Genomic DNA, 71,190 nt, shown 5'->3' with positions numbered 1-71,190 from the left:
CGTCTTCTCTCAAGTGAGTGCGCTGAGTTACTTCTGGGCCATTACACTCCGAGAGCCTGTAGCGAGAGTGAGCTATTTCCGTCTCTTATATCAGAGCTGGCATGGGTACGACCCTGAGAGTCAGGCATCACACACTGCCACATTCACACACACACACACACACACACACACACACACACACACACACACACACACACACACACACATTTCAGTCTATTAGCTGATAAACTGAGCACATCAATTAATACAAGCCTACAGACTTCTGCTTAATACAAATGCTATTCATTTCAAGTGTGCATTAAGCAGACATTGCGTGCGTTTATAAGATTACCAAATAAACACTTGTTTTATGTTTTAATATTATTGCTTAATCATTATGGTTACAAACAAAATGATAAAGAAGAGCAATTAAAAATGAAAACAAACAAACAAACAAACAAATAAATAAATAAACTTTCGCGTGACTTTTTAACTGCTCACTTTAAAACTGGAAATAGGTGTGTTAATAAAGGCAGGAGCCTTGCTAACACGTGCTGCTAGTGTTAACAGTCAAACATAAATATGTGGAAGGTCCAATTTGAGTCATAAAAAATAACTTTCCCCTGACTGAGAAAAATAATATGTTTAAAGATAACAAGACCAGGAAGTATATAATTTATTCTCCTCTTGAAGTTCAAATCAGATGTGGCGCTAGTCAAAATATAACCACTTCAGATCGTCTTATTTACAGACGTAAACAGATCAGTTAGCAACAAACGAAGACGTGTGGCATTCAGATTCAGTCGATTATCTGCATTGTCTGGAATACTGAGCAAGGAACTTTAGATTGAATCCATTCGGCTGAACAGTCTATTTAACTCGTAAACCTCAGCAGTGGAACCACGACCGTTCTGTACGAGACGTCTGGGTCGTTGCGCATAACAGCTTACAGAAATGGCGATGTAGCCTCAAGCATTAGCACTGGCAAAGAGCCAACCCCAGGCTTTGTGCATCTCATCGCTGCCATGTCACACGAATGTGTGTTTGTGTGTGTCTAATAAATCAAGTCTATTTATCCCACACAATTCAGTCTGCATGGCGTATATTTCACGTACTTCTGCTTGATTGATAAGACTGTTAATAACATTGCTGCCATAAAATTGCCTTATCAAGAAGAACACGTTTCTTGGATCAACATTCAGCGTAATGTCATCCGAGTCGATCGACACTTCATCTAGTTCAGACACGAAGTTGTGCAGCTCTGCAGTGAAGACAAGTAAAGCTAAATAACATAATCTAAGTTTGTATGCATAGCTAGCTAGCTAATGAAAATTCAGCGCTGGAAATCACAACCAACATAAAGTCAAACTTTATTTAAATTAACGGTAAATCAGCTTTAATATTCAGCTTCAATATTCTGTCCAGTGCTTTATCTTCTTTTTGTGAAGGGAATATTTAAAGCTAGCTGTGAACACAAACTATTAAGAGTGTTTGTTTGCTGTCGATCAGGGCGCATGGTGATGACATCACAGGCTGGTCGAAAGAAATGTGTTTATTACAGGAACGTGCCCTGACTTGAGAAATGATGTTCAATGGATATTTAAATGAAAGAGAAGTGTGATACAATTCTTTCTTTACACTACACAAACTTTGAGTTTCAAATGCAGTCTTGTCAACATCACAACGTCGCATCTCTCACATGTCATTGCATCATCTGATTCTGATTCTATGTGGGGTATAAAATGTCAGGTTGATTTACAGCGATGGTCAATGATTGTATCATAGAGGATTCAGCGTTATCGTTAATATCGTATCATTACCTTAAGATGACCCTGAATCTGTTATCTTGTATGATGTGGAAGTGTGATATTTAGACCCCCTACTAGCTATTCACTGTTGTCATGGTAACTCTGTGCTATTGTGTTACTTTAAGTTGTTGTATATTATGTTTCACTACAAGCAATTCAGCAATGTTTCATGCTAGATTTGTCCTGAAATTAGATTTCCTGTCCAGTATTTTTTTTTTGATAAACTCAAACATATCAATAACAGATATTGAAACTGTGCCAGCTCTAAAACAGTCCAAAATGCTTGCTGTAAATTTCTTTGTACACCTTATCTAAAATTCTCCATACGTCCACACAATGTGGGTCAGAGCAACGGCGTGTCTTAAATATTTTACACACCAGAAGGCGCATACATTAACATACAACGCTCTAATCACTGCCAAGTGAAATCATTATGTTACCTTTTCTTAATAAATGATCTGGAACAGGGTCACATTTTCCACTGGCTTTGCTCTTACACCACTTTGTCTCTATTACATCAGGCTCAGATTAACGCGATACGCCAGCACTTAGAACTATGTCATTGCTTTCTACTCAAAACTCTCCAGATGAACACAATGACCTGTGCATACTATTTGCTTGTCCTTGTCTTCTCCAAGGTCCTCAAAGGCATTCCCGAGGAATATTCCCGCTTCTCCTTGCTAGCTCCGTGAATCTGATGGCACTCAGGGAGGGAAATGGAGACGTGAAACGGGCATTTAAAACAGCAGCCGTAAGCGGCAGCGAGTGTAGCAGCTGTAAGCTGAGAGCGGTGCTTTGCTACAGCACTCATTCAAGTCAGGTGTTAAAAGGGGCCAGTGGCTGCAGATTAGTTTACTTAGGATCATTAGCTGTTCTCCATGACGGTGCTGCTCTGTTTAATAGGTAGCCAATCTCCGTTGCAACATTTGCGGATACTTAGCCACACACGATCTGTTTGGACAGCTTGTCTAAACAAAGAGGAGAGCAGTAGGATTGGGCGACGTGACGATATAATATTAATATTGAAATAAATGAAATCAGAATAAACTGTACTCGTTTGAAAGACTCTGAAGACGCTGTTATAGGAACATATCTACAGCGTGTCTGGATATGATTTATTCCTCTTATACCACTGCATACTTTTGTGTCTGTTTCTTGTTACTTGTAATGTTGGAAATGGCTGAGAAATAAATTTGTTTCTGTTATTACCTACAGGAGATTAAGCTATGACTTAAAAATTAACCATATCAACAATTATATAATCTTTTTTTTTTAATACACTTACGTATGTTTAGCGTCTTCTGTACAATCAAAGTTAGGTTAGTATGCTAGCTAGGACTATTGAAACAGTGATGTATTAGAATGAGTATAAATATAAATGAATGAATGAATGAATGAATGAATGAATGAATGAATGAATGAATAAATAAATAAATGATTCAACATCTTTTAACCAATCAGATTAGAGAGTTCAACAGTGCTGGGGTGTAATAACAAACTACAAACCCTGAAAGCAGCTAATTTGATGTTAGAAAAAAATCCTTAACATTTTGTAAAAAAATAAATACATTAATTAGTTCCATAATAATAATAATAATAATTATTATTATTATTAATCACCCATATTAATTTATAATATTTTTTTATTATTATCATCATCATCATTCATTCATTCATTCATTTTCTACCTCTTATCCGAACTTCTCGGGTCACAGGGAGCCTGTGCCTATCTCAGGCGTCATCGGGCATCGAGGCAGGATACACCCTGGCCAATACACTGGCAGTGCCAACCCATCGCAGGGCACACACACACACTCTCATTCACTCACACACTATGGACAATTTTCCAGAGATGCCACTCAACCTACCATGCATGTCTTTGGACCGGGGGAGGAAACCGGAGTACCCGGAGGAAACCCTGTGAAAACTCCACACACACAAGGCGGAGGCGGGGATCGAACCCCCAACCCTGGAGGTGTGAGGCGAACGTGCTAACCACTAAGCCACTGTGCCCCCTATCATCATCATCATCATCATCATTATTATTATTATTATTATTATTATTATTATTATTATTATTATTATTTTAGGAAGGTATAATCACACATTACTGTTTTATGAGCAACTTGTGAGCAAATATTCTGTTGTACATACTATAAATGGAATATTGTGTATGTGATAAATGGCAAGTATTATGACAGTTTTTCTGATCCAGCTCCTCCTACCTGGGCAAATTTCAAGGAGAAAGTCCAGGAGATGAAGACAACTGCATGTTTTAGCTTGGATGTGTGTGTTTGTTTGTTTTGTTGTTGTTGTTGTGTTCTACATCTTCTCGTGTTATAATAGAAGTCAGTTTTTGCCTCTGAAGTGGCACAACAGAAAAGTGATCGCCCGGTCAATAGGAGATCACATTCAAATCCTTCGGTGTGGCAAAGAGCCAAAAGACCAAAATGAATTTTCTGTGGCGGGAAGGGACGATATACTGTATACCTCAATGTTCACTCAGAGCAACAATGAATAATCCTGGACATCTGATGTGTTTGTGGAAGTGGATGGATGGCACGTTCCACCGAGTGTGTTAGGCTGGCCTGTGACTGCAGCACACAGGGGTTAAATTCATGTGTCTTAAAGGAAGCACATGTCAGCTTCACCCTCCCCTGCTGATAGCTGTTGTATGATGGGTGGTGGGTACAGCAATGTTTCTTTTGTATTTAACTTGTAATAGAATGAACATTTAGCATTACAAATAGCTCGGAATTCCGTTCTCTAATTCACACCTCCAACTCACCGTTCCAGCAAAGATGTTCTGTAAAATAACTCCCATTTCTGTTACTGTCCAGTTTCATTATTATTCCTGTGGTTTGTAACCAGTTTGTAAGTTGTTTATTGTTGGTTTTTTTTAATCCCTAGGGTCGGATCTGCAGGAAAGCGGGAAAATCCAAGAAAGCCTTCAGTCGCAAAGAAGCCGAAGCCACGTTCAAGAGCCTCGTGAAGACCCACGAGAAGTATGGCTGGGTTTCTCCTCCGGTTTCTGATGGCTGAGGCGTCTGCTGTCGCCACGTCATCCCCTTTCCCCTCTCCACGCAGCTTTCTCCAGTTTCTCACCTCCAAACATTCTTTTGCTTAAAAAAAAAAGAGAGAAATAAATGAGGTATCATCTCACACTGTATGTCGATGACTCTTCATTCGGTCGTCTGCCATTCCACACTACGGTGCCATGGACCACTCGCTCGCCGTGACATCACATTTCTAAATGATGGATGGATACTACTAAAATGTTTGGCTAAAAAGGAAGTGAACGAAACCCTGGGGAAAGTAACTGGGACAGACCCCAACCCTCACGCTGACTCTGTACCTCTTGCTCACTTGATACCTCTCTGTGTTTATCAGTGTGTTCATGTCAGTCCCTTTCTCCTCCATCTCTCTTCTTCTTCTTCTGCTGCTGCTGCTGCTGCTTCTGCTACTTGTTTTCTCTTTACAGTTTTTGAGATGAAGACACATTGCACTGGACGCCATCAGACGTTTTTTTTTTTTTTCTTCATTTACACGCATTGTAACGATATTTAATAGCAAGGCAGATGGGTGCAGTACATCCGAGGTTCAGTTTTGTCTCTTCTTCTTCGACTGTGCTACCTTTCACAGTTTCAATACAACATGAAGATTGATTGTAACTTATGTGGAGCTGTGCTCTCTCTCTCTCTCTCTCTCATGCTTTTTCTCTCTCTTTCATGTTCTATCTCTCTCTCTCTTTCTCTCTCTATGCGTGTGGCTAAATTTAGACATCACTGTGTTGCATAGCTGGTGATTGATTTCTCGTGGAGATGATTAAAAAAAACACTCATTGCTTATGCAGAGGTACTGTAAAGATTAAAGAGTGGTAGTGAACCATTCTTGCTAATCATTATCATCATTAGTATTATTACATTTTTTTTTCCTTGGAGAAGACCAGAAGCATTGAGCTTTGATAATGTTAATACCAGATGGCAGAACTGAATGTCAGAGTCTCAGAGCATGAGCATGTACGTGTGGTGTGTATGCAACACGACAGGATTTCAAGAAACGTGCGTGAGCCTTTCGGCATACGTTTACCGACCTCAGAGAAGCGGGAATCTGGTTAGCGTCTGAAGATACAGTCAGAGAATGAATGTACATGTCTGTGGTCATGTGTACAGTGAGACATGCCCAAGTTACTGTCCAATGACTTCCTTCATTTCTCAGTGCACAGGCAGCGAAATGTCTAATGACTCAGGCCTCAGCTCCAATCACTTAAAAGTGCTCAGTCTGCATTGACTTATTTTTCTTCTTATAACAGCAGACTGATAATAAAAGTCTGATTAAAATGGACTGAAAAGGACGAGCTGTTTGTTCCAGCCATGTGTATTGGTATTTATCGACCGCTTCTCCAAATATCAGTGTTAATCCTAAACGCAATGAGACGGGGCGTCTTTAATAATCACATGTAAGTACCTGATTTAAAGGAAAACTCCACCCTTGTGTTTTAACATTTAGAATAATTGTAATAAAGTTCAACGGAAAACAGGATTTCATTTGGAATGGAATCGATGTTTTGTTTAAGCTGAACATCTTTCATGGACATGTTGGTCTATTTTCAGTTTGCTTAATGATTTCCTTCATTACCCACAACGCTATTCAGCTACCTGCTGACATTTGGAATTGCGCTGCACTGAAAGTGGAAACTCAGAATTGTATCATTTATGATCTCCATGCATTAGATTTTCAAGTGATGTCTAATTACCTTCTCAAAACAGCGACCTGAGGCAGTGTTAAATACAGTACTTGTGTATATACTGCATAAGTCATTACTCATCAAGTTAAGAAGTGCTACTTTGCTCTGTCACCGTTTAAGACAACTTCCCGGCGTTCCGGGTAGGAATTTTGAGGTTCAGAGGGTCAGAAATTCTGAGGTACAAGCTTTAGTCCAGAGCAGATATTAATCCTTACTTCATTTCTACCGGAAAGAGAGTGATGGTCTGTCTAGTGCTCTCACCTCCTCATCTGTATACTCTGCTCAAACTGATCAGCTTCCACGCTAATCGCACTTCTTCTAGATCGCTAACTATCTACAAGAGGTGTAGATAGCTGTGCTAACGTCTCGGATTTTTCAATTAATTATCTCTTGACTGAGGAAGGCCGTTAAAAAACGAAGCTTTTCACAGCAAAACCTTATATCTTATATCTGAGATTATGGACATAGTTCCACACTCAATGAAGACATTTCATTATAGACATTTAACACGTTTGAGGGTGGAGTTTTCCTTTATAACATCTTTCATGAAGAATCGAGAGTGGAAGCATCTTTACACCTCGCATTTCCCGGTTTATATGACTTCGCAGCAGAACCCCTGATTATAGTCTCCGGTGCCTCAGAAGACATTAAATGTCATAAGGGAAGCTGCTAATTAACATGACATTTGAAAGAAAGAAAAAAAAAGGAAGGAAGGCGGCGACTAAATTCTAAGCACTCCGAGTTTGACAATGCCCTTTTAAGCAGGATGATGCAGGTTCGGCGTGTGACACCGAAAAGGTTCCCAGAGTGCAAAAAGGCTCTCGAAAAGCTTCAGTTCAGGTCCATCATGTCAAGGCATGTTCTGAGCCCAGGCATGTGTTTTCATGTGATGGCAAAGCTTGAGGATTCAGAGGCAGATAGAAGTGTTTAGAGCAGGTTTGAGAAAGATTTAAAAAAAAATCAGTCTGTGTTGATCTTTACGCATGAGACAAAACGTGTATTTACCAATTCGAGACTTTCTCAAAACTCTTTTTTTCAGCATCAATCGTTTAACATAAAAAAGGGACGTACAACACGTGCTCAAAGGCAAACTTACGTTCTAATTGCCTTTAATTGAGTTATTATAATCAAATCTCAGTTGCCACAAGCCTTTGTGGATTTGTGGATTTTACTTGATGATGTGTGCATCACAGCAGGGATTAAAAGCCTCATTACGCTCCTTGTGTCACGACTTATTCCAGCGTTTTCCATCTGGTACAAAACAAGATCTCCTTAACAACGCTTTTGGTCTTCTCCAGTCTCCGTTTGGACAGTCCTTTTGAAAAAGTGCTCGTGTGTATTCCTTACGGATTTAGCGAGAGGAGATACTATAAACAAAACAACAAATTAATTATCGCGATATCTCACACGTGGATGTTTGCTGACTTAAAGAGCATACTTTTGTGATATAGCCTAGACTGGTAGATTGCAGACACTAACTGAGTTAAATGTCCAAACAAGTGAGATGACTCTGTTGTATTATATCTGCATGTGGTCTGTGATTGTTAGCTAGCCATTTTTTTAGAGAAAAGGCCAGAAAATTATGGGGGGGAAAAAAAAAAGTTTTTTTTTCCTGTTGTCTGTTTATTTATTTAGTTTTTTTTTGTTGTTGTTTTCATTCATGTCTAAAATGTCAGATTGTGTTATATGAATGTTTTGTGTTTTAATTTATTTGTGGTTTGCCAAAATGACGATTCGGAAGCATGTTGCAGGTATTGTCACTGATCAAAAAAAAAAAAAAAAAAAAAAGCTGGTGGGAGCAAAAAAAAAAAAAAAAAAAAAAAAAAATTCAGATTGTTATGTACCTGACTCGAAGTAAGCGCCTGATTCTGTTTAGTGATCTCAGGCTCTAGCGAGAAATAAACTGAGGGACGAATGATATTTTCAAGACTGCACAAGCAACATCACAGGACACGATGGAAGCAAAACCAAACAGGAATGTGCAATAAATGCTGTAGGCTTATTCAAACCTGCATCTCTGTTTGTACTCGTGTTGTTTGTGTTGTTCTCCTTCACTCTGTCACTCAGCACCGGTCAGTATACAGCACGGTTGTGTTGCTAATCGGTTCTACACCAATTTAAATACTGTGCAGTGTTCGTAACATATGGTCGCTTAACATGAACATGTAGCTGTTTCTTGTAGCTGTCTGTGTGTGTAAGACTGCGGTGATAATTCGCTCCCGTGGTTAAATTTAGTCGGCTAATATAACAACGCATGCTAGCGCTTGATGGGCAACTAGCTATGTAGCTCTGCTAATAAGATCACTTTTCAGTGCAGTTCACATTCCTATTATCTGCTAAAATATACGATATGGTAAACCATGACTTTAATGTGGTAGCTCAGTGGTTAAGGTGTTGGACTACTGGTCGGAAGGTCATGAGTTTGAAGCCCAGGTCCACCAAGCTACCACTGCTGGGCCCCTGAGCAAGGCCCTTAACCCTCAGTTGCTCAGTTGTAAGTCACTCTGGATAAAGGTGTCTGCTAAATGCTGTAAATGTTTAATTACAACCACTCGGTCTAGTCCTGTAGCTAAGAGGCTAACTAGCCTAGGTAGCTAGCGGGGTGCATCACTGAGCTTATCTAGTCTTCAATACAAGAGGACATCTTTTTTTTTTTTTAAGAAATTAGTCTTATTTTCTCCTATTTCTTTGTCTTTTTTATTTTTTATTTTTTGAAAAAGTAAGGATTATGTGATAAAAAAGAATAAGTAAACCGCTAGCTGCTGATGCTGTAGCTATCTTGTTAGCATTGAACTGACGTCACATTTCCTCATCGTCAAAGAACGCATTCAACTCGCAGGCTAACGTTAATTAGCTCGTTGGCGAACTATACTGCTCAGCTCCAGTTTTTACTTAAAAGTCATGAAAATCATATAAGGGGTAGAAAAAAATTGTAATTTAGCAGGAAGGCAATCTATTGTTATTAAGATTTAATATGGAGGAAATGAGCCTAATTATGAAAGTCAAGTCACAATTTCAAAACTGATATTTCAATGAGAGCAGCTTTAAAAAGGTCAGACTATTTAATGAGATTGACGTTAATGACACTGACTAAATTGTATTAACTTTTGGGTAGAAATGCCCCCTTTCTTATGCATTAATGTTTTTTTTTAAACCCATGCACTCTTACAGACCTGGAGCTGACTCTCCTTCCTGCTTTTATCCAGATGCTGAAGCTCCTCAATGATGACTTTATGTTTTTTTCAATGTTTTTGCCTTTAAACTATATATATATATATATATACATATCAGAGGCACAGGTGTTCTGCTTAGTGTCATCACCAGAGCTGTTCGGTACAGCGTGTCCCTGTTCAGCGCTCAACAGAAAGACTTCAGGACAAAAATGTTGTTTGGTTCACAGAATCCATCTCCGAGTAGCTACTCATCATCTGTAAAAAGCCAGTTTCTTATTGACAAAGACATAAAAACTGTCCCTACATAATAAGCTCTGTTGTGAGAGTTGTAAGACTAACCATAGAATTCACGACGTGCTTTAGTCGGAGACGAGTTAATAACACTGATTTGAAAATTCAGACCTCAAACATAACTACAGGTTTAAGTTTATTTCTAGAGATACACATAATTTACATATGTATTAATGTACAAATGTACATTACTCAGCTACACGTGAATTTTCTGGGGTATGTCGGCTCAAGCGGTCAAGGCTCTGGGTTGTTGATTGGCAGATCAAGCTCCAGCATTGCCAAGCTACAACTGTTGGGCCCTTGAGCAAAGATATGCGGAGAAAAGAATTTCACTGTGCTGCATAAAGGCTTCTGCAATTTCACAGGATATAGGATGGAAGAATCTATTTGCCCACCTTTCCTATATTTTTAATTTCAGTTTTAAAGGCAATGGCTTTTGTTTAAAGCTTTTGGTTCATATGGTTTTGTTTTGTTTTGTTTTGTTTTGTTTTGTTTTGTTTTGTTTTGTTTTGTTTTGTTTTGTTTTGTTTTGTTTTGTTTTGTTTTGTTTTGTTTTGTTTTGTTTTGTTTTGTTTTGTTTTGTTTTGTTTTGTTTTGTTTTGTTTTGTTTTGTTTTGTTTGGGGGGGCATCTACTCGAGAAAAAAATCTCAGATACACAGAAGTGATTTTAATAAATCAACTTACGCCCGAATCTGGATACACAGAGCTTTCCACATATAAATTCTGAACCTCTGAATAAGGAATTGGTGAAACGCATTGGCAGAAAGGGTGTACTGTAGCTTGTAGGCCATACAACACACGGGTCTTATTTACACTGTAAATAATCTCCATGTTGAGGATTTCACTATGAGTTGGACCGGCTTCATTGGCAGAAAGCCTCCTAATTGATCCCAGAGCACAAACTGGGTTTTGTTGATGCCCTGCACAAGAAGAGAACAAGTCAGGGATGGGCACTAACGCGCTAACTGCCAAAAGATCTCTGCTGTGCTAGAGGAAAATTGTAATTTAATAGACAAGGGGGTGCTGGTTGGAAGAACAGCATTAACCTTTAATTCCCATCGAGCATCGTCTCTAATATAGAAAGAGAACAAGTGTGTTTACGTATGCTTATGCTCCCTTATAAAAATGTCATTATTGCATAAAAGACAGAAAAAATAGGTCTGTTTGCTGTGGTCTATAAAGAGAATTTGCAGACTGGTTGGGAATATTGTGTCTTATGCTCTGATATCATGCCAAGAAGCATCAAGTGAACGGAGTAAACAAACAACACCGGGCGCCAAGACGGCAGTAAATAATGCACTTCCCTCCTATCTGCTCATCTTCTGAATGTTATTTCTTCTCCAACCAGACGAAACAGAACAGGACAAAGCCAGCACTGATAAGGCAGCAGGCGTGTTTTGCGTATGAATGGCCCGGGGTGGTGCTGATTTGATTTGCAGCATTGGCGTGCAGTGTAGGGTTGATTTCTGGCTGACCCTTCAGTTGTGGCCAGGCTGTGAAGGATGGCATGGCATGAGAAAGAGCAAGAGGACGTGATTTATCTCAGGCATTATTCTCTCTCTGATACATTTTCATATCCTTCAGCTGCATCTTCATTTAAAAACAATAACCAGCTCACTAAGGCTCTCAGTTGCTCAGTCACTTTGATAATACAGTAGCAAACCTGTTAGACATTAACGTGCATCACAAATACGTCAGAATGGAACAGAAATGTATGGATATTCATGAAAGGTCATGCTTCAAGAAACAGGGAACTGTTGTTAAAACATATTATTAGCAATATGGGGAAAAAAAGCACTGTTTTTATTTATTATGACGTCAATTTTTATAAGCTGTAAAAAAAAATTAAATTTTTTTTTTTTACGAATTTTTCCACCACAGGAAAGTCTAGAGAATGGAGTATGTTGTGTTTTGCATCTTATTTGCTTCAAGAGAAAAGGAGAGAAGAATCATTTCTGGCTGCTGTAAGGTAAGGAACTAACTCGTGTTGCAGAAATGAAATGGATAAAAATTACAACATGGCTTTTTAATGAATAAAAAATATATATATAATATATATAATCTTTGGAAAAAACATTGTGTTGTTGATTTAAAAAAAATCTAAACAAATATACACAGAGAGAGAGAGAGAGAGAGAGAGAGAGAGAGAGAGAGAGAGAGAGAGAGAGAGAGAGAGAGCACGCAAAACAAGGGCAGCAGTACAGCAGTAGAACGTCCTATTATCCTGCAGCAGAGACACAGTGGAAGGGAAAAAAGGAATGTTCTGCATAGGCCTGCATGGGTCTATGGTTGGCTGATTAGGTAAGCATCTCTCTCTATCTCTCTCTCTCTTTCTCTTTCTCTCTCTCTCTCTCGTAATATTTCGCCAGCTCCAGCCAAGCTTGCAACAAGCAGCATGAATATTTCAAGGCTGTTGCATCAACACTGGACTGTAGCAGATTGTGGCTGACTATAAATGTTTTATGGCACAGCACACATGAGGACAAAATGTATTTTTGGACACCTTTTTTTTGAAGGCACAGTAGGGAAGCAGGCACACACACACTTAACCTCTCTTTCTCTCTCTCTCTATCTATCTATGTGTGTGTCACGCTCTCTCTCGTCCTGCTGTCTCTCACAGGCAGATCACACTGAAGGTGATTCCTCTCTTTCCTCTCCCGCAGGAATGGAGTGATTTATGTAATGGTCTGTTGTTAGAGGGGGAAAGGACAGAGCACAGAGTCAGACAGGGAATTACCACCAGGCTGCTGGCTTCACTACAGATCCCGGGCTAAGACCTGAGAGAGCAAGAGAATATTACAGTCTTAATATTATGTGTATAGATAGCACCGTTTTCTATTACGCAGTACACACAGGGACCAGAGATTATTCTAATGAAATTCACCCAGAAAAATCATTGTCCTTAGGTGTGTAATTTTACTGAAAAATCCTGATTGCTTCAATAGGGTGTTAGAATATGTATTAACACGGTGTGTATAATTCTCTCTCTCTACCTCTGACAAAATACGGAGACTGGAGACTCTTTTCAGAAATGCTAAATACATATCAGAAGACTGGAAAAAAAAAACCCTGGAGATCATGAACTGTTGAGTTTCCCCTTGTTTATCCTCAGATTCTTGATGCTGATATCAGATGTGTTGTAGCACATCCTCCTCAAGTCCTGACATGTTGTGCATTCTGAGATGTTTTTCTGCTCACCACAATTGTAAAGAGTGATTATTTGTGTCCTGTCAGCTTGATCCGGTTTGACGTTTCTCCTCTGACTCTCTCCTTATTGAGGGGGTTGTACTGTACTGTATGTCTTTCACACCTGGAAGAAAAGGACACCAGTTTCTGAGATTTGATGTGAACATTAACGTTGAAGTTCTTCGATGATATTTTTGTGAACATTGCACAGCTGCCACACGATTGGCTGATAACATAACAGAAAAATTCCAGAAGGACAGCAGTTTGTTAGATGAGTAATCAAAACCGGTCCATCTGGTAGCACCGAGTCACAGAGATTACGCCCCCTTTCATTTTATTCTGTCTGATATGAACATTAAACTGAAGCTCGTCAGCTGTAGCTGCATGATTTATTTTTTATTTTTTTGCACCACTGCCACACGATTGCCTGATTACAAACCACATAGAACTAGTTATTCCTAATAAAGTGGCCACTGTGTGTTACATATATATATAGTATATGACCAGTATAGGTGTGTGTTGGAGAAGATTGGAAGAACAATGAAAGGAAACCTCAGTATACCAACGATTGTAAGAAAGAAAAAATAATAATTCAATTAAAAAAAAAACAAGTTGTTATATAAACTATAACTATAAGTAGTATTAGAAAAGGTCAGAGTTGCGGTTATAGAAAATAAATCAACAACTGGCCAAATCAAGAATCTAACAGTGCAGTAGTATGTGGTACTTGAAATTGTATAATATAGACTAGATTATTTTTTTAACAGTTCTTAACACTCTGACACTCCTCATCACTTCAGTCTTCGTTCCTTAAGGATATGGCACAAAATCCTGGGCTTGGAATTAACTTATTGAGCAACAAGTAATGTTCAACAATTAACAGCTCTGATATTGGAGAACAGCAAACAGAAAGCATCGAATCCTTTTAGAAGTCTGACATGGATACACAATGTAACTAAACCATCTTTAGAGAATTATTTTTTTTGGATATCGCATCAGAGGCCATTGGCATTTAAGATAATTCGCTCCAACTGATTTGATTTTTGGAGAGTCGAAGATACACAATGTGGGAAGTGGCACTTGTAATGAATACCCTGAACAGGCTTGCGTAGTGTAAATCGAGTGGTCATGACACCGGAGAAAAATCTGCAGTATGAGTGTCACACAGAGAGAGAGAGAGAGAGAGAGAGAGAGAGAGAGAGAGAGAGAAGAGAGAGAGAGAACAAATGTAAGGTCATACTGTTGTCACTTATTCCAATTTCCATATGCCGTACTTCTCCAGGCAGCCAAAAACCGTGTAAAAGGTCAAGAGGACAACCAAAAAGCAATGAATATGAGACTAGTTTTAAAATGACACTGTTTTAAAGGGGCGGAAAGTCAATCAGAAATCAAAACGTTTCTGCTAGTAACAGAGCCAAACACCTACTGGTTATTATAATGTGAAGGATTCGGCAGTATGGGACATTGAGGAAACACTAAGCCTATCTATTACCACCGTGCTGAAGTGACCTGTTACATTTTTAATACAAGTAACTGTTGCAAAGCTGTCAACTCACTCAGGTTTCGAAAGATCTTCCTGCTTTTTATAAACACTCCAATTGACGACGTGTGGAAACCTCCTAGCGTGCTAGCAACTTCGACGAACGGACAAAAGCACGCATTTTCAAAAAAAAAGCTTTTTTAATGTAGATGACTTAAAATATCGCACATGAGGAAAAGTGCCAGAACATTCATTAGTACATGGTGACGTGCTAATCAGAGTAAGAGCAGAAGCCAAGAGAGAAAACCATGGCAACACTGTGACCCCTAGCGCAGATTAAAATGGAGGAACACTCTCTCTCTCTCTCCCTCTCTCGCTCTCTCTCTATGCTGAAACTTCAGTTAGCAATTACTTCCATTAGCAATGATAATTAATGTTTAGAATTATTATATATAAGAAATAAGATGCTGTGGAATTCCTTACTCAGATCGTGCAACAAGGCTCGGACAATGTTTTTCCATAGTAATGACTACAATGGGAATTGTATGGCGGACACTTCACATAACGGACTTTTTTGGGTTTATTTATTTTTTTCAGAAAGAAGTCTCCAGTGTCGGGGGCACGGTGGCTTAGTGCTTCACACCTCCAGGGTCAGGGTTCGATTCCCACCTCCGCCTTGTGTGTGTGGAGTTTGCATGTTCTCCCCGTGCCTCGGGGGTTTCCTCCGGGTACTCCGGTTTCCTCCCCCGGTCCAAAGACATGTATGGTAGGTTGATTGGCATCTCTGGAAAATTGTCCGTAGTGCGTGTGTGTGTGTGAGTGAATGAGAGTGTGTGTGTGCCCTGCGATGGGTTGGCACTCCGTCCAGGGTGTATCCTGCCTTGATGCCCGATGACACCTGAGATAGGCACAGGCTCCCCGTGACCCGAGAAGTTCGGATAAAGTGAAGTCTCCAGTGTCAGAGTTAAAGCCGTAACCTCTGAAAATCTTCAGGCTGAAAGGCTTTCTTGTTTTTTTCCAGTCTGTATTGTTATTGTTAGTTACTTCAAAAGATGAAGACGTCAAGATCAAACATGGGAGCTATGGGATGGCAGAAGTACGATGTCTCCTAAGAAATGTTCAGAAACTGTACACAATACTTCTGTAGCACATCCACCTCAAGTCCTGACATGTTGTGCATTCTGAGATGCTTTTCTGCTCACCACAACTGTAAAGAGTGATTATTTGTGTCCTGTCAGCTTGATCCAGTCTGACGTTTCTCCTCTGACTCTCTTAATAAAGTGGCCAATGTGTGTATATTTTATATGCAGTATATGAAGAATATGTGTGTGTCTGTATGTATGTAATAGAGTCTGAGTGAAGATTGGATGAGGAAAAAGAGTTTAGAAGAAGGAGACAGAAAGGAAAGGCATAAAGAAAGAGAGAGAGAGAGACATCCACACCTCCTCCCCTCATCACACTGCTTCGCTTCTGTTACTAGGCAACACCTACAGGCATGTGCTAAATAAAGATTAGCATCCAGCTCTCAGAGCCTGAGCCCACCTCATTCCTTCCCATAATCCCCCAGTTTGGACACGGAGCAGAACTACAGCACCACCACAGGTTAACTGGCAAACCTAGAAAAATGATTGATCCACACACTGTACTCATGCTCCAGACCTTCAGGCCAGGCATCTAGAGAATTCCACTGATTTCTTTTTTCTGTCTATTACAGAAGACAGTGAGCTGGCCTTGAGGAGCAAACCCACAATCATCAGCTCCACTCCATCAGCAGTCACCTGGAGGTGCCGTTGCGCTAACCGTGACCCAGAAGTACACACTGCAGCAGCTCTCTGGAGAACGAGCTGTGACGCACGCAGAGAAAGTGAGAGAGAAAGAGAGAGAGAGAGAGTGCGGAGGGTGGGGAGGAGCAGTTTCTAGTGGTTTCTTGAGGTAAAGGAGAGGTGGAGAACAGAGATGAGATGCTCGTCTCCTCCGTTATTTTCAGTGACTTTTCAGAGCGTCATCATTGCAGGAGCTTACATCCTAAATACTTCATCTTAAAGGAATAGTCAGACATTTTTTTTTTCAGTCTAATCTCTACCCAGGGCATCTACAGAGTACATGTGCATGATTACTGTAGAAAAGAATTACACTTTTTTTTTTCTTCTGACCAAATTCCAATACGATATATTTTTTTTTTTTGTTCCTTACCAAAACCCATTATGACAATATTCAGTTTTCTCAACTGAATTCCAACACTCAATTTCCATTTGCTCCTAACCACATTTTTATCTGTGGCACACACTAAGAGATTATTGCCCCGCCTCCCCGGACCCATTTCCTGCCCCCTAGTGGACATGTTCATGTTACACGACAGACACTTCGTAAACTTCACGTGTTCATAAATACAGGGATGCAGAAGTATAAATCAGGCTTTAATGTTCCGAGTCAGCGTTTACTCCGGCTAATCTTAACAGGAGTTAGCATGAGTTTGTACAGTCCGGACAGAACGTACCGTTCTACACATAACTGTGCGTTTGTTAAGTTTGTTCCTGATCTCAGTACATCTAAACATCCTAATTAGAGAGAGGAAAATTTTGGACAGACATCCCTTCTAAGCATCCCAGGCCAAAGAAACAGAAGCGATCTAATCCCCCATGAAACCCTAGATCATCCCTAGCAGACGTTCGCTCCGTCTCGGCTTGCGCTCATTGCGTAACCTTTTTTATTATATAATCCCTAATGTGCATTCATGTCCAACAGGCTTAACCTAGCTTAGTAGAGTCTAGTGCACAAAGCCAGGAAGGAGGAAAAAAGGTCCAGCTTACATGTTCCGTCCTCCCGATGAACTGCTTACGTATCCGACGTCAGGGTTTTTATTACGGACCAGAAATAAGAACATGATAAGTGTGCATAAAGTCTATTAAAGGAAACAAAAGAAATTCTTAGACACAGCGTATATGGGGGCGAGACTTTTCACCGATGAATAATACGTCGTTTTCACCATCTATTCTGCCTACATCTTAGTCTTTGGAAAGGGTGAAGGAAAGCGAGGGTGTAGACAGCAGTGAAAGAAAACCAGAATGACATTTCATAAAAAGGTGGCAAGATGGAGTGAGATTTTCTGAAAGATTTAATTAGCACTGTTGTTGCTGTGGAAAGAAAATAAACTCCACTCAAGTCTGAGAGACAAACCACAGACAGAATTATAAAAATGATAACATCCGTTCCCTTTTCTCTTCAGCAACACACACACCTATATTTGAGTGTGTGTGTGTGTGTGTTACACACAATCACACACACCCCTGACCCATTCACAGTCTGACAGTGTGTGTGTGGGTTTGCTGGCCTGTCGGCTGCTGTCTCGTCTGTGTCCCGCTCTCTGCTGCTGTTATTTGGCTTGTTGAACACTGAATAGATCGGCACACCGAGGAGTTTGTTACTATGGACACGGTGCTGGGGAAGGACCGTCGTGCCAAGCTAAACACCAGCCGAATCTAGACAGCAGCAAGCACAGTTTCTAAAGCGTGCTGGAAAGATATTTGATTCAGTAATTAAATGAAAGACTTTCGTAGGCAATACAGAACCCAGGCAATTACACTTCAAACTTTTATTAAAAGTTGTATTTACATTCTATAGAACACTTACATGGGTGTTAAATCAAATGCATTTTGGGTCCAAACTAAAAACAAAACACTGGCAAACACAGGGCTTGGGTTACTGTAGTAGCTTGTTTGACATTTAGTCATTGGCAAAGAAAAATCTTAACAGTCCAATTAGATGCACGTAAAAATGTTAAAATAAAAAAAATACAAAAAAAAAACAAAAAAAAAATACAAAAAATAAAACCGAACTTCAGTTTCAGTTCCACAGAGACTTGCAGCATGTTTCTTACACAAAAAAAGGGGTGATGTGATGGGAATAGCACCTCTAGCCCCACCAGTTTGGTTCAGTCCGACTTCGGTCCGACAGTCCTTGCTTCCTCCGCTCCGTTACTTTTGAATTCTAAGGATCTGTTTTGTTCTGTGTCCGAGTTCTCCTTTTGCATCCCTTCATCCTCTTGTTCTCCTTCTTTTCCGGTCTTTATTGCTTCTCCCTCACCTCCATCCTGAGCTTCTGCCTCACCTCCATCCTGAGCTTCTCCCTCACCTCCATCCTGAGCTTCCGCCTCACCTCCATCCTGAGCTTCCGCCTCACCTCCATCCTGAGCTTCCGCCTCACCTCCATCCTGAGCTTCCGCCTCACCTCCATCCTTCTTGCCCTGCTTGTCACGAAAGACCTCCACACCCACCATGCGCAAGTAGTGAAGACGCTCGTTCCGGGCCACGAAAGCCCTGATGGAGGTCTTTCCTCTCCAACCACACAGATCTATGGGGCACTGAGGAGTGCTGGGATCACTGAGTAGGGAGATTAAGAAGACAGAACACAAAGTTACAGTAACAGAGAGTGTGTGTATGTGTGTGTGTGTGTGTGTGTGTGTGTGTGTGTGTGTTTGTGAAGACAAAGCAGGGGGAAAATAAATGGGGAAAGGATAGAGAAATGAACAGGTTACTATGTAGTTCATTTGTGGGCTTTATGTGGCCCACTTAAAAATGGAAAATTTCTACACAAATCCAAACGCTGGCAGGTTTGCTTTTTGTTCAAGTATAAAATTAACAAAAATTAAATTTTCATTATTATTATTATTATATATTTTTTTTTACTTGAATTCACATTCCCAAGTATTTTTAATAGAAGATTTTAAACACACAAAGCTGCTAGCTGTGTAGTGAAAATGGGTTTGGACAAATGACAAAAGCTTTGACATTAGATTCTCCCCCCCCCCCACCCCCCCAGATTTCCAGATTTTGAGTTTTGTGTATTTAATACGTTTTTAAACTACAAACTCGATCTAATCAGAACCTGTTGAAACACGCACAAGAATTCAGTGTTATCTAACCAAGCAGGATAAATGCATCTAGAGCACGCTACAGATGCCCGCGTTCAGAATTCTGTCCGTCTTTTATTCTAAGAAATATAGATGCTGTAGCAATTTCGGATCAGAATATATTATTCAAAAGTTCTTTATCTAACTCGAAAGAGTAGAGAAACGGATTAAAACCACAAAAAAAATTTAGCCGCTTTAAAGGGAAGTGTCATTGTGTCAAAATAGAAGAGCCAATCAGGTTAAATATTTAGACTATGCCAATTACAGGAGAGAAAACAATACATATCCAGGAATCGGAGCTTAGCACACAATAGAATTAGGAAGAACTGGGCCAGATCGATTCACACAAATTGAACAGCACCTAAATTGACGATCTGGTGAGAGTACCGATCCTTGAGGGACCCCCATGTGTGACTAAAGTAAAAGAGGATTTACGTGAATCAATAAATAATGATACAAGCTCTAGCTCAGAAACGTTTAGCCAGGATCACTTTGGTAAATTTTACCATACATTTATAAACTTCCTGTACAGCTGCACTGAGATTGACCACAATGTGAAGCCTGATGGCATCGGTGTCAGCAGGAAAAAGCAAAAAAAACCTTAGCGACTCTCGAGTGAGTCGTCACATAATTACAGCTGAATGTTACTCAAGGACTCTGTGCTTTTTCCTGCATGTCTGATAGACCGGTGTAGTCAGAGACTACTGACGCAATCTGACGCATAACACTTATTCTACTTATTCTGAATTCAAAATGGCTCCCCTGTTCTGGCTCTGTATAAAGGGTGTTAAAAAAAAACTTTATGTAGTCAAATTTATGGGCAGAATATTTATGGCAAAAATAAATTGTGAAATTTATGGTGACTTTAAAGCATGACCGTGAATATGATCATAGACGGTGTAATAGAGTTCAGTCCAAATACGTAGGATATTAATCACGCATGACACCACACACACAGACACACAGACAGACAGACAGACACACACAGACACACAGACACACAGACAGACAGACACACAGACAGACAGACACACAGACAGACAGACACACAGACAGAGACAGACAGACAGAGACAGACAGACAGAGACAGACAGACAGAGACAGACAGACAGAGACAGACAGACAGAGACAGACAGACAGAGACAGACACACACACACAGACACACACACACAGACACACACACACAGACACAGACACACACACACAGACACACAGACACACACACACACAGACACACACACACACAGACACACACACACACAGACACACACACACACAGACACACACACACACAGACACACACACACAGACACACACACACAGACACACACACACAGACACACACACACAGACACACACACACAGACACACACACACAGACACACACACACAGACACACACACACAGACACACACACACAGACACACACACACAGACACACACACACACAGACACACACACAGACAGACACACACACAGACAGACAGACACACAGACAGACACACAGACAGACAGACACACACACAGACACACACACAGACACACACACACAGACACACACACACAGACACACACACACAGACACATGATAACGAGACCGCTGATGTGAAACACATTCCTAAGCTGGACAGACAATGAGACGCTGTTTCTCCGAGTGGCCTCCATCAGCCAGAATCATGTAATTATCACACGGGAGCGGCAGACGGTGGAGAGACGAGACCATGTGATGAACAGCGCGGGGAACGATGCATAGATCTTAGTGTACAAACAAGACGACTTTTATGAGACGAAAGTGGTAGCATCTGCCTCTCCTCCTCCCTCGCACACAAACACACACAAACAGCTGACGATTCTTGGCAGCCTCCCTGAAGCCTCGACTATTTCTGTGTCTTGACTCCGGTGTCAATTATGGAAAAGAAATAAAGCGCTAGAATGATGCAAGGACTTACTTCGGATCAGGTTCATATCTTAGGACGATGCTGCCCATTTCTGCAAAATGTAAATGAAACAAATGTTGATTGGCACTTCAAAAGAAAGAAAGAAAAAGAAAGAAAGAAAGAAAAAGAAAAAAGCTACAAGTCTCATGTTTATCATGATTTCTGTGGTAAAATATTCAAGCACTGTAAAGTCAAGTAAAGAATCTCTTTAAAACATTATCTTAAAGAATGTACAAATTTACACACACAAAACACAGATTCAGAAGTATCTTAATGCTTCGTGTGACACCACCCTGTATAAAGGCTGCCATTTTCTAAACCCAACAGACTATGCTATCGATTTTATTAACCATAAAAAAAAAATGCGAGTGATTAAACCTTTCATTTTTCTAAAATCAGTGGCATAAACAAATAGAATCAAGCCCATTATTTCAGGTTACAATGCTAGCTATGTAGCTAATCTTTAGCATTTCGTGTTTGCTATTGTTATGGCTAACATTAATTCGAGAAATATGTTGAATGTGACCAAAATTCCCTCTAGAATATAAACATCTAATGTACAGTAGAAATGCTAATCACAGGAAGCTGTCGTTTTTTTACACCGACATACGGTTCCGCTGGAAATCCCTCAGTGCTGGTAGACAGAAGCTACAAACGCAGCTTATGTCAGGGGAATGCTTCAGAAGATTATTATTCCTAGCACGATAATGGCAATAATCCTTGATAAAGAAGACTTTCTAAGAATAAATTTACTTAAAGGTTCAATTCTCTGTGCGATGAATCTGTTTAACCACAAAGACATTTCGTCATAACGTCGTTCCTCTAATAATTACCAGATCCGGTAAGTCTGGAGCCGATGGTAGATAAGGAGCTTTGAGATATTGAGACACTCACCGAGTTTCTTGGCCTGGGCATGAGCATCATCAGTCAGTCTGCTGAGGAAAGGATTCTCCTCGGTTAAAAGGACCTTCACGTCCTCCAGGCTAATGGTGATGACACGTGCTCTGATGTAGGGACACAGAGTGTAGATACCCTAGAAATAAATGACAAAAATATATATACAGATATACAGATTGGTAAAAAAGTTTTGGCCCAATGTCATTCAACCAAATAAATGACCCAAATTCGCATTTTAAACACCAAGCAAACAAGCCCTACCAGTCCAGTACCAGTGTTGTTACACTTATTACCCAGGTTCCATATGAGCAAAGAACAGTGTCACCCGAATGAGGACGAGGTTCCCTTCTGAGCCTGGTTCCTCTCAAGGTTTCTCTCTCATATCATTTCAGGGAGTTTTTCCTCTAAGGTTCCACAGTCACCTTTCTCATGAATGTTAGAGATAAAGAGTAACTTTAAACTTTCTAAATGTTTATTCTATGTTTCTATACCATTGTAAAGCTGCGTTGAGACAATGTCCATTGTTAAAAGCGCTATACGAATAAATTTAATTCGGCGTTCGGACGTGTGGGCGGAGCTAAAGGTCACAAACACCCGAATTAACGTCTCTTACTGAAGTCTCTCACTTCTCTACGTTCTCCTTCTCATTTTCAAACACTTTTCTCTCAAACTAAAAATGACTGTTTAGCCATTTACTCCCAATCATAACAAACCCTTAATATCTCTTTGACAAACCTCATCTGTAACACAGTCAGTGTGTGTAACTATTTTAGGGGCTGTGATGTGGTTAGTGTGGTTGAGGTGTTGAATTATTAATGCTATCTGATTGGACTGTAATGAAAACCCTGGTCTGTTTACAATAAATAATGGACACTTCAAAGTTTCTTTATAGTAAAAAAAAAAAAAGTTTAGCTGCTGGCTTAACTGATGCTTAGAAAAAAAAAAGTTTGTTTTCATAACTTTATTAATCTATAGTGATGAATGTCATGAGAATATAACAAGGTTGTCTCCCCGGAGCCTAAACCAGCCGCGTCGATCAGCTCGGCCAGGGATCGCAATGTCCCTAAATGATGTCCCTCGATGTTCTCATTAGCTTGTTTTATTTATTTTTATTTGCTACGACAGTTGGTGTGGTTTACAATGACAAATCCTGGATGGATTCCGCTATCTAGTGGAGACCAAGAAGAACTTAGATCACAAGAACACCTTTGAATTGTGAGCGGTACTTTGGGACTTGTTCGATATGATACAAAAATTCAAGGTTAATAGAAAATATATTCAAATGTGTTTGTATTTATCCCCCATGAGCAAGTCTGAGGTGAGGTGTAGGGAGTTATGTGATGAGTGACAGGCTTTATCACTGTGTTCAGAACAACAGTTCAACACAGATGTAGCATCGCTCATCCTTTGCTCTCGTCACTTGTATCGGTGCGTTTCTGTCTGGGAAACATAAATAACGATACTTTAGCTGGATGTGTGAATATTTTATGACCTTTTTAGATGGAAATTTAAAGACTAGAGTTTGTCCTGGTCCTATTCATGAAAGGATCCTACATGTACCGAGTGTATAATGTTTTGAAGGCAGCCGGAACATCCACACATTCAAACATCAGACCTCCAACTGATCTTTTCATCCATCCATCCATCCATCCATTCCACCATTGATTCATCCATCCATCTATCAGACCACCCACCCATCCATCCATCCATCCATCCATCCATCCATCCATCAGACCGACCACCCATCCATCCATCTATCAGACCACCCACCCACCCATCCATCCATCCATCTGACCATCCATCCATCCATCCATTCATCCATCCATCCATCCATCCATCCATCAGACCGACCACCCATCCATCCATCTATCAGACCACCCACCCATCCATCCATTCATCCATCCATCCATCCATCCATCAGACCGACCACCCATCCATCCATCTATCAGACCACCCACCCACCCATCCATCTATCAGACCACCCACCCACCCATCCATCCATCTGACCATCCATCCCCTCAACCATCCAATCCCTCAGCTGGGATTGTAGAATATTTTGTCACTCTTTACTAAGATTCAGATTTGAAGCTCAGCTTTGTTGTACCAAGCACCAAAGGAAGCACATATTTAGCTCAGCATTCAAGCTGTATACATTTCCTCTAACTTTATGTTCACATCCTACCTCCTGTGCCAGTCTGAAAGCACAGCCAAACTGCTCTCCATCATTATTCCGTGACCATGCTTTCACTCCCGTGTTGATCACCTGAGGAGGAAAACAGCTCCACATAAATCACAGAGGAACATTTCCGACTGAAGCTGCTGACATTTACAGACATGTGTGTGCGTGTGCGTGTGTGTGTGTGTGTGTCCTCTCCTGAATGATCTGTCTCAGTCTTATAAATGCCACCCAACCCATCCCACTCTCAGCAGATGGCAAGTCAAAGTGCTAGCACAGTGCCCAGAACACAGACGTAGCTGGAGCTGCTCGGAGGCCCATCTGCTCCAGTGCTACGCTCCATCACTTCTGCAGGTGAGGAGGCTTTCAGGGTTTATGATGATCCCAAGCGTGCGTCTCTATTGTAACACGCACCACGAGTTCCATATGCATCATCCACCCAAAAACAAATATTTCCTAAAGCTTTTTTTTTTTCCATAAAAGATATGATTGATGTTAAATAATACTTCAGATCTTTACATTACCCTATAAATAAGCTACAGATAATGTGTTTCATCTTTTTAGTGATGTTTAAATGATGCAAAACCACTGTGGTCCTTAATCAATATTGATATTATCCTAAAATCCAAATAATTAATATTAAAGGGACGGTCTGTATTTATTTTTTTTTTAAAGCTGTCTTCTGCATGCGAGCTGGGTTTGAAATCGTGCCAGTCTTAGTTCATGTTAAATTATGTACAACTTGCAAGTTGGATATTAAAAAAAAGAAACATAACTGAGCAGCTATGAACCAACTGTTTTTTTCTGGGCCAGAACACTGTAAATCAGAGCCAAAAATGAAGAAACTAACAAGATCCACTAAAATACTGTTCTTCTAATGAATCATGAATATTAGAATGAAAGATTAGAACACAAACACACATCTTGTATTGTGTATTGTAGTGTGCGTGTGTGTGCGTGTGTGTGTGTGTGCGCATGTGTACATTTGTTCTCACCTTCATTCTCTCGCTGTTGTTGAGCAGGACGTTACGGAGCTCCTTGGACACCATGTACAAGTGTCTTTTTTTTCCGTCATGTGTCCTGGTCAAGACATTCAGCTTGGGAAAGTCTGGAGTGAGGTCGTAGAACGTTCTAGAACAAATCCGTAACCAGTTAGTCAGGGGAAAGAAAAAATAAAACAGATCTAGAACAAGAGACGCTCACTAACAGTGAATCTTTAAGAGTGTGTGAATCTGTTTAACAGCGTGAGACCAGGGACGAGGAGACGGAAGTCAAAAAAAGACGAAACCAACATTTAAAATCAACCTGGAGCTGTGCCAAAAGTACCATACGGAATTTAGCGATCTGAGGAGGATTCCTTTCGCGCTGTTTATTTTATCAAGAGCAGTGAAAGGTGTTATTTATTCCTTACAAAAAAAAAAAACACACCATATCAACAATTCCACACGTTTATGTGGCACATCAGTCATGCATGTCTCTGCGGAATTGGTTACTATAGACACGGTTATTTGATCTGAACGTGCTTCATGGCTAGAACTGCTGTCCCCTTCTGGCCAATCGGCATTGAGACTTCAACATAGCAGAATTTTTACTGTTGCAGAGAAATTGCTACTGCTGTAAATAAACAGCAGAATTAGCGCTCATCACTGTGAGAACGCCAGCTCCAAAGTGAAGCATGGTGGTGGGAGCATCAGCTTCTACTGTTAAGATTGTAGTGTGTATCTTCATGCCCAGTGCATAGATGTGTGGTTTATCACGTCTTAGTGGTGCAGTAAGAGTGTGTGTGTGTGTGTGTGTGTGTGTGTGTGTGGAGAAATGGGCAAGATGAAGAGTGCTCACTGGATAGGAGGGAAGACTGGGTCATCCTCAGTCAGAAAGACGAAGGGATCTTCTTTGAAGCCGAAGAGCTTCATCTTCTTTGAAGGCGGGGGTCTGGAACAGGAGAGCCGAGTTTTTCAGGACACACTATAAACCTTACAAGAGAGGCCATAAAAGAACTAACACATAGGGCCTCACCCACACACTCCGTCCTTCTTGGTCTCGGTCTCAGGGGTATTTTCCAGGACGGCGTCTCCCTCGGCTGCCGTCTCCGCCTCTCCCTCCTCGGGCTGCGCTTCCTCGCTGGCGGTGCTGGTGGCCTCTTTATTCCGAAGCTGGAGGAAGGGTAAAAAAAAAAAGGTGCGAGGAGGTGGTATTGTTAGAAACACTCCAACAAGCTATTTTAAGGGCTCTAATTGGGCTGTGAAAAGCGAGTAAAAGATGAGATCGTAAATCAGAAGAGAACGGAACGAAAGAAAACGAGATAGACGAGACTGTTTAGCTGCTGCGTATAGCGCATATCTACAGATGCTGCCATCGTGTGCTAAAAGCAAGGACTTCTGTTTCCTTGCAAAAAGATTTAAATTTAAATCCCTGCTTTAGATCTCGGCTCTGAAGGCGTACTTTATTTGGCTCGAGAACCTTACAGCCTCGGGACTCATGGATATAAAATGATCTCAGGATGGAAAGGCAGCTTAAGGTTTAGTTTACAAGTCGAAGTCTAGAGAAACTGAGCTGCTGTGTTAAACATCGTGTGCGCTAAAGCACGCCACACGCTGAACACCACCCTAAAGAGAAATAGGATAACTCGCAACAGCCTTTGTGTTGCATTGTGGGAGGAAGTCGTTACTATTCTAAACGAGCCACAATAAAATCCAGAAAACTGCTGCATGGAAGGAAACAGTGATCAGGCAAATATGGCCTGTTAGCTGTGCTATTGCCTTGTTTGGAAACATTTTACCAGCTTTTACTTTACTAATGAAATGACTGGTGCATTGCGGGATGCGGTACGATCTAAACATAGCCACATGCTTGAGTTGTATGTCCTTAAGGCATTGATGATATATTACAGAAACCATTTCTCTAAAGGTATACTTACTTTTGGATAGCGGCGGTTCCACGGCATGGGCGCCTTCTTCACCAGCACTGCCACAAAGAATCCACCGGTGTTCTGGTGATGGGGTAGAATCCTCATACTGCACACACACACACACACACACTTAATATGTACTAGTACACACTGGCGCAAGTCTATAAAGGCAGGTTGACGTTAAACAAACTTGCATTCGTTCACATATAACTGAATCCAGTCTTATTTACTGCTTCGCTAATAGATAATCCTTCATAATTTTCTAGAAGGAAATGTTTGGTGTTAAAACACATCTTATATGGAAAGATAAATGCTTTGTGAACAAAATTCAATATAGTTCAACTGTATACAAGGATTTCTGAAATGACTAGTGTACCCAGCACTATGGAAGCATCATTTAGGTCAAAAAATTATTTTGTTTTTAATATCAGATTTAGGTCTCGATATAAGGTAAATATCGCCCCCTGGTGGATGAGTGTACATCACCTCGGAGCTCCTCTGGTCTGTGATCCACTTGCTCTTTTAGTAAAGAAAAAGTACTTTTTTTTTTTTTTTTGCATGTGGCAAAAGAGCATGCAAATACTGGGATATATTTATCATGGACGTCATGTAACGTTATACTATGTACTATGTATTTATATATACACACTATATATTATGTATAGATCGTTATACTATGTACAAGACATGCTATACCGTCGCCTCGATTTATTTATACGCATTTCATTCAGAACACCCAACCTTTATTCTTGGTTTAAAGAAGAAGAAGAAGAACAACACAGGAAGAAGAAAAGCCGCACTCCAGTCATGTGAGCTCACCATCTCTCCAGCTGCATGCTCTTCAGTTTCTCCGGGTCAGCGGGAGGGAACATGGAAGGTCTGATCTGAGTGTGACGACTCGACGGAACCTCAGACCAATTGTTGTACCACTGGCCTTCTCTGGTCATCACCTGGAGGATTATGAACATGGGGTCTGTGTTATTAAGTGCAATGTCATATTATTGGGTTACTTTGCAAATGATTCAGAATTTAAAAGTATGTAACTAGAAACCATTAACGAAGGAGAATGTAGTGTGAAAGGGGAGGGAAAAAAGGAAAGAAAAAAAAAAAAAAGAAAAAAAAAAAAAAAAAGATTGTTGAAGGTCCGAAAAAACCCACGGACTGTTAAATAAGGCTGAATTTTTAGTATTCAGGAAATTTAGCTGAGTGGAAAATTATGTGGAAACAATTTGATCATCATGTTGGATATTGAGTTTATCGCCATTTCAGCTTCATTTCATCTGAGATATGGGTTAAACATTCATTCATTCATTTTTTTTTTTACAGCTTATCCAAACTTCTCGGGTCACGACAATGGTTAAACATTTAAACTATTTAAACAACAGGATAGAACACAATATAATAAATAAGAACACTTTTTTTTTCTTTTTTAGAAAATCTACAAACACGATTCTTTAAATGTATATTTGATAGAAGTAATTTAGAACGATAGAACGTTTTTTGGGTCCGTCTGACAAAATAATGCAATTCGATGGCGAAACGTGCAAAAAAAACAAAAACAAAAACAACAAAAAAAACATACATACATACTTCGCTTCAGTCTGCAGTCTTCAGCACTATACTAGACCTTGTTCCAGGTCACATGTTTTACACTGAACTCTTTAACGAAGAAAAATCAGCCTGATGTCAAAACTAGCTTCTAAATGAACGTTTCAAAGGCAGATGTAATAAACAGAGCCCTAGCTTAGCTTCAGCCTTAGATGCTCTATAATTCTGTCTTGAGACTACACAGTGCCTTGGAGCTCAGATAGTTTTACCAGATCGTTACCTTCCAGGATGTGATACCAGGCATGTACTTCAGTCCCGGCAGGTCAGCAGAGGCGTCAGCCAGCTCGAGGGCACCTGAGAGGGATAATGACCCAGAAATGTGAATCAAAATGCAAATGTTATTATAAAATCAGGGCTTGTGAGAGTGATTAGCTCACTAGTCGCTGTGTATAGCTGCTTTCCAAATTCTCAAGATCTTCAAAAGATACATAAAACACCACGTTACTTCAAACTGCTGCGTGTCAGGACGGCGTAACCCACTCAGAAGACATGTGCAGTCTGCCCTCTTCCACATACATGAGCTCAACTCTTTAACTCTTTAGTTTTTCCCCTCATTATTTTCACTTGTTCTTGATTCGCTTTTAGCTACCTACAAGCGGGGGGGGGGGGGGGGGGGGGGGGGGGGGGTGTTTAACACAGTGATAACTGTGTGATAAATGGGCAGCACCATCATTTCAAGCCCTGAGTAAATAAGACCCTTGCGACGTGAGCTCAGGGCTGCTGTACCTTCGCTCTTCTCCAGCAGGGAGGCGATCACCGCTTCATCTTCAATGGGGTTCAGAGAGCAGGTGGAATAAACCATCCGCCCACCGACAGCCAGCTGCTCCACTCCACGCACCGCGATCCTCAACTGTAGGCTGACACAGACACAAGCACACAGAATACAAATGATATTGAGCTCAAAGGGGTTTTTGTGCATAAACAAATATTCACACGTGCATACACACTCACTTGATCTGACACACACACACACTCACTCTCTCTCACAAATACACACACTCGTACTAAATTTTTCAGAATCATTTAGAAACCTTTACGTGGATATTTGCCATCTAACTGTATGGTAACAACATGCAACCAGGGTGTTACATCTGTTTTTATTTCACTCTTTTGCTCGCTCACCCATGGAGCTGGAGGCTGTTGCTGGTCGTCCACTTCTTCCAGACGTCGATGTTCTTTCGCATCGTTCCGTCTCCGCTGTGGACACACAGGTGAGGTTTGGTTAACACACCGCAGCTTCCAGTGGACAGCAGTTCCATAATACACACACTATGCTACCACCACCATGCTACAGTGAGACTGCATTTTCAGCTCGATGATCTCTAATAAGGATCGTCCCCTAAAACAGCACACCCTATCATGTTTCGCTTCTTACACAGACCTTATTTCTTATCAGCTATTGTGTTCACATTTGTGAATTACAAAGAATAAGTAGTCATTAAACCAACTGACATTACAGAGGCGCATTCCAGATGAGCATCACTTTAAATTAACATGCATTTAAAACCCAAGAAGGCTTTCTGGACAGGTCACGGCTATGTCAAACATTCTGAGACAGGAAACCAAGACACACACACACACCCCATTATGCTCATAGAACTTCTGTTACTAAAATGGGATGGGGAGAAAAAAAAAACCAAACTGTACATTTTCTGGAATTCTGAGGCTTTCAAACTGATCCTGCAGAACTGAAAGCCATAATCATACCATCACTATTCCACCTCGACCATCTCAGTCACACTTAAAAGTTCGGGCAGTTGTGACACACTGGCCACACGGCTTGTGTACCACGTTTGCCCCCTTTTGTGGCACCGAACAGGCCATGTGGTGTAGAACTGCGAGGCTGGAGACCCACAAAACCGAGAGCACACACTGAGATGTGATAGGAAAGTGAATACTGGGATCACAGCTTTCAAAAATGCAGAGGGGGGGGGGGGGTGTTCTGGTGTGGATGTGGGTGTGAAGTGTATAAAAATACTAATCTCATGGTTAGGTCTAAAAGCTACTTTTGTGCAAAGACATGTAAAGTATGCACTTCGCCGGAGTGAAGCATCATCATAGCCTCATGTCTCCAACATCCAGGTCTTAAACAGGAACCCTTCCTGTTTTCTCAAGTGTCGAACATGCCTCCAACAGCTTCCAAGTGCTCTAAATTTAACGCCCGTAAGCGAATTCTTGGCCGGAGGGCACTGATGTCAGGATGCCAAGCGGTGGAAATGAACTGTGTAGGCTTTATACTTGAGCTAACTTATAAAAGATGCCAGCGATTGCGGTGGACATTTGCTTAAAATAGTCATTTCGTTTTTAAAACCCAAAACGCAAACAAATAAAGACACACCCTCTAAAAAACACACGCAAGCGTACTGTCCAGGTTTTAATGCTGGCTCTGCAATTCTGTGAGTACACACAGCAGGAAAACAAACTTTCAAACAACGAAGCATGAGACGGTCGTCAGACAAAAAAAAAAAAAAGTGACTTCTTAAACAATTTCTCCACGGTTTATTGTGGGGAGAAAAAAAAGATTAATAAAAAGAATTAAAGCTACAAGAAGCATTATCAGGGCCCAAGCACCCAGATTCTCTTAGCAACACATTCACAGACACTACAATTGTTGCCATATCTTAAAGCCATTGAATTTATTATTGATATGTAGTTTCACTCTTGTTGTGCCTGTTTGGATCATGAACAATGGATCATGAACTCTCTGATTGGAGGAGAAAAGTTCTAGAAGAACAAAACGGGTCGCAGCGGCATTGCGGCTGAAACGACTGCTAATTCGGTGCTCTGTCTTGTTGCCTGCTGCTACTCAGACCTTTAGACTGGTGTCACGATTTGTGAATGAGTATCTACTGTATAATGGCAGATAGATGCAAGTTTTGTGCCACTGTGCAAAGTCCTTGCAGGGATGCGGCAGACCTTCCTGTTTGGTTCATTGGCCCATTACATAGTAGCAGTATGCGAGTAGAATATGCGACACAACTGCGATGCCATTAATGTCTAATCCGCTGGCTACAAAGTGAGTACACTCATAAGTGAAAATGTCCAAATTGGGCCCAATTAGCCATTTCCTATCCCCGGTGTCATATGACCCGTTAGTGTTACAAGGTCTCAGGTAAATTTGGTGTTATCGCTCTCACCTCTCATACTGGTCACTGGAAGTTCAACATGGCACCTTATGGCAAAGAGAATCTGCAAAAAATAATTGTTGCTCTACATAAAGGAAGCGTAGGCTATAAAAAGATTCCCGAAACCCTGAAACTGAGCTGCTGCACGGTGGCCAAGACCATACAGCGGTTTAACAGGACAGGTTCCACTCAGAACAAGCTTCACCAAAGAAGGTCGACCAAAGTAGTGCACGAGGTCAACGTCATACCCAGAGGTTGTGTTTGGGAAATAGACGTATGAAAGCTGCCAGCATTGCTGCAGAGCTTGAAGGGGTTGGGGATCAGCCGGTCAGTGCTCAGACCATACGCCGCACACTGCATCAACTTGGTCAGCGTGGCTGTCGTCCCAGAAGAAAGCCTCTTAAGATGATACACAAGAAAGCCCGCAAACAGTTTGCTAAGACAAGCAGACTAAGGACATGGATTACTGGAACCATGTCCTGTTGTCTGATGAACCAAGATAAACGTATTTGGTTCAGATGGTGTCAAGCGTGTGTGGCGGTAACCAGGTGAGGAGTAAAAAAAGACAAGTGCGTGTTGCATACAGTCAAGCATGGTGGTGGGAGTGTCATGTTCTGGGGCTGCATGAGTGCTGCCTGCACTGTGGAGCTACAGTCCATTGAAGGAACCATGAATGCCAACATGTACTGTGACATACTGAAGCAGAGCATGATCCCCTCTCTTCGGGGACTGGTTCACAGGGCAGTATTCCAACACAACCCCAAAAGCACCTACAAGACGACCTAAACCCTAACACAATTCTGTGGGGCATCCTCAAACGGAAGGTGGAGGAGCGCAAGGTATCCAACATCCACCAGCTCTGTGATGTCGTAATGGAGGAGTGGAAGAGGAATCCAGTGGCAACCTGTGACGCTCTGGTGAACTTCATGCCCGAGAGGGTCAAGGCAGGGCTGGAAAATAATGGTGGCCACACAAAATATTGACACTTTGGGCCCAATTTGGACATTTCTACTTGTACTCACTTTCGTGGCCAACGGTTTAGACATTAATGGCTGTTTGTTGAGTTATTTTGAAGGGACAGCAATTTTACACTTGTACAAGCTGTACACTCACTGTCTCATTTCTTCAGTGTTGTCACATGAATTGCCCCCCCCCCCCTCCCGTTGACAGATCCTGGGATGCCACAGAGAACAAAATGCTCTCCTCTGAGCTGATATTTTATGAAGTTGCCAGAACATGAGAATTTCCCCATATATGAAAAATATAATAATTTATAATTAACGTTATAATAAATTAGATCATTTAATCACCACCATCACTTCCTTAGATTCAGTGTATTTAAAAGTGTATCTTAGAAATGGCATTATAATCAAATCGTGACTAGCGCAAGAAATAAGCAAACTAAACAGCTACAGTATTGATCAAACTATGGCTCCGACTCGGTCATTAGAATCTCGAATAACCGGCCTGAATTTGTACAAGTTAACACGTGGGAGCTAATGGTTTCTGCATGTTGAAAAGATGAATTTGGTGCCTTTAAACATGCACCATTATGGGTGGAAATGGTGTTTAAAGGGAATGTGTGTAGGACTGTGGCTCCTGGAGGGTCAGCGACCGATTTAACAAACAAAGCAGGTCTGTAAGACAGTTTGGATTTAAAGTGTCTACTAAATGATGAGAATTTGAAGGTAAAAGAAAGTAAAAAAACGAGAACATTTCAACCATATGACACCATTTGTATCATATTGGCTGTTATTAACTTGCTGTAAACACCCATTAAGTCAAATATCATGTGTATAAACATACAATTTTTTTCCGTTGTATTTTGTTTAAAGGCTCAGTAAACATTTTAATTAAAATAAAATGAATTTTCGGTTAATTGTGTCAGACTTTGTAGGATTAAAAATGATAAAAAATACAAATGTTAATATTTAATTAACTGTATGGTGATTGAGATGATTGATGAAATATGTAATCAGTGTTGGTCCAATGAGGAGCATGGGTGGGGGTTGGGGGGTGTATGTGAGGGTGTGCGTGTTTATTCCCTCTCACCTGCAGGGGACGTCGCATAGCACTCGGTCGTAGAACAGGACGTCCTTCTTTCCGTTGCTCTCCACTTGCAGGCGTGGGATGCAGGAAGCATCGTGGTTCACCACCATGATACACGGACTGTTCAGCCTCTTCGCCTGGTGCACCAGCAGGTAACAGCGCTTATTATCCACGTCGTTTGCGATAACAAAGCCCTCTGTGAGTTTGGAGGTAGAAGGATAAAGTCTCCTTCAGTTTTTTTTATTTTTTTAATTTTTTTTATTCATCAATTCAATTCTTTCTGATATAATAAAAGCTAAAAGGTCTTTACCAGGAAAAGGCACATTCATATCAGAATGGAGCATCTCTATCAGCTGCGCAGTCTTGGATCCTGGAGCAGCACACATATCCAAGATCTGATCAAACACAAACATGATGTTTAAATACATGCCACAAATGCAAAACGAAGCAAACGGTGAACGGTACCTTGTGATGAGGTTCGATTTTCAGCAGCAGAGGAGGAATCATACTGACCGCCTCCTGGCGGCTGATATTTCCCTGAGAAGTAGAGAGAAATTGGTTATAAGCTTAACAAGGAATTAACAACAACAAATCACACAAGTGCCATCTGTGGGGTCTGATATTGTGATGATGAAATCAGGTACAGCCCTCAAGCGCTAATAATAACCTTTATAATCAGGAAGTAACAAGCAAACAAGAAGCCAATGGCAACGTTTACCATGATGCTCCCACCACCATGCTTCACAGTGAGCAGTGTTAGGGTTCTCGCAAACATTAATATGTTCTTCATCAGACCACTATTGTTAACACACTCTTGCCATTTTAAGGTATTATTATGGGATGCACTCAGCTTCAGTGATGACACACCACATTATAAACGAGACAGTTTTACTCACAGATTCGGTCTCGCTCACTAAAAACTGGTGGAACTTCTCCAGAAGTGGAGACTTGCGCAAGATCTTCCTGCTCATGTTGGTATGCCAAGCCAATTCGTCTGGGTACCTGAGACAACGAGTACCTCAATTACATTTCACACACTATACAAACACAGTGGAATTAAAAAAAAATCCATAAATAAAAAACACGACTTTGCAACACTTACCAGCTTAAAGCCTGAGGAGCTTCAATCTTCTGTCCTTCAATCTCCAGGTCCTGTATTTCTTTGAAGTATTTCTCTTTCAAGGTGTGCAGGATCTCTTTGGCGTGACTATTTAACATAAGAAAAAAAGACAAAAAAAAAAACTAATATTTTATACGATTTAAAAAAAAATTGTCGTTCTAGATAAACAGATGTTGAGCTTGGTGTCTTTGATGATCTGCTCACAGACAGACACTTGAGAAATAACTTTCCATAAAAAGCTGCAAAGTTTTCTAACACTAGAAATAATCAGTTTTCCTACAGCAGCATGTGGTGCCTTTATTGATCTTATAGAAACACCAACAAGAACGTTTTAGATATTGTCATATTTTATCACTCAGTGGTTGAATCACATATATAGTGATTTTTAATATCAGGTCTATTCCATTTCTTTAGCACTTATACAACACAGGGTCAGAGGGAGCCTGGAGTCTATCCTGGAGGACTCTGGACAGGATGTCCTCTGCCTTGTGCCCAATCACATAGCGCGCGCACACACACACACACACACACACACACACTATGAACAATTTTGAGATACGAATCCACCTACAGTGCATATCTTTGCACTGGGGAAGAAAACCATAGTACCCAAAGGAAACCTTTTTTTAAGCATCCAACCACAACTGCAAGATCAGCGAGTTAAAGCCTTAGAGAAGACAGGACTCCTTCACGTTGGTGGTGAGGAAGTCTAAGTAGAACATCTGAACAAACTATGTGGATCATCTAGCTGAAAATTCACCTTTTGTAGCCGGTGATGCGAATGGTGGCAGGCAGCGGCTCTCTCATAGCATCCATAAATTCCTCAAATTCTCCTTCGGGAACGATCTTCAGCTCCTGGTAGTACTGCTCGAACAGCTTGTTCTCCTTGATAATTTCAGCATAGCCTGCACCCCAACCCTGAGATCAAAACATAGCAAAGGAGGGAAGAAATTAACAACACAAAACCAAAGGTTCAGACATATGTTCGACTACAGTGGAATATAAGGAATGTTACTAATTTTACTAGTTTTAATGACGTACATGGACACTATAGCACACACATACACACACTAACTGACTCACTGAATGACTGACTCAATCACTCACTAAATGACTGACTGACTCACTCACTCAATGACTCACTCACTCACTGAATGACTGACTCACTCACTCACTGAATGACTCACTCACTCACTCACTGAATGACTCACTCACTGAATGACTCACTCACTGAATGACTCACTCACTCACTGAATGACTCACTCACTCACTGAATGACTCACTCACTCACTCACTGAATGACTCACTCACTCACTCACTGAATGACTCACTCACTCACTCACTGAATGACTGACTCACTCACTCACTGAATGACTGACTCACTCACTCACTGACTGACTGACTGACTGACTGACTGACTCACTCACTCACTGACTGACTGACTGACTGACTGACTCACTCACTGACTGACTGACTCACTCACTCGCTTTTCAGTGTGTGATGTTCACTAGATCAAGAGAACGTTCACTAGATATAAACACTTCTATTTTCTCAATAGGTAGTTTATTATTAAGAATAAGCACCATGCACAACACACTCACAGCTAAGCTAAGCTAACAAACTCACAGCATCATCTCTGCTTCTCTTTCCTTCCGGTCGTCTATCTTTGTTGTTTTGTCTGTTCCTGTTCCTTCTACCCATGTTGGAGAAACACAGAGATTCGGAATATAAACCTGCGGAGAGTTTTTGAGACGAAATAAAACCTGCTGTGTGTAAACTCAACTCAGGAGAGAGGAGCTCGTGGGGACTCCTTATGACACACGAGCCGCGATACAAACGGCTCGCTTTGAACTATCAGGTGCACTAGATAGGGAACAGACTCCCGTCTGTGGATCACTAGTTAGTGCACTAATGTAGAGCGTGAGGGGAGATTTGATATTTGGTGATGCGCATTAACACGCTTCGCAGACGCGTTAAGGACCCATCGTGTGGTGGCTGTAATGCTGCCTGAATTATATTGTAAGCGTCGTATAAGTTTATTATTATTATTATTATTATTATTATTATTATTATTATTATTATTATTATTGGTGTTGTTATTTTTATTATTATAATTATTATTACTTTTATTATTATTGTTATTCTTTTTATTAATAGAACTATAACAAATAAATAATGCAAAATTCGCAACTGACATATGAAGTGTACCCTTTTCATTTTGTATTCTGATATCATATATATAGTTCTATCCTCGTGTAGGTGCTACGGTACAATCTTGCTGTAAACATGTTGTAAAAGACGCTGTTTAACCAATGGAAACACTCAGCGCACACATCCTATTGGTCCGCACTATTTCCCACGTAAACCCCGCCCACCAAGTAGTGATTGGTGGACGCCATAGGAAACAAGACGATGATTGGTTGGAGTCGCAATTAAACACCAAACTATTCATATTAGTCTTTATCCTGAAGCCTTCCAACGCGTTTTATCTAATATGGGCGTTATAGAGAAGGTTTTGAGAAGCTTGTTGGGTTCTGATGAGGAAGAACTTTACATTCTGGACTGTCTTGCATATTTAATGCTGCTCATAGCTTTGGGGACGTTTTTCACTTTGCTCTTTGAGAACACACCTTATGGCAGGTATACCTCAAGTACATATGGGTTTCCTGTTCATGTTAAAATGGCTTGGTTTGTTCAAGAGCTACCTGCTTTTCTTCTACCTCTGAGTTTAATATTATGGGCATCACCGTTGAAGATAACAGTCCTACCAAACCAGATACTTCTTGGCATGTACTTTTGTCACTATGTCCAAAGGTAAGCAATGTCAGTCTATCCTAATATTTACATTTCTTCAATCCTGCTGTCAACAAACATGTTCTAATGTCCTAATCTCTTGTTCATGGTGGTGGATTGGGTTGTCTGTCTAATGACTCATTCATTCAAGGCTTAATACTAGTTAGGGTTGTGATGGATCCCAAACCTATACTGGGAACACTGGGAGCAAGGCTGGAATAAACCCTGGATGAGACAAACACGTTCATATGCTCATTCAGAACTAGGGGCAAATTTACAGTCACTAATCCACCCAAGACTATACTGGGAACACTGGGAGCGAGGCTGGAATAAACCCTGGATGAGACAAACACGTTCATATGCTCATTCAGAACTAGGGGCAAATTTACAGTCACTAATCCACCCAAGACTATACTGGGAACACTGGGAGCGAGGCTGGAATAAACCCTGGATGGGACAAACACGTTTAGGAGCTTAGTTTTCTGTAAAGTAGCTTTAAAGTTTACTATAATGTGAAACAGGAACTTAAACACATTCCTTTTCAGTTTTAAGTGTTGAGTTTATCGTGACTACAATCGAAAATCAGATATGTTAGAAATATCTATCATAATAGATATTTAAATAGAATTTAAGGACAATATTTAAAAACCATACACATTTTTATATATATATATATATAATGTATATACATTATTTCTCCTTCTATATTTTCATATTTTTATATAGATTTTTTATATAGTTCTCTTATATAGTTTATACTTTTTTATTATTTCATTATTATTTTATTTTTTTGCTTTTTTTATACTCTTTATTGTAATACCGGACAGTTGCATAAAGCATTTCACTGCATGTCATACCCTGTATGTATGTGTATGTTACGAATAAAATTTGATTTGATAGTTATCCAAAAATCTGGAAATCTTGCCTTTTAAAAAAAATATTATTTTTATTTTTATTTTTTTAGGTCTCTCTTATATCCATTTTTAATCCGTGGTGGAAAGCCCACACCGTTCGCCTCATTTGCTCTAGCATTTCTGTTTTGCTTTTATAATGGATATCTGCAAGTGAGATACCTGAGCCAGTATGCAGACTTCCCTCAGGGTTGGGTTTCACATCCCTGCTTCATCACAGGTGGGTAACGGAGCAGTGGCCTCGTTTTAAGGCAATGCAGTGGTGCATGAAGTCCTGCTAGCTGTGCTGTTTGTTACTAGGTAAACGTAAGTGCTAGCGAACAGACCGTTCATGCTTTAGCTGTTCAGTCATCCACCATTGCTTACATAAGTGTATGTAAGTGTGTTGAAGCCCATCCACCTCAGAGCTCAATCCAGTTAGACGTGCTTTTCAGCTTACCATGGAAGTAAAGATTAAGTCATTTATTTTTTATTGAGTTATAGCTTGTATATTCTGGTAATTAAATCACTGTTTCTTCTCCCATGTACAAACATCATTTATCACAGCAGTCTGCTTATGGTTGGGGGATATGTTAAGCCTCATGTGATGGATTTATAATTCGTTCATTTTCACACAGGCTCCTGTCTATGGTTTCTGGGATGGATAATTAACCTTCATTCTGACCACATCCTGAGGAACCTGCGCAGTCCAGGAGAAACAGGCTACAAGATACCCAGAGGTTAGAGAGTGTTCATCAAATCGTGAATCATTATTTCTTGAAAAGAAACAGATGGAATTATGCATGGTCAGAAACAGTGATTGATGACTAGCAGACTTTTCTTTTTTAGGCTACAAATAAAATAACACAGAACAAATGACTTCTTTATATCTGACATTACCAATAGGACCAGAAAGAGGACATACAAAGGCAGATATGTTGGGTATTGACTATTAATATTGGGAGGGGGGGGGGTTTACAACAATAAAAGGTTAATTATAAAAAAAAGTAATACCAAACATTTGATATGTGACATAACTATTATTTTAATTACAATATTTAAGGACCTATGAAAAAAAGTAATGGAAGAGACATTAATGAAATAGGGCTTTAGCTGAATGCGTGTTGTGACGACATCACACAACGCATCTCGGGCCAAATCTACAGGAAATCTGTGGTAATTTTGAAAAATTGCGATCTCCTTAGAATATTGTGGTGTTTGCTCGATTTTGCATGAATTATTTTGGTCACAAAATCCTGGAGAAATCCTTTAGCTTATTGTCAGAGGTGTATACATAGATATGCATACACATGTACATACTGAGCATATACTAAAGTGCCAGAATATCTTTTCCAGGTGGAGCGTTTGAGTATGTTTCAGGGGCTAATTTTCTGGGTGAGATCGTGGAATGGGTTGGATTTGCGCTGGCTGCACACTCAGTCCACAGTTTTGCCTTTGCTTTCTTCACCTTCATCGTCCTTTCCAACCGAGCCGTCTCCCACCACAAGTAAGCTAATCTTGTATATGGCATACAGTACATATACTGTATATCTAAATATTTCAACCTCCATATTGAGATTTTTCCTAGTTATCCTGCATTCACACTGGCAGGAGACAAAGCGACAACAGAACGTTCAGTTTCTATATATCTATTTGACACACAGCTGCAACTTCAGCATCAGCAACAACTTACATTAAAAATGTTTGTGTTTGAAAATTTTTTTGTGTTCTGAGGTAAAGCGGCAAATCCAAATATACATGTTCCAATATTACAGTGGTACTTTTTTTTTTATTATTATTTCCTACCTGCAGTTAGTTTCCATTTACATTCAAACGCACCAAAATGAAATAAAAAATCATGCCCGTCATGTACGGCCTCTCGTTACACGTCAGACATGATATATGTAAAATATTCGAATATAGGTATAAATTACAATGGAAAAAAATCAAGCTTGGAAGAACGTAGTAGAGAATGTTACTTCATCTGGTGAGTGTAGATAACAATTACAGTGAGCTTGCTTTGCTAATATGAACAAAGAAAAAAGCCCTATTGTGAAATACATATTTATCATATAGTGTGCAGTGCTACATGCCCCAAGTGAGAAAATACAACCGAGATGAGTCGCTTGCTAATGTGAATGCGTGGTTTGATTTCTGTCTGTATAATGATACATGTGCATCTTCATGCTAAGACTGTAATCACCTTTTGTCTATTTTGTCCTACAGGTGGTATCTTGAGAAATTTGAGGATTACCCCAAATCAAGGAAAGCTCTGATTCCGTTTGTATTCTGAAGAAATAAAAAATATTGCACTCACATACAATGAAGCACATCCAAACATATAATTGAATTTCTTATTGCATTCAGATATGAAGCACTATTTATTTGAAGCCTGTTTGAGGATAAAAGCACGTGTATATGCAGAATGTCAACAGAGGAACGAGTCATGGAAACATAATTAAACCTCAAGGCACAAGTTTTGCTTCTTGTCTTGAGAACTGAGACCAAAATATTAGAGATGAACTGGCCGGAAAAGGGAAGTTTTAATAATTGATTACAGATCCTAAATTCTTTATAGCACTTTATAGACTTTTTTTCACACATAGTTAAGGAAAAGCCATAAAATCTTTAAAACATTTAAATCTTTAAAAATGGGTCTGTCTTTAAAAATGGGTCTGTCCAAAATCAATTCTTCCAATTGCTACCATGAGGGCTGTAATTATGTACGTTCTTAGACTTCAGCTTCAGTGATTGTCTGTTACAAAATGATCCATGATAAAGGCAGAAAGGTTATACAAAACCAAGCTTGTACTTTTCCAGTGCCAGGTCAACACATTGCAGGTTGTGTTTCTTCCTGTCAGAGCCAGACTGCTGGGACAGGGCACACTGAGAAATGACTGGCTTTATAGCTTCTTTCCACTCTTTAATGAATTCAGTACCTATGCCAGACTCCTGCTTGTGGCTACCCCTTGATTCCAATGGCTGTTTTCACTATGGAATGCCCTAGCAGCTGCAAATACTATTCCACATTTGACTGAGAGATTTGGCATCCTCAGCCAGATCACCTATGACTGGGGTGGGCCTTGCCTACTAATAACTTGCAGTCCAGGATTTGCCTTGTATGACTTTTAAGACCCGATGTATTTCTCAAGTCTTTTGTGGACGGCCAAACAGTGACGGTACCTTAAGATGTGTAAGGCAGCCAGGAGTTTCTAGAAACTGCTTGCTTACAAGTGATATATTCAGCTAATGGAGTTGGGGACATTACATGCTTTGGCAGCAAGCTTACCTAGAATGCTTTGGTGCCCAGATGACTTTGGACTGAATCCAGGCTTTCTGCCAAGGTCATATCACGAAGCTCAGTCTTTTGACCTTGAAGTAGGTGACTTACAGCATTGTTTGGATCAAAGGCAGCCATCAGATCCTTAGGTAAATTGTTTTGTTGTTATGGTGAGAAGTCACTAATCTGAGGAAAGGCTGTCCCACTGGGTGGTACACATCACCATATTGGCCTCTAGACATGCTGGAGGTCCAGCCCCTATTAAACATGCCAGACTCTTTGTCATAGTCCTTGTCTGGAGGTGTGCCAGTGCCAGCTTGTCATCATCATGCACTTTCTCTTTAAGACTTTAAAAAATAACACCAAGTGCCTTTTCCGAGCAGACCGATTTCCGGTCATATGTGGTATGTGCTATCCAAGTGTTCCACACAATGCATTATAGAGAGCATGAATAATCTGTAACTGTGGTGGGTGCAATGAATGTACAACATTCTCCAGGGTTCCTTGTAATTTGGATCCTGTGCAAACTAAGTTACAGAATTCTAGGAAATGATATGTTTCATGGTTTAATGGTTATGGTTTATAGGTTAATCATTTGAAACAATTAAATGTTGAAGGATAGACAGTAATACAAGTCATAAACACAAATGAGTTGAGAAATTAGCTCAAATAGACAGTGATTTTGACAAAAATCTTGATGAATGGGAAATTACAAGTAACTTATTTATTGAAAGATTTTAAATAAATTAATTAATTAATTAAAATTAATTAAAATAAAACCCCATTTTAATGGTGCCATAAGGGACCTCTTTTCTGCAACATCCTATAAAAGAAATGGACAGGCATCTTTCTGTTTCTGGTCTGTTATACCAACACTGTCCTGCTTAGGGAAGCTCTGAGGTGGAGAGGCAGCTATGGGCAGGATTTTTATCATCTGTGGTAGCAAAAAATCTAATTTCTGCTTCTGTGATCAACTTAATATGCATATAATGCAAACTGAAAAACCTTCCAACAGACCAAAACCTAGTCAGGACTTCAGTTAGGGTTTCGGTTTGAAATTTGACAAGTGTACCCATGAAGGGTGTATCCCACCTTGCACCTCATGTTCCCAGGATATGATCTGGATCAGCTGGGACCCTGACCAGGATAAAGCGGTTATGAAAAAAGAGTTCACTCTCACTACAATCTATGGCTACAGTGGCATATTGTTTTGGGGTGTATGAATATATTTACTCTGCAAACAGCCAATTCATAGTGACATGTGCAGCAGACAATCTGCATAATCTAAAGCTAAAAACAAAGAATGTCATATTTTATATAGTAAAATTGTCTAAGTTGGTTGAACATCAATGAAAGGAGTTTCCAGTGTCGGTGCTCGGTAACAGTTTTTTCATCACAGGAATCTAGGATAGAGGACTCCATCAATTTTATTTCACATGGTCCCTTGTCTCACAGGAAGGTTCCACAACACTGACCTAAAAAACAGTTGATTAATTGAAAATTTTGCTCATAGGCAAATTTATGTTGTTAAAGAGATATAAAATACTTTGGAACATGGTGCATTCTTTTCCAATAACAGCATGTCCCATTGATTTTGTTTTTATTTTCAGAAATTCTTGGAGACAATCTATTTTTTTTTTAATTGAGTTTAATCGGTTGTTTTGTTTCCCACATCTAAAGGTATAGACCTACATTGCAGTTAGAGTAATTGCCTATTTGCAGTATTGTAAAAACTCTTGATTTCTATATAATCTAGACACTATTAGACAGTAATAATTCATCACCAATAAATTGCAAAGTTTTCTGATGTACATTATTTTATATCTTGTTGGGGATCAAAAGCCTCAACAAGGACAGGAACCTCTGACAGCTTTGATATGGTGAGAACATTTAACTAGTCCCCAAAAGGGAAAAACTGCTATTCCTTTTTAGCAATCACTTCTTACAGTTACTAGTTTATTTAGCTGTAGGCATAGTGTTAATTAGCAATAATAACTATGTCAAAGGAGGATCCTCACAAGCATCGTAAGTCAATGATGTGCCCAAAATGATAGGAATTTCTGAAAATGTTTGATCTTGTGAGGACATTTGGCTAGTCCCCACAAGTACTTTTCATATTTTTTTTTTATGTAGTACTCTTCATTTCTGGGTTAAAGGTTAGATTCAGTATTAATTATCAATAATAATACAGTCAAATGTCAAAAGAGGGTCCTCACAAGGATAGTAAGACAATATCTCTGTGTGTGTGTGTGTGTGTGTGTGTGTGTGTGTGTGTGTGTGTGTGTGTGTGTGTGTGTGTGTGTGTGTGTGTGTGTGTGTGTGTGTGTGTTAAATGGGAGTGATGGGAGGTCGCCATATTGGATCCACTGTCTCACAGGCCGAGAGGAACAAGCAGACCTCTGATTGGTCCTCAGTTTTCGGCTCTTCATTACCGAGCTACGTGTTATTTTTAATGTAATCGTGTGTCCTGGTTAAACAGCTCTCGGTCTGGAGGACGTTATAGGAGGATATGTTATAAGAGGGTGTGTTTTATCCTGGTGGATAAAGCTAGCTAAGCTAAGCTAAGCTAATTTGAATGGATCCAAGGGTCGCCTGGATACAGCCGGAACAGAAAGGACCTGCTAATGCGTTATGGATGCATGTGTGGGAGACGTCTCAGGGAATCCGGACTAACTCTGCTCTCCATCACCGACAACAACAAAGCGAACAGGGGAAAGATGTGTGCAACGAACCTGGGTGTTCATCCAGCACGATTAACAATAATAATCCTTCTCTGAACCCGACTGAAATGGCTCCTACTCATAAGGGCTCCTGGTGTCCACCGGATTCGGGCACAGACAGCTCCTACACGGATCCCTCTTCCGCCTTAAGAGCTACCGATACCAACAAGAACCGTGTTAACGAACTGAACAACGTGATCCAGAATCACCTCCATAATCATTATCACCACCATCAGCAACATTCGCAGCCGTGTTTTCAACAGAACTGCATGAAGCGCTTTCCGTTTAACAACCACAATAATCAGCACCATCTTCATCATCATCATCATCATCCTGGACGAAGGAAAAGCGAAAACAAAGCCAGTACATACGGGATAAATTATATTCTCTCTAACTGGACTAACGGAAATCATGTCAGTCCTGTTACTCTGTGGAAAACCAGGACGTACCGCCCAGGAGTTAACGGGTAAACACATACTCTCTCTCATTCCCTTTTCATAACCTAACGTTTATCAAACGCTATTTTAATCAATTTATCCATTTTAACCTTATTCATACACGTCGTGGTATTTAATAAAAATTGGTAAATTAGCTTTGCGCGTGAGCCGGTTAGCTTGCTGCTAACGCTAGCTGTAATTTTACGTCAGCTTGAACTCGGCTGATATGTCGGTCTTTAAACCTTTTTTCTTAACCTTTTTTTTCCCTCTTATACGTGTTTTCTTTATATATCGCACACGCATACACGTCGACTGAAATAGTCATTAAAGCAAACAAACGTATTAATAAATAAACAAACAAAAAAATTTCCTTAAATACGCAAGAAGCCTTAGCCAAGCCTTGGCTAACTGAACTTGTACTACTCTATAGACTTGTTTATTTTTATGTATTTATATATATATATATATTACGTGTATAAATAGATGTTCATGTATAAAAAAATTGCATATTGTTTTTTTTAAACGTAGACACTCTGATTTATGGTTAATAGGGTTTATTTTTATTTTTAAAAAATTCGCATGTAGTAGAATTTAAGATAAGAGAAACCTTTATTCGTCCCACAATGTGGAAATTTCTCTGTTACAGCAGCAAACATGTATAAAAAAGAATAAAGACATAATATATTATACAGTATATACAAAAACAAGAATGTACAAAAAGACTAGTGGTTACACTGAAGACATATTGCACACGGGTGATATTGCACATTTCTGTTATTGCACATGTTTAAAATGCTTTGTTATTGTTTATTATCGCAGTGAAACAGTAATAAGTGTGTATTATGGTGACTGGTTCACTGTATCACTCCTTTAGACACTTGGGATGTAACAGTCTGTCACTGAAGGAGCTGCTCAGAGCTGACACCGTTTCATACAGCAATGATGATAGATTTGCTACCATCGTCCTTTCCCCCACCTCCTGTACAGTGTCCAGAGGAATCCCCAGGTCTGAGCTAACCTTCCTGATCGGCTTGTCCAGTCTCTTCCTTTCTGCAGTAGAGATGCTGCTGCACCAGCAGACCACACCATAGAATATGGCTGAGGCCACCACAGAGTCACAAAAGGTCTTTAGTAGCTCTCCCTGCACTCCAAAACACCTTAGTCTCCTCAGCAGAAAGAGTCTGCTCTGCCTTTTCTTGTAGATTGCCTCAGTATTGTCTGTCCAGTTCAGTTTGCTGTTCAAATGAACACCCAGGTATTTGTTAGAGTCCGCTCTTTGCAAGAGTCCACTCTCTATTTCTAAGCAGTTCCAGTTATTAATTTTCCCCTTCAGTCTATACTAGTTGCTCTAGTTAAAAAAAAAGACATTTAGTCTATAATACTTTAAACCCCATTCAGATCAGATTTGTTTTCCCTGAGCAGGCTGGGATATGTAATTATTACCAGATTATCTTTAGGCTTATTTGGGAGACGACTACGTGTGATATGGACGTAATCGTTACACAAACCACCAGCAATGTATACATTGTATACATTCACCAGCAAACCTTTCCTGTCTGAACAGTACTGTAGAATTTACATTTACAGCATTTAGCAGACGCCTTTATCCGGAGTGACGTACGTAACCATGTACAGTCGTAGTTGATTAGAAATTTATGTTACTGGAATCATGCACCTTGTCACATTCACGCTGTAACATTTGTGTATTAGGATTGAATTCCGTCTTGAGGCTTGCACAGCTGGACCGGACGAGTGGCTTTTGGGAATGTTTGAAATCTGGAATGTGATCTCCATACAGCTAGATGATGGAGGAATGATGGTGAAATCCGGGGCTAACTCTAATGCATACATTTTGGCCTGTAGAATTCCCAGAAACAGTGTAGGAGGTGTTGCTGGTGGTGTATTCTGCATTTTTTTCTTCTTCTCACTTGCTTTGCTAAAAAGGAAAAAAAAAAAACACTCGTTAAGATGTTTGCGTTTGTAAAGTTTAGTTTTTGATAACTCATCAGTGGTTTGATGTTGTATTTTTTTTTTTTCTTGTTTCCCAAGGCTTCATGAGGAGATTATAGACTTCTATAACTTCATGTCCCCTCGACCCGAAGAGGCCACTATGAGGCAAGAGGTAGTCTATCGAATCGAGTCCGTCATCAAGAAGCTGTGGCCAAGTGCTGACGTGAGTAAAACAACTGGCTCCTTTCTTTAAACGTATATTATCATTTACAAAATACTGTCCAGTTACACAGTGTAGCTTTGGTTTAATAGATATTTTTATTATTGTCAAAAAAAAAAAAAACATTTTGAGCTTAAGAAGTGTTCCTGCAAATAGGAAGTGTTCAGTGCTTTAATCTACACCTTAGAGATGTGAAGCAAAGCAAAGTGCACATCCTGAAGTCTTTTATTCCTCTCAAACCACAGCCATAAGCCTACATTTACAATTTTGAAAGATTGGCACATGCTGATGCTGATTTTTATCCATTTATGGTTATGTTTCATGTTGTGGAATATCAGTTACTTCATCACTAGCCCTTCTGATTTGTTTTGTTTTGTTTGTTTTTTTTCCATTCCATTGAGAGTTAATAAAACCAAACCATTGCAGCTTGTGACAGAGAAACCGGAATGGTCTAAAACCTGGTCTTCTTCCATAAATGTTAAATGTTTCCTCACATAAAAATATATCCAAATAAATAATTTGTCGTGCTTTCTTTATTGTTTTTATTTATTTGTATTTATTTATTTATTCATTCATTCATTCATTCAATTCTAGTTGGGTGCTTTTGTGCAGACTCTCCTGTTTATGTGAATTCAATGCAAAGGCTCATGGAAATAAATGCAACGGGGAGAAAACTAGCCAGCAGTCCGGAGCAGCCGCCTTAAATTAGAGGTCTGAAGAAGAGAACCATATTTGGGTTGATTTTGTCTTTTTGTTTTTGTTTTGTTTTTTTTTTTTATATTTCTTTAAAGACCTACCAACACCAGACATTCTCATGCTGTTTTTCCAGCCGTCCCGAGTTTGATCCATAATCTCGGTTGGATTTCGTGTGTTTGAGCATTTGTGAATATTAGATGAAATCCTTCTGCACCAAAACAGAGTAACTGGCAACAAGGTGCTCATATTAGGTCTGAAGAAATAAAAGTCTTCGACAGGGTGCTGCTTGTGATCATAAATATTAGATTCTTACAAATGCGTTTTCCCAGTTTAAATGTTGCATGCTTTTAATGCTTTTATTTTCTTCTATTTGTCTGTGCAGGTTCAGATATTCGGCAGCTTTAGCACTGGGCTCTACCTCCCTACCAGGTGAGTCTTTGTTCTCTCTCTCTCTCCTCTCTCTCTCTCCAATGTCAAACACCTACATACAGAAAGCTTCATTATTGACAGTGGTTCTATATGTTTACACTAAGGAAAAGCTTCACATTACATTTATGGCATTTAGCAGACACCTTTATCCAGAGTGACTTAAAAAAAAAAGTAATTTCAATTTATGCAATTGAGGATTAAAGGCCTTGCTCAGGGACCCAGCAGCGGCAGCTTGGTGGACCTGGGGCTTGAACTCATGACCTTTCGAGCAGTAGTCCAACACCGTAACCACTGAGCTACACTTGCATTAGAACAGCTCTTTTTTTTAATTAAATGAATCAGAAGTGCTATCGATTTAACTACGTTTGGTGTGTTTTCGATTGATTGTGTTTTCCCTGCACTTAAGAAAACCCCTAAGCAGTACCGTTATCCTGGTGCGTGAACTGAAACAATGCACAGTCGAGACGCTCTGATTTTACCTTGCGTCTAGTATCTTGCTGTTCATATAACATGTCTAAAAGGATTGATCTGGATTTGTTGTTGTACACTGCACAGTGACATTGACTTGGTGGTGTTCGGGAAATGGGACAGACCTCCGCTGCAGCAGTTGGAGCAGGCCCTCCGGAAGAATAACGTGGCCGAGCCATTCTCTATTAAAGTACTTGACAAAGCTACGGTGAGAGACACTCGCACGTCTATTTCCATGTCCGCCATCAGGAAACCCTTCTTTGTTTGTAAAGGACAGAATTTCCCTCACCGGTGGTTTATAAAGCTGTCGTGATTTCTTTTCTTTTTGCAAAGGTACCAATTATAAAATTGACCGACCAGGAAACAGAGGTCAAAGTGGACATCAGTTTCAACGTGGAGACTGGAGTCAAAGCTGCTCACTTCATCAAGGATTATGTGAAGGTACCTTTTATCCAAATGCTCATTTTATTTTCTCTTCAGATTTCCATCATTTCAATCTGCAAAACAAATGTACAAGTATAAATTCAAATCCACCAAAAACCTGAAGTTCATGATCAGTGGCACAAGGTGCCTAAAGTAAAATAAGTAACATTTGCATACTCATTAAAATGTGAACTTTTTTGTTTAACCTTCTTTCATGGAGATGCTGGTTTAATGGGCTTTTCTTTACCCACAATGCCAGCTGAGTACCTGTTGAGAGAGGAGCATTGGGATCTAGCCTTCTCTACCTAAACCTAAAGAGATGCAGCGGTGCTTTAATCCTTTCCTTGTCTCTCATGCCCCTTTTCCACCAGAAAGAACCGGGTGCTGGATCAGAGCTAGTGCTGGTGCTGTTTCAAAGTTGGTTCCACTGGCGATCCTTCTAAGAACCAGTTTGCCTTTCCATGGGCTAGAGAGCCGTCACAGAGCTACAGAGCCGGTGCTTTGGCTGTCAAAAAAGAAAGAACTGGTTCTAAATTAGGCTCTGGCTCCGAACCAGCACACAAACTGCCTCGGTGGAAAAGGGGCATCAGCTGTCCTCATCTGTAGAGTCTTCACAAACTGATCTTCATCCTGATACCACCATTAACTCCACAGTACTAGAGGAACGTAGCCTGTAGATTTGGTGTCAGCTGTCGTTACGGACACCAGGTTCCAATAAAAACATGCAATAACCTTATTCTGTCACTTTCGACACTCGTCATAGCACCCGGGTCATAGCACTCGGCTTGCTTGTGGAACATCGTTTACAGGTAGGATCTATTCCACAGATCAGCATTCAAAGTACAAAACTCGATGACTGTTTACTAACATTTCCCAGTACCGGAAAGGGAATAAGTGAACCGAACAAGCTGTACATCGTGCCTGTGAATGAATGGTTATTCACTGTGCCGCTTTTCCTTTTGTCACACCTCTTCCCGCCTGGAATCGGAGCCAAAGCCTTCCTGCTGTTCTGAACAGATGGACGGGTTTAATGCGAAACAAGTCTCTTCTGCTGTGTGTGTGTGTGTGTGTGTGTGTGTGTGTGTGTGTGTGTGTGTGTGTGTGTCCAAAGCATCATTTTCCTTTTCCTCCTCCTTGCACAGAAGTATACCGTGCTGCCTTACTTGATCTTCGTGCTGAAGCAGTTCCTCCTGCAGAGGGATCTGAATGAGGTCTTTACTGGAGGCATCAGCTCCTATAGCCTCATCCTGATGGTCATCAGCTTCCTGCAGGTGGGTACAAGGGCAATTATTATTTCTAATAAATTAATTAAAGAAACATTCTTATAACCATCTTATCATACTTTTATCCTGTACAATCTCTCAGTAACTGTTTCTAGAGACATTTTATAAAGAAAACGAAGCTTAGAACGAAGTAGTAGAGAGCATATTGTTGCCTTTGATGTGGGTTTAGAAGCTATCTATAGCTACCTACCACTTTCCACTAGACTTCCACCATAAACAAACATTCTTGTGTCGTAGCTCCACCCCCGAATCGATGCTAGCTCTCCCAACACGAACCTCGGCGTTCTGCTCATCGAGTTCTTCGAGCTGTACGGCCGCCATTTTAACTACCTGAAAACAGGCATCAGGATAAAGAACGGCGGCGCCTACATGGCTAAAGAGGACATCATGAAAGCCATGAACAACGGCTACAGGCCCTCCATGCTCTGCATCGAGGACCCTCTTCTTCCAGGTGCTAATTTGAAACTCGTCTGTGCTCCACATCTCCGTTACATCACATCAATCCTTTTTCTCGGCATTATAATGACAGTTTATGCCAGGCAAAGCGGGAGCTGTGTCCAAGTTAATGATAATGTAACCTGCTCCAAACAGTGCATTCCCTGTTTTTTTTTTTCTCCTCTAAAAATACACCATGCCAGATGCTGAACAGCAAACACACTACGCTATGTAATAGCAATGCTTCACATCAGTAGCTTTGTGCTTGTTTGGCATTTGTAGTTTTGTTGCTTTAATAATTTTAAACAAAAGAAAAAAAAAAGAAATGCACAAGAGTACAAAGGCAGGAACAGTATTAACTCTCATCCTAAGAGATATCTAAAGTATACTGTTATGTATTTTCCTTGTTTTTGGGGAAGCTTTTCCTGCTTTCCATAAGTCTGGCATTTTATCGCAGGACTTTATTTAGTTCAGTTTGTTTTTGTGTAATGATTTTTAACAGGAGACGTTAGTGACAGTAGTGAGGAAAGTGTCCATGAGATGCTGGAGTGTAGAAGAGTGTTAGGTAGGAGAAGGTAGTGAATAAGCGTCCTAGGATGAACACAGGACGGTCTGTATGATTGTGTTGGGACTGGACAGATTTCAGAGTTTGCTTGATATTTTTGCTAAATATCTGCGAATGTGTAGAAGTCCTGAAGGGACTGATTATAGCGCTACAAACCTACGAACCTACTTTTTTTTTTTCCTTTCTTTCTATGTCAGGTAATGACGTGGGCAGGAGCTCGTATGGAGCCATGCAGGTGAAGCACGTGTTCGATTACGCCTACGTCGTTCTCAGCCACGCTGTGTCGCCTCTCGCAAACTCCTACCCCAACAAGGATAGCGACAGGTAACGCAAACGCACCATCAACAAAGCTAAATGTTGACTAAAGTGTTAAGCATCACGTTAAGATAATAACAACTCGCAGCTTCTTTTTGTAATCGGCCTCTTTATTTTGTCTTTATCGTACCACAGCACTTTGGGACGCATCATTAAAGTCACCCAGGAAGTGATCGACTACAGGGAGTGGATCGTTAACAAGTGGGGCAGCAGGAAAAGCGGTAAGATTTAAAGAAGAGAAGAAATGACACTCATTCTCATCTCGGAAGGAGGAAAGGTTCAGGCTGACGACGAGTCTGAGCGAGAAAGACTTCGGTGTCAGCCAGCAGCAGGTTCATTAAAATGCTGATCAGGGCAGCAAATCTAATTGGAGCTCTGCAGCATGTCAGCTGTCTGAGACGGCAGGGTGGAGGAGTGCGTAAAGCTCGCTCAGCAGAACGTCCACTAGCCAGTCGCTCCACTTCTCCTTAATGAGCGTAAATATGACACGTGGGTTTTATCAGGTCGAATATCGAGCAAATTCTGGGTTGCTTATATAAATCTGTTCATGAAGGTGAGCGTTTCGTCTTCTTTTAGATTCTGAAAATATGTTTAAGTATCGTAGATAAAAAAAAAAAAACATATGGCATTACATATGGCAGAAATGACATAATCTATAGTGAGGGGGAATATAATGCACGTATTCTCCTGATATATTGGATTTTCTTTTCCAATGTTCCAACTGCTAAAAATGTAAAACAAAATACAAAAACACTAATTAGAATTCCAAAAAAAAAAAAAAAAACCCTATAGCAGATATAACAGTTATGTAATATGTTGTTAATGCACCCGTTCTAATATGCTGTCATTTCTGTAGTAGCAAGTTGCACTGGGAGTTGAGTGGTGCCACCTATAGACAGGTGTTATTATTATTTCATTTTTGGAAGGAGTCTCCGGTGTCAGAGTTGAGGTGATATCGTAGCTTCTTAAACTAGAAAGTCTCGAGTTTCCCAGGAACATGATGTGACCGTTCGTAGCTGTTATAAATGATTATTCTGCTGTTACACATTAAACATAACTATTAAAAACTACACACCATTGTATAATAGCTAAAAAAAAAAAAAAAAAGGTTGTAAACGTTTATAAATTTGTGTGGAGGAAATGGAACTTGTATGTGGCTTAGTCTGGTGTTACAATTCCATCACTTTAATGCATAACGGCAGTGTCTCATTTGTGTGTGTTTACACAGGTCCTGCTAATAAAGACTCGGTGGAGCAGGTGGACTCGAGCGCTCTGCTCAGTGTTGGAGTGGAGGAGCAGCAGCAGCTCCAGAGAGACTCCGTGTCTCCTAACAGCGCAGACTCTTCAATGTCTCTGTCCAGCCCCCAGCAGCACTCGTCTGCTTCCTCTCTGTCAGGCAGCGACATCGTAAGCGACATCGTACACTCCTCTTCTGTAAACAAAAAACACACCTTTATCCAGCAGTGCTTCTTATTCCCACGTCACTGTCCTTCACACAGCTTATGTGAAGATGGTTATTAAATAATGGTTTTCATCTTTTAAATGAATAACACTTTCAGGTTTAGACAATAGTGATTGTTTATGAGCCAGAAAAGTGGGAAATTTCCATGAACAAAGCCTCTGATTCACTCATAGCATTTATTTATTTGTATAATTGCTATAACGCCGAGTTTGGTGAGAAACACAAATGCCAGGTTTATCCTTTTCCCTGTCTCTTTGTGAAGGACTCGGACTGCACACCGTGCGTTGCTCCAGCATTGCCCTCCTACCCTCTGCAGACGATGGCACTGGGCACGCTGCCCGCTGAGCTGCAGATGGGCAAGCACAAGGCCATCGTCACCATGCCACTCACAATGCCCGCTGCCAACCAGGTGAGCAGAAACAGACCGCACCTCTCTCTCTGAGTCAGCTATTTGTTTGGAGGGTGAAAAACAGCAATAGTCATGCTTCAAAAAGCAAAATGAGGTCTGAAACGTTTCTAATGAGCAACAAGTAAAGAACCGTTTCATTTGAACTCACTGTAAGATCATGCTTTATAAACTGCTTTATAACACTGTTGCATATCATGAATTCACTAACAACCTCTGTGACTTCTCTTCTTTAGACAAGAATTTCAGTGCCCGGGAGTCTTCCTCGCCACGTTTTACCTCTCAGACAGGTCTGTGTCTGTCTGTCTCTCTGGGTCTGTGTCTGTCTGTCTCTCTGTGCCTGTCTGTCTGTCTGTCTCTCTGTGCCTGTCTGTCTGTCTTTCTCTCTGTGCCTGTCTGTCTGTCTTTCTCTCTGTGCCTGTCTGTCTGTGCCTGTCTCTCTGTGCCTGTCTGTCTGTCTCTCTGTGCCTGTCTGTCTGTCTCTCTGTGCCTGTCTGTCTTTCTCTCTGTGCCTGTCTGTCTGTCTCTCTGTGCCTGTCTCTCTGTGCCTGTCTGTCTGTCTCTCTGTGCCCGTCTCTCTGTGCCTGTCTGTCTTTCTCTCTGTGCCTGTCTGTCTGTCTCTCTGTGCCTGTCTGTCTGTCTCTCTGTGCCTGTCTGTCTGTCTGTCTGTCTGTCTGTCTCTCTGTGCCTGTCTGTCTGTCTCTCTGTGCCTGTCTGTCTGTCTGTCTCTCTGTGCCTGTCTGTCTGTTTGTCTCTCTGTGCCTGTCTGTCTGTCTCTCTGGGTCTGTGCCTGTCTGTCTCTCTGTGCCTGTCTCTCTCTCTCTCTCTGTGCCTGTCTGTCTGTGTCTCTCTTTGGCTGTCCGCCTCTCTGTCTTTGCTTGTCTTCCTGTCTTTTTTTTTTCTGCCTGTCTGTTAGTGTGTCAGTGTGCGCACGCGTCTGTGTGTTCTAGGAGTAGAGAGGTGTGACTGTTCAATTTATATTTGATGTCTTCTTGCATGATGTCTAGCTGCACTTTTTTTTAAATTACTAAAGCTTAAACAGGTAAGCAGTAAAGCTTTAATTATAGCTGCAGTTCGTAAAAAAAACTAAGAAAAGTATGATTCTGTTGCTCATCCTTTGTGTGGCAGTTGGATAAAGAGGCGTTTAACATTGCAGTAAAATTATACATGGCAGCCCCAGAAAACCATTCACATGATGAAATCCTGGTATCCTGAAATCTCCAAGCTTCCCTGAACTGAAATATGTTTTTCTTTTCGTGCATGTATACCAACCAAAAGTAAAGTTTACAACCTTGTGACTAATCACTAATCAACTATTTGTGAGCCAAAACACACCCAGTCAGAATTGTGAGATGTTAACTTAAAATAAAAAGAAGTCAGAGTTCACTTTTAAGCTCTGTAGTTCAGTGGGGCTTCCATATATATCACCTATAGTCTAACAGCTAATACATAAAGGTCTAGTACACGAAAAGAAGCGTTTTTGTTTTTTTTTTTCCTTTATACTGGTTCTAGTTATATATACAGATACAGCTGATATTCTTAAACTACTAAGCTTTAAAATGCAATTCACTTAAACTCACTTTATCTCTCACACACACACACTTTAGTTCTGATTATGTCTTACTCTCTTGAGTATAATCGGTAGTCTTTGATTAATTGCGAACCAACGGGATTAAATTGAGAGGAAATCGTTCCAATCAGGTCAGTAAAAGTAAAAAAGCTGTACAAATGTTCAACCCCTTTCTCTCTGTGCTCTGTGTCCTGTGTGTAAACAGCAGGCTGGTCCCAAGGGCTTCCACAACCCGGCTTTACCACACGGCCAAATGCAGTACAACCGCAACACATGGCGTCATAAGAAGAGGGACAGCCTACCAGCTAGTGTCAGTAGATAAACACAGCGTACTCTTCCTCCCTCCTCCTCCTCCTCCTCCTGTCATAAAACGATGATTACTCGACGAGGCCTCCTGCTGGTGGGGCGCGAGCCGAGAGACCAGCAGTTTCTGCCGCAGCTCCTCGCTCAGTAGCTGCGCTAATGTTGGTGCTACGTTTACTCTCCCACTCCATTCTTGCACGTGTGTGAATGTCACGATCTCCACCACCCCTGAGGATGCCTCAGACCCGGTTAATGATCTACACCTTAACTTCTGCCCACAATGGAAACGTTTTTGTTCTTGCTTTTCCCTTTTCACTTGACTTGGGGTGTTTTTTTGCTGGTATTTTTGTTTTCTTTTTTTTTTTTTAACAGGACACCATACACCGACACTAGATCCAGCAGCTTATCGATGTGTATTGTTTGTGTATTTTTTTTTTCTCGGTTTTATTTTTATAGGAGTTTTAATTTCAGTAAATACTACACAGTCGCCCATATTTAGAATAAGAAATCTCTAGACAGTAAGCTTTAAATGAGTCATTTAGGACGACCGACCCAGAGCATTGAGTGGGACTGTGTGTGTGCGAGTATGTGTGTGTGTGCGAGTATGTGTGTGTGTGCGAGTATGTGTGTGTGTGCGAGTATGTGTGTGTGTGCGCGAGTGTGTGTGTGTGTGTGTGCGCGAGTGTGTGTGTGTGTGTGTGCGCGAGTGTGTGTGTGTGTGTGCGCGCGAGTGTGTGTGTGTGTGCGCGTGCGCTCAGTGTTAAGATTTTAACAGTCTGCAGGTGGCACCAATTTCTCATTTGTCAACAGATTTTCTCAGCACTCTTTTGACACGTGTGTGTTTGTGTGTGTTGGTGAGAACGAATTGTACTTTATCTTTGAACATGGGTCTGTCTTAGCTGTAGCTCAGCTTACATTAGAGCTACACTGCATGACAGCCAAAGAAGCCTATATTCCAGCACTCAGACCTCCGTATTAGGTCGTGTGTGTGTGTGTGTGTGTGTGTGTGTGTGTTTCCCTTTTAGATTGCTTTAAGTGTCAGTAACTATGGGAGCCTGAGAACTGAACATGCAGCTGAGAGACAGGTGAAAGCAACCATCTTGGACTCCCTGAGCTCTTGTTTGGCTCCCAGATAGACGAAAAGGGACATGAAAGGGAACTTTACTCTGATTCCTTTCTGGAATCTTTATGTGTATTTCCAGGTACTTGTACTATTTTATTGCCTTGTCAGGTCACTTGTTTTTTTTTTTGTTTTTTGTTTTGTTTTGTTTTATTCCTGTACTGTATAATATTTCCTGTCTGTATATAGCACACTAAACTGTATTGCTGTTACTTTGGAGTGATACAAGCATACAGGTTATTGTAACTATGCAAATGGAGCTTTGAATCCTTTTCCGTTTGACAACCAAATCTCGAAGCCAGAGAGGAAAAACGAGAGAATCTGAGTGAAACCAGGGCACTTCAGTTTAGCAGACTAACCAAGGTACAGCTGAACAGTTTGTCTTTGCAAGGAAAATATACAAAAGAAAAAAAGTGTCTGACTGCTGCTGTGATAAAATATTTTGGCAGCAGTTGGAATCTTTCCCGTATCTTCTCTCTCTCTCTCTCTCTCTCTCTCTCTCTCTCTCTCTCTCTCTCTCTCTCTCTCTCTCTCTTTTTTCTTGTTTTTTTTTTTAAGATCATATCTGAGCAGCAAGGAAACAACCGTTAACTTTGCAGTGAGAAACTTTACACACCCCTTTCAACTGGAAAAGTGAACTCCTAGGTGTAATAAACGACAAGAGCAGGATCTGGTTTTAGATAGAGCCAGCATCTATGAGGCAAAACAAAAACCCTCAGATCATAAATTTCTTTTATTATTATTATTAATTTTTTTTTGCTGTTTCACCGTAATATTTTTATGTACTTTATTTTCTATTTTATTTTTTAAATAAAACTTTTAAAAACCACAGTTTTTTCCCCAGTCATTGATTACATTTGACACATGAGGTGAGCGTCTGTGTAATTATCATCAGCAGCAGTCTGATCGACCACAAGGTGGCACCCTCACTCCATCGTTCACTGTGTATTAGGCTAAGCCATAAAAACCAAATGAATTCTGTTGTATCGACGTCCATGTTTAATGTGTTATAGGAACTAACAAATATGGCATGTGGTTATCAAACCAAAGTAGAACTTTTTGGGGGATAGAATTCTACGAGAAATGGTACAAAAACAAGACAGAATCAGGGTGATTGCAGCATGACCCTATATGGCTGCTTCTCTTTACCAGGGCCTGGGGCTCTTGTCACGATAGACGGAAGCAGAATCGCTCCAAATATTATTATTATTATCATCTATTTTGGCACAAAACCTGCAGGGCTATGTTAGTCTTTTCGGCACGATAACAAGCCTCTGGAAATCCAAGTCAACATAACATTTAGAAGAAAATCAACGGTTACAAAAACACGATCACTCACAATCACAATCAGCGGTCACATACAGCTTATATCTAAATCCTCTCAAAAACATGTTTTGTGCAGCATTCTACAAGGAAAAATGGGATAAAATTGCTAAATCAAGATGCGATCAGTTGCTTGACTTTCATCGATAAACTTTGAGTGCTGTAATACAAACGTAAGTGGTGCACATACTTATGCATCGATTTGATATATGATTTAAATACTAAAACGATCACAATTCTTCTTTTTAGTGTGAAAGAAGCCCTCAATCATAACGAGATTAAAACAAAAGGACTGCAGTCGAGTAAGTAAGAAGTTCAGCAGCATATGATCGAGATCCGCATAGCCAACGGTTTCAGTGGTAGGATTAGAGGAATAAGACGAGGGAGAAAGGAGATAATCAAGGTCTCCTAAAATCCCTCGGAGCACCACAAGAGGAAATGAGCTCCAGAAGACCTACAGGTGAACAGGTATCATGCAATATTGAAGTGGGATTATATTATGTAGATATAGATGTGAACAGAAAAAGTAGAATGTATCACAATTTTAAAAGCAAATGATGCTTTCTACCAGACAAATTGTACATTTTTTATTTCCTTAATAATTCAATTTCCTCAACATTGATATGGAGTTTCTTTGGAAAAAAAATCTGGCATCTCGGTTCAACAACCATGTTACAGTACATTTACAAGTCACTAAAATGCACTACACACTTACACTATGCACTGTGTACTCTAGCATGTAGTGTATGTATTTCTGAAGTGTCATCTCAGATCCTTTCATTTTCTCATCCTAGTTTTCCTCTCTGTACACAAACATTCGATGCTTTATGCTATTTTTCCACTGATTATATGTTCATTATTTGTTTCAGTCCTTAAAAATGACCCGTGGCAGAAGATGGGCTCTGACACTGGAGACTCCTTCCGTGAACGTTAAACCTCTCGTTCAAGAAAACTCTGTATCGATGATTATACATTTTGCTTTGTTAAATTCCAAGACATTTTTTAATTCGTCAGATATTAGTCTTAAGCTGCGTTCACACAAGTCTTCAGTTGTCGTACTCAGAAGTTCGAGGGTGTGGTAGCTTAGTGCTTAAGGTGTTCGCCTACTGATTGGAGCATCATGATTTTGAATTCCTGGTCTGCCATGTCACCACTGCTGGGCCCCTGAATTTTGTTTAAAAAATTCCTTTTTAGCTTTTAGCAAACGTGATGGCCTTTATCGCGTTGCATTTTATTGATTTATTTATCCTTTTAAATCAGCACATGCCTAGCTTCTGACGAAACTCTGTGAAGGTCTGTGTGCGCTTTCATTAATCCACAATTTTCAGAACGTACAAAGTTTAATCATGCAGACGGAGGAATGGTCGGAAGCCTCAACTCTAAAGCTAATGGAGTCTAACGCTAATTTCCTGCTCGTTCGTCTCCGGCTTATTACAGCGTGTTACAAACGCAAGCAATGTTTTTTGTTGTTGTTTTTGTTTTTCAGATCGCTTTCCGTCACAGCCGTGCTTTTTTTTTTCATTACTATTATTTTTTAATACACACCATGTATTTGTATGTCCTCTATCGCTGTGTGGGCAGCCTCAAAGGGGGGAGAAGAGAATAAACAATTAGTGATGCCTGTCAGTGTTTTAAAATACATACATTAGAATAAATGAATATAAAAACAGGCGTGAAATCAACTTGTGTTCTCTGTGTAAACTGGAGAGAGCAGTGACTTTTCCTACCAGGTTTATGAAGTGAAAATGCACTAATTAAGCAACAGATACAGTAGATTTTTAACTTCAAAATAAATCCATTTTATATCATTCTTTCCATTCATTCTTTCATGCAATACTCAAGTTGAAATCAGTTTGTGTCGTTGCTGTTGTTGTTGTAAACCCTTCTTTCTGTAACATTCATTTTCCAACCAATTGTAACAAAATCATTTCTCAGCCTTAGACATTTATGGCATTTGGCAGACACCTTTATCTAGAATGACTTACAGTGGTCACATATATTCATAAATACTGAGCAATTGAGGGTTAAGGGCCTAGTTCAAGGGCCCAGAAGTGGCAGTTTGGCAGAACTCAGGTTTAAACTCACAACCTTCTGATCTGTAGTCCAACACGTTAACCACTTTCCATCAAGCCCACAAACCACTGAATGAACTGATGAATATAGCACACAAAGTAGTTTTGAATCATCTGATTGGTCAGATCATACAGGATTTCCGGTAGACCTATTTTATGTTTTTTTTTTGTTTTTTTTTTACTTTCCATCCTGAAACGAAGCAGTCTTGATCATGGAGGTGTCAGGGATCAGCCCGGACTTTCGGCCATGTGTGTTTGTTATTGTTGTTGTCACGTGTCTGCCCCGCCTTTGTCTGCTCCTCCCTGTCTCCACACCTGATCCTAATTGTGTCATCATTGTCTTTTATGTATAAAAGTGAGCCACGTTGTCACTGTTTACACAACACGTCTCGTCATAAGATTTTAACGCCACATCGTTTCACATTGTACACATTTTCACCACAATGTCAGGTCAAGCGTCATGTCAAGAAACATTTATTGTGTGGTTAATGTGAAGTGCTAGCTCACAGATTCAGAGCATGGTTTTATAAACCTGGGTAAGCGAAGCCCTCCTTCACCTGGGGTTAAATGCAAGTAACCTAGGGTTTAATGCGGTGTGAAAAGACTCTAGACTTCTGACAAAGGTTCAGTGTTTCAGGCAGTATTACACAATTTCATTTTCATCTTCTCCATATTATTAACCTCTTTCCAGTTAGAAGTGTAGCTTCTGGTTTCTCTTTAAACTCATTCGTTTACATTTTCTATGTTAAGTTTGTATGAGCTGCATGGAAACAGACTGATTAAAATCTGGCGATATTCTTCAGTACAAAACTTTGCTTTCAGATTTTGAGCACTTTTTTGTTATTCCTCTAAATCAGCTTTCCAGCAGTTCTTCCTTCCAATTAATTTGATCCCTTTGTGTTTTCTTATCTTTCTTTCCTTTTACATTTGTGCCTCAGCTCTGTGTCCAAGAGAGTGTCAACCTCTATGGTCTTATTAAAAACTATGGTTCCACCAAAAGGTTTCGCTTCCAGACAGATTAGCTCTGAGGCGGCGGACCGTGAAGGCGTTTGCGAGCCCATCGGTGGCCCGGCCGCTCCACCGGCTCTGCAAATTAAAGAGAAGAGAAGATTGTTGGGGATTTGCATGTTACCTTCAAGAGCCATTTCATTTCTAGTGCTGGCCAGTTGAATGCTGCATGACCTGATTAAACACTATCGAATCAAGATTTTGAAGTTGAGCTGTTGACCTTCGTGTGTGAAATAGATTCTGTTGTTGTTGAAGAATGACAATGTGCCATTTGGTCTCATTGACTTTGTTGAAAGACTTTATCCAGATCTTGTTAAGACGGCTAGATTGCTTGTTGTGTGGCTCACAACGTGTGATAGTCTCCAGATAATTAATAAAATTATTAGTAGGTTAGTCAAGGTGATAGCCAGTTTTTTTTTGTTTGTTTGTTTTTTGTCAATTACGATTTGATTATGAGACGGATGTTAGATTTAGTACGCTGTCGGTACAAGACTTATAAAAAAAATCTCTAAAAGAGTCTAATATCATTCTCTTAATGGATATGTCTCATTTCCGGAAACAGCTGTATGATATACTGAGCCATCTAGGATACATTTTATTGATTAGAGCATTACAACGCCATAGCGAGAAGATGAGCTATAGGGCGTCAGCTCCATTACTGTGGCCAAAGTGGCAGTAATATGTAAAACACTTGAAGAAGATTAGGCTCAGGCCACAAAAAGGATGGTCATCCTGATGTAGTGACTGCCCTGAGCCATTCATTGTGTGTGTGTGTGTGTGTGTGTGTGTGTGTGTGTGTGTGTGTGTGTGTGTGTGTGTGTGTGTGTGGCTTTACAGATCTTCATGGTTAATGAGATCATCTGTCTATTTCACTGGGCAGACTCAGTGGAGTCACAGTCTGGGAGTGGGGGGGTCACAATGAGGCAGTCGGGGATAGAGGAAGAGGGGGGGGTGGAAAGGGGAGTGCGAGAGAGAGAGAGAGAGAGAGAGAGAGAGAGAGAGAGAGAGAGAGAGAGAGAGAGAGAGAGACGGAGATGTCAGTCATAGCCATTAAAGTAGTCAGCCATAATGGAGGCAGATTAATGAAGTCCCATTGGAGTTTTGCTTACATTTGGTGTGCTGTACCATGTGTTCATCCTTTACACCTATTTACAAAAAGAGATTCTTTCCAAGATAGTTAGGCATGCTTAAAAGCCAAGTTGATAGCTCTCTTCTCATTGTTTCACGAACGTTTGGTGTTCTTTCCTCAAATACTAAAACAGACCATAAAGCAAACCTGTCACTCCGGAACATTTTTCCGTCATGGAGACGATCAGCTCTTTCCTGAGGTCTCGTTAGTCTCTCTGCAGATGTTTCATCTCGTCTAAAACACTCACTGGTCAAAGTTTAGAAAATGCGATTTGCTTCACTAATGAGAAACCCCAGCGTTCGTCTGTCCAAGTGATGGCTGGTCACAATATTAGATGGAGGATAAAATCTATCAACGGCTCGCCAATGACAGGGTCAGGGATTAGCAATGGATTATATCACCAGGTCTTAGGGAGGGTTTCGTAATAATGACGCAGGGCAAACTATTACACACAGCTGCATCTACTGCATTCATGACTTCTAATTGTTTCGGTTCTATAATGATGTTCATGCTTCATGCTGTGTTTCCTGAATACCAAACATACTAAAGAGATCGATCCGTATCACTGCCGATCAAACAGATAAAAAAGAACACACGCTAAATGTACAATTCTGTCATCTGTCCTTTTGCATAATCCGTACTTTTATTGGACGTGTGTTTATTTGGACAATTCCCTCCTTACGATGAACTATTTTGTTCCTTGTCTTTCCCAAGTGTAATCTAATGATCACGACTGATGACCTGCAGGAATCTACAGACGGGGATAGTAAGGAATCAGCTTCTGAAGATGCCTTGTTTCTTCATATCGATCAGAGTATTTTTCCTGAGACTATCAGTGATGCTGCTGGATGGAAATCTGAAAAATCTGCAATAATCCACCTTAACAACAGGAAATAATCTGACATGGATTTCGAATGTGAAAACTTATATTAAAGTTATATAATTTAGCTGTGAAAGACAGGACGCTTATTCCTGCCAGTTCATTTATAGTAGTTTCCCCTCCCTGCTCTCTCTCTCTCTCTCTCTCTCACACACACACACACACACACACACACACACACACACACACACACACACACACACACACACACTCTCACTCACTCTCTCTCTCACTCTCTCTCTCTCTCACACACACACACTCTCTCACTCACTCTCTCCCTCTCTATCTCTCTCTCTCACTGTCTCTCTCTCTCTCTCTCTCTCTCTCTCTCTCTCTCTCTCTCTCTCTCTCTCTCTTTCTCTAAAAATGAAAAAAATTCAAATGAGCTTTACTGGTATAACTGTGTTATAGTACAATGCTCCCAAAGGACTGACTAGTATATTCAGGTGTATATATTCAGTATACATTCACACTTAAAGTGAAAAGTCTCTCTCTCTCTCATCACATGTGGGGATGCTGATCTGTAATTACTAAAAGAGAGGAGCCTGACAGATCCATCTGTATGATGTTAGCTGGCAGATAGCCACGTGCAGACTCATGTAAAACTCATTAACGCACTTAGTCAGGAGAAAGGTGGACCTACAAGCTATTAAACAGTAAGATAAGATATGCAGTGAGCTAGAGGCATGCCAGGTCCTTTGGCAGGGTAGTGCACTTCCTTCCTGTCTATATTTCTAAGTAAATACCTTCAACTGTTCTGTGTCATTGACTTCCTGGTGGGTGGAAATTGTTTGTAACCTGCACTGAAGCAGAGACTCACTGAACAATGCAGCTATTTTTAAGAAATAATTATAGAATTATTGGAAAAGTCCGTTATTTGTTTTCAAGAGATTACTCAAGATGGATGAAGGAATAATTCGCAGTTATTTTTGTTATTTTAATCAGTGTTTATTGCTGCCATGTTGTCCGTTTACTTTCCATTTCTATATATATATATATAGGAGGAAAAGATAGAAGGTTCACTCTCTCTCTATTTAGTGTCCCTCACTCTCCTTTACTACTTCTCTTTCTCACACAGACACAGACACAGACACACACACACACCCAATAGAGTCACTTTAACACTTTCTTTGGCTTAGCCCCCCTCTCTCTGAAACCCCCCCTCTCTCTGTCTCACACTCCCGCCCTCTCCCTCTTCCTCTCTCTGCCTCACTCCCAGGCGCTCACTTCATCATGTTGGATGGAGAATGCTGCGTGCGGCCGTTCTCGCTCTGGTGCCGCAGCACCGCTCGCGCCTGGATGGCACGCTGCAGCTGAGCGCTCAGCCCGTGGAGGAAGAGCAGGAGCAGAAGCAGCAAGAGGAGGAGGAAGCTGAAGAGGAAGAGGAGGAGGAGGAAGGCTCCGGGCTCCAGGCTGGCCCCATGCCTCGGCCACAGAGAGCTTATGTGCTGGAGGAGCCGGAGGACGTGCGGGGACCCAAGTCTCAAGACTGGCTCTATGAGTCGTACTATCGCATGAGCCAGCAGCACCCGCTCATCGTCTTCCTCCTCCTCATCATCATGGGAGCGTGCGTGTCTCTCCTCGCCGTCTTCTTCGCCTCGGGACTGGTATGTGCCTTTTTCATCTTAGTAGTAGCAGAAGCTTGTCAATTGGTCAACAGGTCCTGTCACTTTGGCTTGAACCTGTCCTTTATAATTTCATATTAACTCACAGCCATTGACCTTGTATGACTAGACACCTACTTTAAAAAATGTTTATAATAATAACAACGACAATCCAGAAATACTTTTGTGTCCTCGTTCCTGCTCTTTGCACTTGTCATTTTCTCATTTCTCTTACATGACTGTGAAAGAGTTGTGGGGTCGAGCTTTGACATGTTGTAGTGCACTTTAGTGTTAAAATGTTGTACCTCTCACCTTGTACACCGTGTTTTAGGTTTATACAAAAAGGGGCATTTTTTATGTTCACACATGATAATAATACAGCTGATGTTTAGTATGAAAGTTTTATTATCATCATCATTAGTATCACAGAACTGGGTGGTAAGTTTGCGTAGAATCGATCTAGACTCATTACACATTAACTGTAACAGATATGCAGGACTCGTGTAAAGTACGACTCTTAAATCAGAGCCCTGGGATAAACAGCGGTCCATGATTTTAATCGGAGTTATAATATTTTGTTATTTCTAATAGGTATTAATTTATTTTACTGCTCACTTCGATTAAATGCGTTGAATCCAGACATTAGAAATCATCGCTCTGTTGAAAAACAGGAATAAAACGCTTTAAAAAACACTATTTCAATAGTTGTATTACGTCCATGCAATAAATCTTTACTCAACTTATAACCTGAAGTACTGGGGCTGCCAAATGTTTACCATCCTGCATGTACATGGCTGTTTAAATGTTATAGGTCACAATGGTGTTAATATTAAGGCATGTTGGGCATCTTATCAAAGAAAATAAATGGAAAAGAAAAACCCATACAAATTTGACTTTATCTCCTTTCCTATCTTGTTTCATTTTTATCCTTTTAACCTCCCTGCTCTAGTGCAGGAAGCTCTTTCCCTTCTGAAAAATGCTTATCTTGTGTTTCCAGAGCCAGACCACTTGTGACTCTATAGTGGCCCCTTAGAACAAAGGCATTATTAATTCCTCCTCACTAGCGCAGTGCTTACAGAGCGCGTAATTGGAAAAGTGAATTAACATGATAAGATCAGTTGATCATTAGCTGTGTGATAAATCAGTGTGAGAGCGGGTAATCACTTAACTTGTGCGTAACTTGCTTTGAAAAGGAGTGAAATCGTTTCTCAAGACAGAGTGTAACATCTTTTGCTGTCTCGTTGTCACGTCTCGTATTTAGTGGCGGCCATGAGGTATTCGTGTTGCTCGATAAATCCTATTAGCTCATGTTTATTAGCAAAAGTGAGGTAAAACCCGCCTAATTTCTTCGATGAGGTTTTATGGGTTAGATTTGGTTTCAAACGATCCACAGCCCTGCCTTTCTGTCCCTTTCCAATTACCTCAGACTAAAGCCATACACTTCAAACCCTTATAATGCAACACGCACACACACACACACACACACACACACACTCACTCGCTGTTGACTCACTATCCGTTTTCCCTTCCGAGCTCATTTTTTTTGTCCAGAGAAACAGTGCAGAAGGAGCCACTTAGCTCTTGCTCGCATCTGCATAGCTGCTAGCTTTGGAGGAGGTGTGACCGGATTGGGATTTATTGGGCTTCGTAGAGTGAGAAATCTTCCATAAACATGACCTGCTACTGAAGGAAGTATTGCTCATCTGAAAAACAGAGAGGATAGAGTAAAAGAGTTCAGGGTAAAGCACATGATATTTACTTATGTATAACTGTTGTTTCTTATTTCCAAGGAGAAATGATTGGAACGTACCACAAGCGATCGCATAAAGGAAGGCAGAGAGCACTTTTTAGTTTCAGTAGATGAAAGCTATCGTTAGAGATTTTTCAAAAGCCACAATCACAGCAACCACATGGACGCTTCGCTCATTAGAAGTCAATTACGCCATCTCATGGGTATTACAGTAGAAGGGAATGCATTCAAAACTGTATACCATACAAGTAGAGATACGAAGAAGTTTGTCTGAAAGGTTCTCAGGTCTCCTGGTTGAGAATTGAATTGTGTATCGGGATCCTGTGTGATGCAAAAAAAAAAAAAAAATGGACCCAATTCAGGTCCAAATCCAGATCAGATATAAATATTTGGAGCAAAATTATCACCATCATCTTGCATCATTGTAGCTAGCAAGTGTGATGAATATTAAAAGCCGGTACCAGTCACCAAGTTCCATCCGTTAACAGCAGGAATGGGATTCACTGGTAAAATCATTTGGAATCATTTTCAAAGACAACAGCCTCGCTCAGTGATCTACAAAACTGTGGCAGCTTAGCGGTCCCAGGATTTGCACCCAAACTTCCATGTAAACTTCTCCCAAAGCCTTATTTTTAAGCCAGCCACAATTTTTTTTTTTTTTGCAATATTTCCTTAATTAGTGATTTTTTTTCTAAAACAGAAGGTTCTGCCTTTGATATGTTGCTGGTCCTGCTGAGACTTTCTAGCTGTTGAGCAACACTGGTGTGAACATCTGCTCGAAAATCCACCAAAATCAGCAGTCGGTGAGAATCAGAGCAAACAAACAAACTCCAACACTAAACCCTGTATTAAACAAAATGATCACCATATATATATATCATGATATTTACAGAACGACATCATTCAACTTTATTTGTACTGATGCACCTGGAACTAGATCTGAAACTTAAGCACAGCATGAAAATTTACAGAGCATCACGTTCACCTTAAAAAGCCTCTGTAGATTCGGATTGGTTTGCAAGCACACAAATATTGTACACTAACATCATTAATCCATGCAAAACATCCAACCTCTCACCCACACACTGAGGAAACTCAACCTGGGGCAGCAAGTCAGATACAGCTTCATACCGAGAAAGTATCTTTATGGATGATTCGATGATTGGACTATTCTACAAACCCTCTCCATGCCTGTCTCTGTTTGACATACATCTTTACATGTATGTATAACTCATCTGGGAACCTAAAGAGAGATGGAATCCGGTCCAAACAAGTTTTTGTTCAGGTGTCGAACAGTGATTCTGGTGGTTCTGGGATTCTCTTAAATTAGATGAGCTCAGTAACAGTTTCTTGTTCATTTTCTTCACAATAAAAAGTCATAGCATATGATGATCTTCATTAAACCATTCAGTAAGTCCTCATATCCTTTGGATGGGGCTGGAGTCATCCTGGAATAGAAAACACCCATCGTGCTAGAAGGGTTTCCTCATTAGTTGAAGCAGCGCTTTGTTTTCGTTTCCTTCTGGTTCTGTGCATTACAGCTTTATCACTATGTTTACATCTCGCTACTGTGACATATCTGCCGTTGCAGGTGTGTATGTATCTGCGCTTGCATTTGTGGAAGCTGTGTGTTGGATGCACTGAACGCTGGTGAACGCTGCCTGTTTATCACCAGGGGACTCTTGAGCAGATTTTAATCCTCAGCACATGAGAGATGCATGTGGCGTCATGTGGCGATGTTGTTAATGGGCTCCGGTTACTCCCACTCTACACCCACGCATGCAAGGTGCAGGATTAAAAATATACTAGCAGGAGGGAAAAAACGCAAGTGTTTCCTTTTCAGGTTTTCTCTCATATACAGATGATGAATAATAGAGAGAGAGAGAGAGAGAGAGAGAGAGAGAGAGAGAGAGAGAGAGAGAGAAGACAGACTCAATGTGTTTGTGTGTTACAGCTTGACTCTGTGAAGTTTCGAACTGCTGACATTGGGTGACATTTTTCACATTCTTGTCCCATCAGCAGCTCTGTGGAGGTTTCCAAAACACACACACACACACACACACGCACAGCCATACACATGCACACACACGCACACACACGGCCCAAATAGATAAAGCAGACGAACAGGAAAGGCCTCTGTTGTTATAAAGCGCCTGCTTTTGTGACCGCAGGAAAATGGGGTTTAAATGGATTTAAATGAGCTCAAATGCCTAATTAGCTGTGTACACGTCCGTGGTTAGTGGAGCGGTGGCAGGATGATGAGCAAGCACTTTTACAGCTTTAACTTTAACTCAGACAAACAGCAGGGACAGAGCTCAAAAGATGGAGACTGGTGCTTTAGGGCTAATCATGCAATCAGTGAGTGAGAGCGCTAATTGGACTTTGATATGCGTGTTTAGCATATTCATACATGCGCCGGAAAAGCGGGTTCAATGCTGTGAATGAGTGTTCGAATCTGTGCCGTTTTGTATCCTGCAAAGCTGTACGAGTTCCTCAGGACTTCATTAAGATGCAGCGCGTGTGCAGTTTTCCTGAGTCCACTCGCTCCCCAGGGTGTCTCGTCTTACATCTGGTGACCCACTCGGTCTTAATGATGTTCTTTTTCGACTGGTTACCTGAGAACAACTTCTTACTGAGTACTAAATAATCATTTCACATGGATCCTACAGACAATGTTTTACCCAGGGAAAGTTCTCAGTATTCCGTATTACACATTGACTTATTTTCTGATGGGCAAATTTCTAATTATTAATCATTAAAATGATTATAAATAGATTGTAGTATAATATGTTTGTATGAAGTTCACACCTCCGATTAGACAATGTTTTCTATCAGCATCTAGACCACCACCTAAAAACACAAGCTGTCTTTGCTGTCAAATGTAATTTGATGAAACAAAAAAAAAGTTATGTTTTTGCTTAGTTAAATACTAATATATTGATATAAGAATGAAAAAGCATTGAAACAAACATCTTAGAGATCTCCATTCTCACCAACCACAAGTCATGTATGCAATCATCCAATCAGCCAGTGCAGTGTCACATGATCGAGATCAGTGAGATGCTTTTCTGCTCGACGTGATTGTAACGAGTGGTTATTTGAGTTACCGGTACCTTTCTGTCAGCTCATTCTCCTCTCCTCTCACTGTTTTTTTTTTTTTTTTGGTGTTATTTCTTTTGTTCAAACTCTAGAGACTATTGCACATAAAAATTCCAGGAGATCAGCGTTTTCTGAAACCGTCCCATCTATCTCCAGTCTCTGAGATTACACTTTTCACCATTCTGATTAGACTGGCTTAGTGTTAAGCACGTCTGCTTCACACCTCTGGGGTCTGGAGGTTCGATTTCTGTCTTCACTCTGCATATGTGGAGTTTGTATGTTCGCCCGTGCTTCAGGGGTTTCCTCCAGGTTCTCCAGTGTAAGGCTGATAGGCATTGCCTGTGGTGTGTGAGTGTATCACCGTGCCCTGTGATGTGGGTTGGTTCCAGAACTTTGTGCACCTTGAATCCCCTGGGATATACCCCAGGCTACCTGTGACCCTGTGTAGGATCAGCGGTACAGAAAATGGATGGCTAGCTGGATGAATCAGTACTTTGTTTTTCTTTCTCAGAGACCCACTGCCTCGTGCTGTAGTGATACATTCCTCTTGAGGAGAAAAATTTTGTATATTTTAACCCACACACCCGGCAGAAGAAAAATGGAATGACGTGAAAAGAGAGAAAGGGTGGGAAGGTCAGGCTGGCCTGTGGATGTTTCGTACACATGCTCTCCTGCCTCCTGGGTGTATAGATGTTACCGGCCCAAGCTGTGTAACGGTTTTACGGTTTTCTATCTTGGCTTATACCGGTATTGATCCGTAGCATCCTGCTGTAAATCCTGTTCTATCTCGAAGGGCTTCACAGCGATTTTTGCACACTTCTTTTTATTTCCTTCATATTTTATCTCACTGTATAGAATTCTTTTTCATATTTTATCGATCTGTCAGTGAAAGTGACGTGACATACGGCTAAGTACGGTGACCCATACTCAGAATTCGTTCTCTGCATTTGACCCATCCAAAGTTTGTCCCACACACACTTATTAGCTAATTGTAATTAGCTTATTAGCTAATTGTAGCTAATTGGGCATTTCTAATAACTAACAGATCACAAACAATGACCTGAAGCCTACAGTTGACTAATTCAATCAAAAACACATTTGGATTTGGTTAAATAGACTCTTTTGTCTCCTGCTAAAATCAGTCTCTGTAGGGAAAAATATCCAG

The 71,190-nt window shown here is 40.5% G+C and overlaps 5 protein-coding genes and 1 long non-coding RNA gene across 13 annotated transcripts in view; 5 read left to right on the top strand and 1 right to left on the bottom strand.

Annotated features, from left to right (window-relative positions):
• The window catches only part of ube2ql1 (ubiquitin-conjugating enzyme E2Q family-like 1), a 10,857-nt gene extending 5,908 nt beyond the window's left edge, over positions 1 to 4,949 (top strand). For 2 of the 3 annotated variants that reach the window (XM_027133859.2, XM_027133858.2), the window contains exon 3: positions 4,698 to 4,949. In XM_027133859.2, the coding sequence (XP_026989660.1) occupies positions 4,698 to 4,829 (132 nt within the window). In that variant the 3' untranslated portion in view covers positions 4,830 to 4,949. Of the gene's footprint in view, positions 2,272 to 4,697 lie in introns of those variants that run through there. The other variant, XM_047816406.1, reaches the window with a different exon arrangement.
• Positions 4,950 to 15,522: 10,573 nt separating this feature from the next.
• LOC125145236 lies at positions 15,523 to 18,495 on the top strand. Its single transcript, XR_007143583.1, has 2 exons — positions 15,523 to 16,267; positions 16,380 to 18,495. It is a non-coding gene; the product is annotated as an uncharacterized LOC125145236 (long non-coding RNA).
• nsun2 (NOP2/Sun RNA methyltransferase 2) lies at positions 18,243 to 37,235 on the bottom strand. Its single transcript, XM_027133876.2, has 19 exons — positions 37,022 to 37,235; positions 36,156 to 36,313; positions 35,378 to 35,482; positions 35,172 to 35,277; positions 34,741 to 34,812; positions 34,586 to 34,670; positions 34,279 to 34,471; positions 30,224 to 30,298; positions 29,828 to 29,958; positions 29,322 to 29,395; positions 28,313 to 28,443; positions 27,503 to 27,599; positions 26,602 to 26,738; positions 26,425 to 26,517; positions 25,581 to 25,716; positions 24,592 to 24,672; positions 22,407 to 22,545; positions 21,525 to 21,564; positions 18,243 to 19,044 (listed from the first exon to the last, which is right to left on the bottom strand). The coding sequence occupies exons 1-19, from the start codon at positions 37,094 to 37,096 to the stop codon at positions 18,597 to 18,599; spliced, it is 2,376 nt and encodes a 791-aa protein (XP_026989677.1). The 5' UTR covers positions 37,097 to 37,235; the 3' UTR covers positions 18,243 to 18,596.
• Positions 37,236 to 37,814: 579 nt separating this feature from the next.
• On the top strand, positions 37,815 to 41,401 carry srd5a1 (steroid-5-alpha-reductase, alpha polypeptide 1 (3-oxo-5 alpha-steroid delta 4-dehydrogenase alpha 1)). Its single transcript, XM_027133746.2, has 5 exons — positions 37,815 to 38,209; positions 39,153 to 39,319; positions 39,717 to 39,818; positions 40,435 to 40,585; positions 41,305 to 41,401. The coding sequence occupies exons 1-5, from the start codon at positions 37,890 to 37,892 to the stop codon at positions 41,369 to 41,371; spliced, it is 807 nt and encodes a 268-aa protein (XP_026989547.1). The 5' UTR covers positions 37,815 to 37,889; the 3' UTR covers positions 41,372 to 41,401.
• A 3,297-nt stretch (positions 41,402 to 44,698) lies between these two features.
• tent4a (terminal nucleotidyltransferase 4A) lies at positions 44,699 to 57,989 on the top strand. Of its 3 annotated transcripts, none has more exons than XM_027133907.2 (13): positions 44,700 to 45,544; positions 47,565 to 47,688; positions 48,764 to 48,810; positions 49,366 to 49,486; positions 49,612 to 49,719; positions 50,844 to 50,972; positions 51,222 to 51,435; positions 52,182 to 52,308; positions 52,435 to 52,520; positions 53,528 to 53,706; positions 54,024 to 54,170; positions 54,404 to 54,457; positions 55,946 to 57,989. In XM_027133907.2, exons 1-13 carry the CDS (start codon positions 44,934 to 44,936, stop codon positions 56,057 to 56,059), a joined length of 2,061 nt encoding a protein of 686 aa, XP_026989708.2. In that variant the 5' UTR covers positions 44,700 to 44,933; the 3' UTR covers positions 56,060 to 57,989. The 3 variants fall into 3 exon arrangements, with proteins under 3 accessions (XP_047672495.1, XP_026989708.2, XP_026989707.2); XM_027133906.2 differs by having other exon boundaries at positions 55,943 to 57,989; XM_047816539.1 differs by lacking the exon at positions 54,404 to 54,457 and having other exon boundaries at positions 44,699 to 45,544; positions 55,943 to 57,989.
• Positions 57,990 to 64,765: 6,776 nt separating this feature from the next.
• Positions 64,766 to 71,190, top strand: part of adcy2b (adenylate cyclase 2b (brain)) — a 56,313-nt gene continuing 49,888 nt past the window's right edge. For 3 of the 4 annotated variants that reach the window (XR_007143584.1, XM_047816621.1, XM_027133866.2), the window contains exon 1: positions 64,767 to 65,179. Coding sequence is in view for 3 of the 4 variants with exons in the window: in XM_047816621.1 (XP_047672577.1) it covers positions 64,820 to 65,179 (360 nt within the window). In the remaining variant the exon portion in view is untranslated. Of the gene's footprint in view, positions 65,180 to 71,190 lie in introns of all 4 variants that reach the window. The other variant, XM_047816622.1, reaches the window with a different exon arrangement.

Source organism: Tachysurus fulvidraco, chromosome 7 (genome assembly GCF_022655615.1).
Source record: "Tachysurus fulvidraco isolate hzauxx_2018 chromosome 7, HZAU_PFXX_2.0, whole genome shotgun sequence".
In the NCBI taxonomy this organism is placed as follows: domain Eukaryota; kingdom Metazoa; phylum Chordata; class Actinopteri; order Siluriformes; family Bagridae; genus Tachysurus; species Tachysurus fulvidraco.
This window is presented reverse-complemented; position numbering and strand designations above follow the sequence as displayed.

Coding starts and splice junctions, on each gene's coding strand:
- srd5a1 (XM_027133746.2), top strand. CDS start 37,890: ATGGGCGTTATAGAGAAGGTTTTGAGAAGCTTGTTGGGTTCTGATGAG. Junction 38,210..39,152: donor TTTTGTCACTATGTCCAAAG/GTAAGCAATGTC, acceptor TTATTTTTTTAG/GTCTCTCTTATATCCATTTT. Junction 39,320..39,716: donor ACATCCCTGCTTCATCACAG/GTGGGTAACGGA, acceptor ATTTTCACACAG/GCTCCTGTCTATGGTTTCTG.
- tent4a (XM_027133906.2), top strand. CDS start 44,934: ATGGATCCAAGGGTCGCCTGGATACAGCCGGAACAGAAAGGACCTGCT. Junction 47,689..48,763: donor AGCTGTGGCCAAGTGCTGAC/GTGAGTAAAACA, acceptor TTGTCTGTGCAG/GTTCAGATATTCGGCAGCTT. Junction 54,458..55,942: donor ACGTTTTACCTCTCAGACAG/GTCTGTGTCTGT, acceptor GTGTGTAAACAG/CAGGCTGGTCCCAAGGGCTT.
- nsun2 (XM_027133876.2), bottom strand. CDS start 37,096: ATGGGTAGAAGGAACAGGAACAGACAAAACAACAAAGATAGACGACCG. Junction 36,314..37,021: donor AGAGAAGCAGAGATGATGCT/GTGAGTTTGTTA, acceptor TTTTGATCTCAG/GGTTGGGGTGCAGGCTATGC. Junction 35,278..35,377: donor GCTCCTCAGGCTTTAAGCTG/GTAAGTGTTGCA, acceptor TCGTTGTCTCAG/GTACCCAGACGAATTGGCTT.